The 69,037-nt window shown below is 35.8% G+C and overlaps 3 protein-coding genes across 5 annotated transcripts; all 3 read right to left on the bottom strand.

The window, feature by feature from the left end:
• Positions 1 to 8,337: 8,337 nt before the first annotated feature.
• Positions 8,338 to 22,878, bottom strand: prss16 (serine protease 16). Of its 2 annotated transcripts, none has more exons than XM_077207606.1 (12): positions 22,306 to 22,878; positions 20,679 to 20,824; positions 20,028 to 20,127; positions 17,631 to 17,760; positions 17,424 to 17,547; positions 15,644 to 15,721; positions 14,639 to 14,686; positions 14,295 to 14,567; positions 12,986 to 13,118; positions 10,683 to 10,862; positions 10,372 to 10,523; positions 8,338 to 9,433 (listed from the first exon to the last, which is right to left on the bottom strand). In XM_077207606.1, exons 1-12 carry the CDS (start codon positions 22,358 to 22,360, stop codon positions 9,374 to 9,376), a joined length of 1,479 nt encoding a protein of 492 aa, XP_077063721.1. In that variant the 5' UTR covers positions 22,361 to 22,878; the 3' UTR covers positions 8,338 to 9,373. The 2 variants fall into 2 exon arrangements, with proteins under 2 accessions (XP_077063721.1, XP_077063722.1); XM_077207607.1 differs by having other exon boundaries at positions 19,526 to 20,127; positions 22,306 to 22,401.
• ech1 (enoyl CoA hydratase 1, peroxisomal) lies at positions 21,405 to 41,921 on the bottom strand. 2 transcript variants are annotated; one of them, XM_077207610.1, is made up of 11 exons: positions 41,813 to 41,898; positions 41,552 to 41,677; positions 37,279 to 37,447; positions 36,718 to 36,806; positions 35,871 to 35,995; positions 33,926 to 33,974; positions 33,395 to 33,459; positions 33,199 to 33,269; positions 32,522 to 32,593; positions 25,465 to 25,615; positions 21,405 to 22,983 (listed from the first exon to the last, which is right to left on the bottom strand). In XM_077207610.1, the coding sequence occupies exons 2-11, from the start codon at positions 41,580 to 41,582 to the stop codon at positions 22,879 to 22,881; spliced, it is 927 nt and encodes a 308-aa protein (XP_077063725.1). In that variant the 5' UTR covers positions 41,583 to 41,677; positions 41,813 to 41,898; the 3' UTR covers positions 21,405 to 22,878. The 2 variants fall into 2 exon arrangements, with proteins under 2 accessions (XP_077063725.1, XP_077063724.1); XM_077207609.1 differs by having other exon boundaries at positions 41,552 to 41,921.
• A 1,684-nt stretch (positions 41,922 to 43,605) lies between these two features.
• Positions 43,606 to 57,818, bottom strand: mrps22 (mitochondrial ribosomal protein S22). The gene is made up of 8 exons (XM_077207591.1): positions 57,655 to 57,818; positions 56,416 to 56,573; positions 56,098 to 56,262; positions 54,907 to 55,050; positions 54,743 to 54,826; positions 52,536 to 52,681; positions 50,269 to 50,377; positions 43,606 to 43,827 (listed from the first exon to the last, which is right to left on the bottom strand). Exons 1-8 carry the CDS (start codon positions 57,782 to 57,784, stop codon positions 43,738 to 43,740), a joined length of 1,026 nt encoding a protein of 341 aa, XP_077063706.1. The 5' UTR covers positions 57,785 to 57,818; the 3' UTR covers positions 43,606 to 43,737.
• Positions 57,819 to 69,037: the final 11,219 nt, after the last annotated feature.

Raw genomic sequence — 69,037 nt, 5'->3', positions numbered from 1 at the left:
TAACTGAGTAATCTACGTTTATTTACCGTAGGGTTATGGTAAGGGTGTGATTTAGGGTTATTGTTCTGTAATTCTGCATAATTTACTGTTTTTACTGTAGTAAGTACATGTAAGATGTCATGTGTAACAAAGACACTGTAAAAAGAAAAGTGTTAAGAAATTGCTTCCCATTTACACTCAAATAATGTGTATAAATGTAATATTTACAGATAATTCCATGTCGACTGTAACAAGCTTTAGTGCATTATATGCCAATGGTGACAATTCAAAATTGGGAAAAGTTTGCCTTTTATTCAAGAATCATTAAAGATATCTTAATATCCTTTAAGATGTTGGTTCTTTACAAACTTTTCTTTTGGCGTTTTCATTTTGAAGGAGCACAATGTTTTTTGATGAAAGAGATATTGAATTTCATGAGAACATTTTTAAATGTTACTAATTTTTCGTGGTTAAAAAACAAACTTTTTTTCTTTTAAAGAGGAAAAAGAAGAACAAATAATGTTGAAACTAGAAATATATATATATATATATATATATATTTGTCATAAATATTTTGTATTATCTATTAAATAAAATAGTGAAATACTATTACTAAATATTAATCCGTTCATCAATACTTTTTTTTCTTTCTTTAGTAAAAAAAAGCTAAATTAAAATTGTTAGTTTATTAAAATTGGGTTGATTTTACACGTAATTATCTCTAAATGTTACATTTATACACCTTTTTTTGAGTGTAAATGGGAAACAATTTCTTAACACTTAACAAATCAGGGCTTGACGTGTAACGCAGTCACTACAGCCACTTTGGCGGGTTGAATTTAATATACAATATATTATATAATTTTTTTAGTTGTAGTCTTTTAAAAAGGCACCTGAAATACTAAACTATACGTGCAATGTTGTCAATAATGTTTTAATACATATTGATACTAAAATTTTCAAAATGCTTCCAATACTCATTTTCCACAGAATAGATACACGATACCATGTACCGTGCATTTTCTCTCGCTCATCTTTCAGACAGCGAGTTACACACAAACCCCACTCCTTCACTCACTTGTTTCATTCGCTCCGGGTGAATATTATTGGTGTTACAGGGCTTGAATTTCGGCGTGGGATTGCTCATATTGCATTCATTTAACTCATTCCCGCAGATTTTCTGCTCACACCCAAAGAGCGGCACATAAAGCCGACTCTCAGCACTAAATTGAGCTCTTTTTCACTGCTTAAACAGCCAAACACACAAAATAATATCAAAATGCGGGTCTTGGCGAGTATTCACGTAAACATAGTCAGTTATGTTTTAAGTGAATGTAAACAATTGAGAAAGAAAACGCATGTGTAACAATATAATGGATCAGTGTGTTCGGTCTTAAAGTGACAGCAGCCTAATATACCCACTGCCAAATTATGAGATAATATGTAAAAAAATCTATATGGCAGTTTTTCCCCATGGTATCAATGTCAAAATTGTGGCCAGTGAAAATGCTAAATGGCTAGTAACTTTGGAAAACCACTAGCCACAGTGGCTGGTGTGCAACAAAATGTAATGTCAAGCCCTGTTGCTAAATGTATGGCATTCATCAACTTGATATAGTTGAACAGCTTTTAGCAGATTTCCTTGAAGATGAAAGGCAATAGAATAGTAGTACACAAGAAAAAATGACTTAATTTTTCAAAATGTCAAGATACACTCTCAGACAGACAGCCTAACACACACACACACACACACACCTGCAGTGAACCCAGAGTAGCGTATGTAACGTATGTGGATGGTACGCTTGGTGTAATGCGATACAGTTTTTTCTTTCCAGTGTTACAAAAATGTTATGAAAAATCCAAGGTTCTCCCATTTCCTGCCCTCCCTCTCATCAGTCTAGAGGAGTGAAGGATGGGGTGGAGGGATTAATACTCTTCCGCTGGCCAGCGAGATGATGGATGGACAGATGTGGAGAAGGACAGAGGGAGGTAAGAGAGAAGGCCAAGGGAGGAACGCTAAGCCAAGTGCTCGATAAATCTAGAGGAAGGTCTGCTTTGCATCAGACACTGACAGACTGTTGCAGAGGTGTGATGATGAACGGCTGCTTTACCGCTTGCTGATTGGACCGAATTTCATGCTTTTGAGGAGAGGAGAGCTGAAACTTTCGTCTTTGAGCGTGTCTTTCACTGTGTGTCTGTAAGTATTGGGTGATAGGATCAGATCAGATCAGTCGGTAGAGTATGAGAGCGGCCGTTTCTGACGGTCCTGCTGATCTGGGAACAGTAATAATTTGAGGAGGGGTTTGAAACATAAAGCGTTTGAAGTTTCCAGCCAAGAAAATGGCAGAATACAGTTTTCATTACATGTTGACTTGCTTAACTGTTTTAGATTAGTTGTTGGCATTATACTGAATTGACAAAGCCAACATACAGTATCGTAGGGTAGACTGTGTACAGTTGAGACACCTTAAATAACTTGCGTGTGCAGCAAGCACAAGTTGTGATTTTTGCTGTGCACATGTGTATTAGTGTCCTCTTTGATCATGGGAAATTTGAACAACGGGCGCATCTCCGATCCGAAGATATTTGCAAAAAGTTTTTTTTTTTAAGATAAGACTTTCACTTCACCATGCACACTCCACAATGAATAGCTTAAATAAAATAGTGAATTACTATTTCTAAATATTCCATCCATGGCATTCATCAATATTTTTTCTTCTTTCTTCCGTAAAAAAAGCTCAATTAAAAATGTTAGTTTATGCCGTCCAACACTTTCTGACCTCTTACAGCTATGAATCCTTTCTCTGTTTTCAACTCTGACTTCTCTCACCTTCTTACTCAACCCACGAATATTCATATTAGTTGTTTAAACTTGTTTCTGTCATCATTGTTATTGCTATCTTTACTGTTACTGTTATGATTACTAATTTCACTTTTTTTTTTTTTTTTTTTTTTTTTTTTTTTTCATTGTTGTAACTACTGTTGTTGCTGTCTTTTGCTCTTACCGTTATGATCACCACTGCCATCATCATTGTCATTTATTATTATTATTATTATTATCATCATCAATATTGCCATTGTCAATGCTGTTTTAGAATTAGATATCATTGTCATCACTAGTGCAATAACTTCCCCCTTATCTCTTCATGGGTTTTTAATGCACCACAACATAGAATAGGGAAGGAAAAAGAAGGAAAAAAAAAAAGGGGAAGGAAAAAAAAAAAAAAAAAAAAGAAAAAAGAAGGATTAAGGATATATGGAAAAACCTCACAAACACCAAGGCAGGCTAGACAGGCGAGAAGTGGTTTCAACGGGACAGCATCTCTGTCCCAATTTGAGACACTCTCGCACTGTACTCCCTATTTTAATGCACCTTAGACATTGCACATAACACACATAACACACACAAAAAAAAATTAAAAATTAAAAAAAAAATAGGAAAAGATATGGACTGATGAGATGAGGGGGAAGGTTATATTATATTATCTTATATTATATTATCTTATTATGTCGTATTTTATGCAGGATTGACAATGGCAATTATTACATAGAAGGAAGGATGGAAGTAAAAAATCTACCAACACAATATTGGCAATATGGTGGTAGTGGGAAGTGGGATGGTGATGGTAATAACAATGGTAATACATAATAAACGGTTACTTTGTTTACGCATACACACACATACACATAACCACACTCACACCCGCACACATACACACTTAAACACTTAAATCACTCTTGTCACTGCTGGAAGTATGGATTTACAAGATTGCTCACTACTGCACTATGTTGGTTTGTTTGTATGTATGCCTGATTGTTAAATAAAAAAAAAAAAAAAAAAAAAAAAAAAATGTTAGTTTATTAAAATTGGGTTGGTTTTACACGTAATTATCTATAAATGTTTACATTTATACACATGTTTTTCGTGTAAATGGGAAGCAATTTCTTAACACTTTTATTCACTCTTGGGTTTTTGTCATTTTTATTTACGTGCCTGTTAAACGTAACTGGTATCATCACAAATGTTATTCTGTGCCCTAAAAACTGGCATATTTCATGATATTGTGTCATGCAAGATCACTGCAAAATCTTGAGAAATGTGCGAGGTGGCCAGCGGGGTAAGTTGAGACACACGTGTATCTGTACCCCCGATAGATTTCTATTAGGAAACACACTGTTCAGTAGTTCAGTGTTATGATAACAGGTTAAATGTCGTAATTACCCAGCATAGGATCCAAATGAAAATAAAATGTTATATTTGTGATATTTAAACTGTGTATTATTAATTAATATATTAAATATATTGTTCCTGTTTTATATATCTTAACCAGTGCTAATTTAAATAAAATTAATGAATTTAAATGGATGAATAAATAAGCATGTTGCCCAATTGTTATTTTCTTTATTTGTCTTTATTTATTATATTTGCAATGAACATTTAGTTACCTTTACATCATTAAAAATGGGTGTCTCAGCTATACCACATATGGGTACAGTTGAGACAAAGTTGAGACAAAAAGCACCTTATTTTTATGAGCTAGTTGTGGAAAATATAAACTACTTGTGGGTATTGTTGATTGATAATATCTTAGTCTACAAGCTAATGAAATGTAATGTGGAAAATCACTTCTTTTCAGTATCTATTTTTGTGTGAAAAATCTAAAAGCAAAAAGTGTCTCAACTGTACTCAGTCTACCCTACATTTTAAAGGGTTGTTGTTGTTTTTTTGGTAAATCTCTATTCTGAAATCAAAACTTTTTAATGTTACTGTCACTGACTGAAGTCATCGAATGTGAGGCTCGTGTTATTAGAGAACCTGATACTGTCTCTAATCAACACATATTTCACTGTAATTATCACAGTAAATCTATAATGTCTGAATCTTTGTATGAAAGAATTAGTTCACTTTAGTTATGTCTTTCTTTTTTCAGTCGAAAAGAAATTAAGGTTTTTGAGGAAAACATTCCAGGATTTTTCTCCATATAGTGACTTTAATGGTTATTAACGGGTTGAAGGTCCAAATGTGAGTTTCAGTGCAGCTTCAAAGATCTCTACACGATCCCAGCCGAGGAATAAGAGTTTCATCTAGAGAAACCATCGGCCATTTTCTAAAAAAAAGAAACATTTATGTACTTTTTAACCACAAATGCTCGTCTTGTACTAGATCTGTGATGCGCCACATTACGAAATCACGTTGGAAAGAAAAAATCCCATCTAATTTTCTCCTTTTCAAAATTCAATATCGTCCGACATCATTGTTTGACCTTTTTTTTGTTGTAAATGGCGTTTGACTAGTCTTTGCACATTTGCTTTGTAAACACTGGATTGGTACTTTTCCAACATGATTACGTAATGCATCGCAGAGCTAGTGCAAGATGATTATTTGTGGTTAAAAAGTATATAAATGATTATTTTTTTATAGAAAATGACCGATGGTTTCTCTAGATAAGACTCTTATTCCTCGGCTGGGATCGTGTAGAGATCTTTGAAGCTGCACTGAAACTCACATTTGGACCTTCAACCCGTTGAAGTCACTATATGGAGAAAATCCAGGAATGTTTTCCTCAAAAACCGGATAGAAACGATAGACAACACCAGTGGCTTGGTCATGTACTTCGTATGGATAGAAACAGGATTAACATCGCATCGCACAAAAAGAGGAGAGAGTGCTGGAGAGATACGACATTGAATTGCGTAAGATAGAGACAGATGCCGTTTAGCATCTGTGCAAAATGTGAGAGAAGAAGTTGTTTTTTTAATAGTATTATAGTTTCTGATGATCATGCTGAAGTGAAAATAATGGGCTAAACCAGAATTGAACTCCAAAAGTGATATAATACAAAGATTGAAGGCGGTCAAGTAGGGGAAAATACACTGAATACAGTTCATTTTAAGACAAAGCCAACGTACTACTGTTATTGGACATACCCTACTATCCTTAACCCGAGATCAATATTTCTGATTAACTCCTCTCAGAGCTTTCAAGTCAAGTCAGATTTATTTATGTAGCACTTTATCCAACACAGATTGTTTGAAAGCAGCTTCGCATTTCAAGCTTCATCCAGCAAACGTGAAGTCCTTTCAGCCGGTTCTGAACAGATCAGACTTTTTGGGTTTTAGTCGATGATCAAACGGGCCACATGCATCTATCCAACCCTTAATGCTGTTTATATGCTTAATAAACCTGTTAAACTTCAAGGGAAGCCTAAATTAATTTTCTTTGTGATTTATCAAAATGATAAAAGTAAGGTTATTCAAATCTTTCCCCAGTACTGTACTTCAGACACAGATCTCTTCCTGACATGGGACATGTCTGCACCACAGTACAGCATGGCATCCCTGTTTACACAGGCTTTTGTTTTAGACCGCATGTGTGTTTGCAATCAGCATCTGTAGTCATCTGTAAGTGTCGTTGTGCTGTGACCTGGCTAAGATCAGATAAAGTATGCCTCTCCCCCCCCCCCCCCCCCCCCCCCCCCCCCCCCCCCCCCCCCCTCCATTTGTTATGGAGTAGCTGTCGGGCCGCTGTGATTGGTTGTTGTGGTAGACAGATAGCCGATAGGCCCTGATTAATAGTTGTGGCTCTGGCACTTGGTCATTGATCAAGGGAACAGGCTAAAGAGGAGAGAGAGAGAGAGAGAGAGAGAGAGAGAGAGAGAGAGAGAGAGAGAGAGAGAGAGAGAGAGAGAGAGAGAGAGAGAGATCTATGACACACTCTAAGCTTCTGCTTATCTGGTTGCAGTGATGAGATAAAGCCTGTTTGCAGGCTGATTTAAAAAAATATTCATAGTGGTATTGTGTACAGTATAGCATGGTTAAAATATATGTGTAGTTGCAGGTGTTTTGCTCATAGTCTAAACATAGTATGTGTGTAATGCAAAGCTGTCATATAATAATGTATACGTATGAACAGAAGTCACAGAAAAGAAAAAGGACCTGTATAACACACTGAAGTCATGCACACACACACACACACACACACACACACACACACACGCGCACGCACGCACGCACGCACGCACGCACGCACACACACACACACACACACACACACACACACACACACACACACACACACACACACACAAATGCACACACGCACGCGAATGATGTGTGAATGGATGTTTTGAATATGGAATTTAGTTACAAATACATATGGACAGTTGACAAATAGCATGCACTGCTTCAAATGTACACATATTTATAGAAATATATCATATATAATATATAATATAAAGGACTATATATTCAATAACTGGTTGAAATGTATGTATTTATTTATTATTTCATTATTTTTTTATTTACTTTAATAGCCTTGTGGTCTTTACTGAGGGCAGTTGACATGACATTTAAAATACAAATATTTCTAACACTTACACTCACAGTTACGCGGAGCATATGACTGCAGGATCATGTGTGTGTGTGTGTGTGTGTTTGTGTGTGTGTGTGTGTGCTGAATGAGCTCTCTCAGAGGGGGGGTCAGTAGTGGGAGGTCGTGACCTGGTCGACCCTGGGGGAGTGGAGATCATCAATCAGCGAGAGGCAGGACCAAACAGCAGGAGCTGAACACACCCCCTGTCCCCTAAACCACCCTCTCTCTCACACACACACACACACACACACACACACACACACACACACACACACACACACACACACACACACACACACACACACACACACACACGCACTGCCGCCAAGCAGATGGCCTTGTAACAACGGGCTCTTGCTCACCTTACACACACATACATTCAAAGATTGAGCATGATTGATTTTGTGTTTCTGCTGTTGCTCAGACATCATTGCACTTGCCCCTATTTGTACATTATTTGCATAGAAATGACTGATTACGCCTGTAATGTACAGATCATGCAATGAGAGTATATGAGAGTACCAGGATCATTTTCTTGTTCTTAACATCATGCTTCTCCAAATATGTTTCTTGATCCTGGAAATGCATAACTGAACTTGTAAAAATGTACAGTATAGAAAGTTTTGCATGGCTAATCTATTATATAAATTAAAGCACTAAACCATTACTTATACAATAAATTCTTTCTCTCTCTCTTTCACATTTTTAGCACATTTTTCTGGCTATAGTAACAATTGTTAATAGGAGGGAGTATGTAATACCAACAGCTCTTTCTATTGTATAAAACAAGCTGATGGCTTTTCATAGATATTATCGTGAATGGAAATTGCCCATTGTAGCCTTTATCTAAATTTCATGAGTTAATAGCATGCAAATTTGAGATTTTGGCAAAGCCTCAGAACAGAATGATCATTTTTACCCGTGGAATAAACAAAGTGTTAAATTTTCCACATCTGCATTGTAGCAAGAGCACAAACACAAATAAATTCTGCATAACACACATTTTATTATCATTAAAGGCCTTATTAATCACTGTATACAGACTATTAGTTAGAGGTTAACTACTGAAAAAGGTAAAGCATAAGCATATTGATATTTTCACACAGTGTATCTCTCATTTATGTTATAAACTTTTATTGTCTTGTTATATAAATTTTGTTATAAATCTGTGCATATAGAAAATCTGCACACTGTGCATTGCAGTGTAGGAAGAGTAAGAATAGTGTATATGCATTTCCATACAGAGTCATTGATTAAAGGTGCAGGACGTGTTTTCTGTGTTGCTGGACAAGTGTGGTGTTGGATTTTGTACGGACACATACTTATAGATAAAGTATCTCACAAAAGCAAAAGTTTAAAAAAGTCTGAAACTGAATTTTGAGCAGCATACTAGCAATACTCTTTCTATTTCTGTCAGATAGTAACAATGAACCCACTTTATATTACCGTAGGTGTCTTTAACTATATGTACCTACAAAAAATTAATTTTAATATTCTAAAAAAAAAGCTATTTAATTAAAGTATTTGCACGAAATTACATTCTTAGTTACTCTGATGACCGAACCCCAACCCAAAATGTACTCCTAACCTAAGCAAATGCGAGTCTGGCAAGTATTTTGCAGAACAACATGTTTGTAATGATAAGAACATATCAAATGCTTAGTTTTATAATGTGAGTGCATAGTAGTTAAAGACCACTGGTATAAAGTGGGATCGTAATATTAGTATACTTGTATAGAATTATGAATTCAGCTTGAGTAGTATTAATCATGCTTAAACAATTTTCAGACCATTTAAGACTGGACTGCAATCATGGACTGCAATCTATTACATACATGGAAATAATTTAGACATTTTTTTAAACTCAACCAGTTTTTCGACTCCTAATGAAGTTTAAGAAGTCTAATGTAGAACAGATTTCAAGATTTCAAGCACTCAGATCTGTCTTTTTCAGTTAAAAGATAAAAAGAAACCCAGTTGGCACGCTTCGGTCATCATGTGATTATAAAAAAGTCGTGCTGATCAAACCATATGGTGCAATGCTGCGCTTTTGAGCCACATGGCCACACGTCTTTCAATCTCCTATGGGGATAACAACACGGAAAACTGTATGAGAAAAAACACAATATATCGGTATCAGCCAATATATGTTCATTTTTATTGTTATCGTTATTGGCCCAATAAGAAATATATAATATAAAGAAATATATAAAGAAGATAAATAATGTATTATATCCTATTATTTAATGTATTATTTCCATCTGAGACACTTCAGATGAACACTGTTCACCATGATGCGAATGGCTTGAAATATGATTTTTGAATGCTTGAAATTTGATTGGAATCACTTTGAAAAGGAAAATACAGTTCAGTGCAACATGCAGGTCTTATATCGGTGGAAAATAATATTATAATAAAAACATCATTATAAGTGTGTGATTGGGACATGATGAGACTTTTTGTACTCAGGCTCTCGAAAATTCTATACAAATTTGGATTTAGGCCAATATATTAGTCATCAGCTTTCAAATCTAAAGAATTATCGGTTATTTCTATCGGCCAAAATGTTCATATCGGTACATCCCTATAGAAAAAAAGGTAACACTTTACAATAAGGTGCATTAGTTAATATTAGTTAATGTATTAACTAACATCAACTAACAATGAGCAATACATTTGTTACATTACCTATTAATCTTTGTTAATGTTAGTTAACTAGCTGTTCATTGTTTGTTCATGTTAGTTTACAGTGCATGAACTAATGTCAACAAATATGATTTTTTAATAATGTTTTAGTAAATGTTTAAATTAATATCAACTAAGATTAATAAATGCTGTAGAAGTATTGTTCATTCTTAGTTCATGTTAATACATAATTTAATAACTAATGTTAACTAATGAAACCTTATTGTAAAGTGTTACCGAAAAAAGGTACGTCAATTCCCTTATTTTTAAAGTAAAAATAAACTAAAATGATTTCTTATTCCATAATCATTTCTTTACAACCTCCATTACGTTACCTTCCTGGCTTGGTGCAGTGCAGGTTTATCCATTGATTTGTCAGCGTTCATGTCCATACAGTGGGCGGTGCCGTCAATGAGAATGACTCTGTCATCGTCCACCATCGTGTCGTTCCAGACCACGCTTAACTCCTTCCACGGGTCAATGTTGCCTTGGTCAGAAAAACAGAATCACATCACGTAATGTTCAATCACTCTACTCTGAACAGGAAAGTTCACTGTCATTACATGCAAATGAATGAACTCGAACATGAACTCGAAGGTGAAAGGATCTGAGAATCTGCATGAAAGTCAAAGGCACTCATGCTCACCGTTGACATAGAGCACTCTTTGTGTTTGGGGCCGGTTCCCTCCATAGTACTGGTTGGTGAAGTCGATGCGGGCCGGCAGACTGTCCTGAGGGATGTTGAAGAGTCGAGAGCAGAGCTCAGTCTGAGACTCAAGGGTTGACACGTGTGAGAAGAGGCAGTGAGTGTCCTCGCATGTCTGATCTGATACATAAACCAACACAAAAGGTACAAAGTTGGATTATACATTTAGACTTAATAGATGTGATGAAAGCTAACCTCGTAAAATAATATTTAATTACCTTAAATACACTCAAGTCACGCTTTATACAATACAGATTTTCAAAGCAGCTTTACAGTGATAATAGGAAAATAATGATTCAATTATGCAAATGGATTCAATTCTGCGGTAAAGCAGCTCTAAAAAGACAACAGTAAACATTTATTATTCAGTTGAAATCAGTTTAGTGATAATGCAGTACTCATAAATGTGTGGAGATAATCAATGAGCTCAATTCGGCTATAAAGCATCTCTACACAAATCAGTGATGTCATCATCAGCTCAGTTCTCCACCAGTCAAGTCAATAATGTTGTTGAATATTAAATATCACCAACTAAGCAAGCCAGAGGCAACAGTGTCAAGAACCCAAACTCCATCATACTGTAAAATGTAATTAGTTAGTCTTACTTAAAAAAGCTAACCGATTGCCTTACAAAAACTAATTAAAATGAAATAGGAATAATATGTTGTACTAACAAATGCTTAGTTAGTATAGTTCACTAACACTTACACAAGAGTTCAAGTAACTATGAACTTGACTAAATTTACTCTTGACTTAGTATAACTGAATTACTGACTCCCATAGAATTAGAATTACTGACTCCCACAGTGCATTGCAGCATGAATAAATTAAGAAATTGCTTTTAACTGCCTATTTTTATTTAATTTTTTATTTTAGTCTTGTTTCAATAGTAGCACAACAACAAAAAAGCATATACAATTGTTAGTTACAATGAATAAATAATAAATAAAATTGAATTATTGTTGTGTTTTGCATGCTGAATCTTGAAGTCTGTGTGTCACTCAAGCATGGTCAATTGCAAGATATTATCAAAAATATAGAGAGATTAAATCAACCCAATAAAAATCACAAGGTGTTTACGACACTAGATATTGCAATACAATTTTAAAACATACATTTTCGACATGGAAAATAGACTAAATAGTTTAAATAGTTTAAATAGTTAAAGATTTAGTCAGAAGTTAGGTCATCTTTTAAAAGCAACCTATTTATCACTCCCCTTCCTTTAAAATCAAAAAAACTGATTTTTTTGTTGTATTAATAAGAAGAGAATTACAATAAATGTAGTTCCAAGTGCCCAACCAAAGATGATACTGATCACCATAGTGGCGAGTTCAAACAAAAACATGTTAGGAAAATCAACAGATTTATGATGTCAGCTTTATGTGATGTTCTCTCAAATTTTTCAGTTGCTGTGACAATTCAACATTGAACATGACTTTGAGAAATGAGTGAATGCAACTAGAGAAAGATAACTGCAGAAGTGGAGGACATGAGTGAAAGTCTATTAAGAATTTCCCCGCCTCAACCCTTTTTTTGCTTGACAAAGTGGCACTCGAAAAAATCTATTAATCTTAACTTGGGTTTTCCGAGTAAAGAAGGTATAGTATGTGAATAGTACAGATCACTAGATTTGTACAATTAAGTTTAGACATTTTGTAAAGCTAACTAAAAAGTGTTAGTTAGAACAACTGTTGGATTTTACCGTGAAGGTGACAAAAAACAGAGAAAAAACCTTTGGAGAGACCAGGCTCAGTCGATGGGCCAGTCCTCCTCTGGACTAAACACTGACCTTAAAAATATTTGCCAGCACTCAAAAATTTCATAAACGTCATTGCACTGGATAAAATGTTTGTCAAACCAAATGGCAATTATTTTAAAGATAGCACCAACACGATATTCAAGCAAATACTTTTACAAAAATGTTTGTTAGGATCTAAATGATACAAAAATAGATATAGTGTTCAAGATAAAGACCAAAAGTATTGTGATACTTATTGGATGTCAAGCATTAGTAAAATGTCCACACAGTCAATATTATGAACTACACCAATCGTTACTCCACATGTGTGAACTTGAGGGAACTGACTTCATGCCTCATAAAAATTGCTAAACATTTATAGGCTATATTAAAATCGCGTTGACACCAGTTTGTTAAAAAGAAAATATCTTTGATATGTTGTTCTCTAATGCGATGAGTTTCAGAGAACGATCAAAAAGAGTAGAGTTGATGTAATACTCACAGAAGCCGAACTCAGTGCAGGTCTGGTAGAACCACTGTCTGTAACTGGACGAAGCTTTAGTGTTACTGAGTTCAAGCACAAGCTTCTCATGAGAGACATCCAGACACGGGACATTCTCTCTGGCACGGTACATCTGAAGACATCGCAAAAATACCTTCATGAGAAGACTTACACCTGAGCCTGTGTTGATGTTATCATTTAAATACTATTTTAATTTGGCAAAATGTATTTTATAGTAAGAGGAAACTGTACAGTATTGTGTAGAGTTGTGTTTCAAATGTAAGACATTTAAAAGAATCGGACAACATGTTTCAGTCAGTGATGCCCTCAGTTGGTTAGAAATTATATTGTTTTTCATTTTAGTTGCACAACATCTGTGCAAAATTAGATTAATAGCCTTCTAGTGAATACAGTTTACAGCCTATAAAAAATTGAGGGGAAAAATTCATGTGAAATTGAAAGCAGTATTTGTGCTAAATTATTTTCAAATGGTCTTGAAACATTATTACATTCTTTGAGTAAATATCTTAACTTTTTATTTATTTATCACACTAGAAATGGATGGTAAAGTTGAACACGTGGCATTGCTGGGTATACAGTATTTCACACAGAATAGTTTACTGTAAGTCATATGCTAGTATGCTATTCTGAATTGAAGTGTCCACATAATAATTCTTTGTAAATTTATAAAATCACTAAATAAAATCACTAATTTTGAGCTCAAGATGTGTGTGTGTGTGTGTGTGTGTGTGTGTGTGTGTGTGTGTGTGTGTGTGTGTGTGTGTGTGTGTGTGTGTGTGTGTGTGTGTGTGTGTGTGTGTCAAACATTTGGAATAATATGATTTTGTTTTTGAAAGAAGTCTCTTAAAAGCAACAAGGCTGCAATTATTTTATTAAAAATACAGTAATATTGTGAAATCTTAGTATTTACAATTTAAAAGTATCCTAAAAATGTGATAGTTTACACACACACACACACACGCACGCACGCACGCACGCACGCACGCACGCACACACACACACACACATATACAGTATATATATATATCAATGAAATAATTTAAATTTACATTTAGAATTTCTAATCTAAGCAACACAGCAATAATGTTATGAAATTGAAACAAAATTGACTTATCTTATCTGTGGTAATGAATATTGTTATACCACAAAAAACGTTAAATGCATCTAAACGCTTACATTTTATTTCATCTTCTTTATTTCTTTATAAAGTAAAGTTACACACAATTCCACTTTTTATTTGAACCAATTTTTTGGATGCCACATTAAATGAGATGAAAAATGAGATTACCGCCACTATTTTGACCAGACGATCATACGCCTCACAGGCCTCACTCTCATTGGTCATGATGTCACACAGCTCTGCGATGCTGAAGGCAACCCCCTCCTCGTTGTACTGGACGGTTCCCATGAAGACATCGGCCAAACTCTGCAACAGCTCCGTTTTATCCTCCGGTTTCAGAGGGGTTTCACAACAGCCGAAGTCTTTTCCCACCTCGGTCTCGTTCCCCATGAGCAGCGCAGCCTCCACTGCTGCAAACACTCCCTTCACTTCTGCTACACACTGAGTCAGGACACACACACACACTCAGATACACACAGAGAAATTCACAGCAACCCTAAATGTGCTCTTACCTTTTTAGAGCCACCCACTGCCTCATTCATAAGACTATTAGCAACCACCTGCAAAATAAAGGTTTTAATGCCAAACCACACAAGTTATGCAATAACTACGGAGAGTGTTGTGCTCTAGCTCAGAGTTTCCCAAATTGGTGTTGGGAGTCTCCTATGCAGCGAGTTTAACCCTAATTTGGAAGTTTGTTTGAAAGTAATAGTTTTTTTTTCTAATATTTTTATTATTATTATTATTCAATTATAGCAGTATTTAATGACATTTTTGAAGGCAGATTAGTGTCATCATTAGGAGTAAAAACACACATTTGAGGTCATGCTGTAACCACTAGATGCCTGTATAACTCTATTTAAAGAGGCGTGTAAATTCTCTAGTTGTTTTTAAACATAATTACTTACTTTTATTAGGTTGTGGATTTGAAAATACGTTTAGACAATCTCAAAGTCTATTTTTTGTGAAGGTTTAGATATTTTTTTGTTTGAGTCACTTTTGTATAACGCAAAAACTGACTCTTCAAATAAACATTTGACTGGTCATTACAGTTCTGAACTGAAGTTTCCGTACCATTCTGAAGATGCTACGATTTTAAAAATTTTAAAACATAATTTTTTCCGGTCAAGAGTGACCGAAGAGCACCATATAATTGGGGAAAACAATGCATATCAGGTTCTTTTATTCACACGTTTTCCAACATTTCTGTGGATAGAAGTTTATAGAATTCCACCAGTTTCCTGCCAAAATAAACGCTTGAAGATTTGAATGTTTGAAAGTGAAGAATATAAAACATAAATATTAGTATTGGACTTGACATGTAAAATAAAATAATTATTAGGCCTATAATTATCAAATGTTAATTCTTTTTTAATTTACAGGACAATTGTACAGAACTACATTTACATTTATTCATTTTTAGCTGACGCTTTATCCAAAGCGACTAACAACAACAAGAACTAAAACAATAATAACATTAATAATAACAATAGGCACTTGACCAGAATGAAACTCACCCTATTATAAGAGCTGAAGTCCAGCTGAGCTTGAACTGGGGCTGAGGATGCCACTGCTCCATAGATAAGATGAGGAAACTACAGGAAAAACACATTTTGGAGTTCCACTGAATGGAAAAGAGCAGCATAGGGATTTTTGTACATTTCTTCAGTTACAAAAAAACAAAAGACAATGATGACAGAATTCAGAAACACTTTACAATAAGGTTTCATTTGTTAATAGTTAATACAAATCTCAACATGAGCAATGAAATGACTACTAATTACTACTACGAAACTACTAAAGTTCATTTATTCATCATGTTAATGTCAACATTTACTAATTATTATTACTAATTATTATAAATATATACATGCATGTGTGTGTTTATATATAAAAAATGATTATACACAGTACACACAAATATATTTAGTGTAAACACAAACTTTTATTTTGGATGCGATTAATCGTGATTAATCGTTGCCCAGAACTAATTATAATCTTTAATATTATTTTATGGCCTTGAGCTTACATGAACAAACAGTAAACACTTGTATTTTTCTTAACGTTAACAATGATTAATCAATACTACTCAGGGCATCATTGTTATAGTCAAGTCAAGTCATTTTATTTGTATAGCACATTTAACCGAACAACAGTTGACCCAAAGTGCTTCACAAGTTAAAACAGGAAAGGCAGAAACAATATGCCTTAACAAATTCATAATAATGAGTACAGGACTCCTTAAATACACTTAAATAAATGAATAAAGCTATAGAATATAACATCCAAAAAAAAAAAAAATTTATTAAAAGCAAGAGAGTAAAAGTGTGTTTTCAGATTTGTCTTGAAACTGACAATTGTATTACAGGACTTAAGGTTATTACCTAATGATAACTAATGGGTGTTAACCAGATTTTGATTTTTTGGTTAACTAGCCCTTTAAGGTGCAGGTGATAGACCTTGGAGGAGATTTGATCCCCTAAAATGTATTCGAATTAAAGATTAAAAACTAATTAAAAACTTCGGTTCCACTTAATGATGTCTTTGTACTAACATTTAAATTATTAATTTGATACAGTGCACTGCGTGTAATTACAGCTGTAATTAATCTCTGTAATCACATCTGTAATTACACTGTTGACTAGGGGTGTAACGATACCCTCATGTCACGATTCGATACATATCACGATACCAAACTCACAATTTGATATTATTGCGATACTCCAAGACATATGATAAAAGGGTAACAAAAAATTAACTGTTGATTAAAACGCTAAATTTGTGGGCCTCGAGTCAGTTCACTAGTGAGTTAGCGTAGTGTGATTGCGTAGAACTACGTCACACGTAGGCTCACTATTTGCCGTCGCTGGTCATGTGTGTGATGCGTGTGACGTACAACACAGAAGCTTACGCTGTTACACTAGTGAACTGACTCGAGGCCCAGAGAGAAGGAAATGAATAGTTGAAATAAAGTCATTATTTTTGTTTGTTTTTGCACACAAAAAGTATTCTCGTCGCTTGATAAACTTAAGATTGAGCCACTGTATTTTAACGATGTCTTTAATAACTTTTCGAGGCCGGCAAGTTCAATCCCTGAAGAAGCCTATGGAGGAGTGATCCAGCTCTCAGATTTAATCAAAAATATCTTAATTCGTGTTTTGAAGATGAACGAAGGTCTTACCGGGTTGGAATAACATGAGGGTGAGTAAATACTGACAGAATTTTTGGGTGAACTATCCCTTTAAAGACACTGGACCAATACTTTCAGAGAATTTTTGAACTTGTTTGTGAACAAACCTTTCCTCTCAGCCAAGCCGAGAGAGCTCCAGCGTAGGAGCCTCCGAAGCTGATCCAGGTGTTGGCGCGCGAGAGGCCGAAGCGCCGGCTGATGTAGAGCCGGAACACAGCCAAGTCCGACAAGCTGAGACAGGGAGAGGAAACAACATGCATCAGAACTGTCCCTGCCATCACCACTGTGGCGTGTGAAAGCTCAGTCATCATTACGCCTGCTGGCTGGAGAGATGTGTCAGTGTCTCCGTCTCCAGTCCATCAGGGTTCAGGCTCTGCCCGTAGAAGCGGTGCTCCAGCGCCACCAGCAGCGCCCCGTGCGTCTCCGCCATCAACACATGGTGCCCTGACCCATGGAGGAGATCACATCTGCGTTAGCATACTCAAAATTACAGAATCTATTCAAATTTAACTTCAACTTTAACTTTACTTCAACTTCGAATTGGATTCAACTTTAGAAAACTGTGCCTTCATTAATGAATAACTACACAGGAACAAATGAGTAACACAATATTAACACTCTAGTAACTACTAACTAAAAAGAAACGGAAACGCTTCATTTTACAGTACAGTACTTACAGTGTACTTACCTAGAAAGTACTGGGTAATATAAGGTAACTACATGGGTTAAGGGTAGGTTTAGGGGTAGATTCAGGGTTATTACCTAGTTATTACCCAGTTATTACTCAGTTATTGTAATTACTATAATAAGTACATAGTATGTACATGGGAAACAAGACTATGAAATGAAGCGTTACCAAAGAAACTTGGATTAACGAATTAGTAAGTAATAGCGCTCAAAATTAAAATTAGCTCAAAATTAACAGCTCAACAACTCAAAATTTAAATTTTAAGTTCTAAGTTAAATTCTTTTAAATTAAAGAATCAATTCGAATTTAACTTCAACTTTAACTTTACTTCAACTTCGAATTGGATTCAACTTCAGAAAACTGTGCATTCATTAACGCATAACTACACAGGAACGAATGATTAACACACTATTAACACTCTAGTAACTACTATTAACTAAAAAGAAACTCGGATTAACAAATTAGTAAGTAATAGCACTTAAAATTAAAATTAGCTCAAAATTAACAGCTCAACAACTCAAAATTAAAATTCTAAAAAATAAAGAATCTATTTGAATTTAACTGCAACTTTAAATTAACTTCAATTTCGAAATTGAATTCAACTTTAGAAAAATGTTCCTTCATTAATGCATAACTACACAGGCAAAAAATGAGTAACACACTATTAACACAATTAACTACTAACAAGAAACTGTTGAATGTGTTAGTTCACCATTAGCTAATCAGTAACTACTACTTTTCATACCTCAGTGAAGACTACTAAGAACTACTATATACAGGTTCATTATTAATATTAATAATGCATAATATAAGGTAATGGTAACCCACTTGTAATAACTTGTAATAACAAGTGTTACTACATCCTTCTAGAGGAACTGCTAATAATTTGGATCAGTATTATAAAGTGAAAAAAATGATAACTCCCTAATATTGACTGAAGTCATTGTAAACTTTTGAGGTTTTCGTGAGATTTTGGATAGTAACGACTCAAGTGTTACTAAATCTTTCTAAAGGAACTACTAATTATTTAGATCAGTATTTTAAAGTGAAGATCACGAGAACACGCTAGTACACTGGACTAGTGCACTAGTGATGACTAAAGTGTTCCCAAATTCATCGGAAGGAATTACAATTCAAAATCTCACAAAAATCTCAAAAGTTTACAATGACTTCAGTCAATATTTGGGAGTTATCATGTTTTTCACTTTATAATACTGATCCAAGTAATTAGTAGTTCGTTTAGAAGGATGTAGTAACACTTACTAGAGGGTTACTGTTACCTTTTATTATAAATTATGCATTATTCATGTCAATTTTTAACCTGTACTAGTTTTCTGGGAGGAATGAAAAAAAAAAACAGGAGTTACTGATTAGCTAATAGGGAACAAGCACATAGACTGAGCATTATTAGGCTACTTACTAATTTCTTGTTAGTTAATAGTAGTTACTAGAATGTTAATAGTGTGTTACTTATTTGTTCCTGTTATTCATTAATGAAGGCACAGTTTTCTGAACTGTTACCATCAATTCTTTGTCCCCGTTCTCCAGCTGGTCCATATACGCACAACCTTTGCTTCATGAACACTCAGTTCGGGAAATATCTTTTTTTTTTAATTATTATTATTCTTTGTGATGTTCTTCTTTATTTGCATGCCATTGCTTTGGATAAATGTAAATGCATTTTTTGAGGCAAACAGTCATGCCATGTGACTGATGATCCTATATTGTAAGACTTTGCAGCAGAAAGAATAATGATATTAAGAGCCCTCACGAAAGTTATAAAAAATATGTTGTGTAGTAAATGACAGATATTGCTTTTTCTCCGAGTTTAACTCGTTTTGAACCGGCAACATGTGGCGCCACCCAGTGGACATCAGACCTACAGCAGTACTGAGATGTAGGAGGAAGTGACGGGTTTTCAAAACTTATCTATAACAGAGAATGTCTCTATAATCCCGTTTTTCTCAGGAGATCAGGTTGAATGTAGCAGAATGACTTGAAGCCCCAAAAAAGGGGTCCTAACCGAACAATACACTGAATTTGGAGAGGGGTCCCTCTCCTCCGATGTAGAGGAAGACGGGTCCGTCTGAACGCTGCCAGTACACGTCGTTCACAAAGAATTTCTGTGCAGAAAAAATATTATGAAAAAATGATAACAAAATAATTAACATGATTAATTAATTCGTTTTAATATAGGCCTAATTTTACAATAACTTAAATTATTATTTATTTATTTCACATAATTTTGAATATAGGAATTAAAACGACCCGGTAACACTTTATAATAAGTATACAGTAATAACGTATTTACAAATCAAATAAGCTGTAAAAACATAAAAATCATTATTTTACTCTTTACATTGAGCCAATTAAACAATAATAATTGTGTTAATGACAATAAATGAAGAGCTCACTATTTTTATATAGCATAATATATATATATATATATATATATATATATATATATATATATATATATATACACACACTACAATATACTGTAAAAACTGTTAATTAACTATAAACTAATACTTACAAATGATTTTTAAGTACTTTAGGGTACTGTAGGCTATATTTATTATAAAGTGTTTCCCATTTCTTGTTGTTGAGTCTGATCACATGATTTAAAGCAGGATGAGTGTGAGTTTTTTTTTCATTTGTACATCATTTGTACCTGTGGGAAGGTTTTGTCATTTTTCCTGTCAAAGTGGTTCAGAGGTTGGTGAATTGTGCCTTTTTTGGGAATGGCAGTGGAAGTGTGTTTTATTCGGGCCTGTTGGGTTTTATGCACGTGGTCCTTCATTCGCCATAGAATTTGACCTAGAAAAAAAAAACCATAACAAACATTTTTTATGTTTGTAAAAGAAGTCTCTTCTGCTCACCAAATCTGCATTTATTTATTTATTTGATCAAAAATACAGAAAAAACTGTCATAATTGTGAAATATCATTACAACTTCTATTTTAAAATGTAAATTATTATTTGTGTTCAAAGCTGAATTTTCCGCATCTTTTAGAAATTCTAATATGCTGATTTGCTGCTCAAGCAACATTTATTTTCATTATCAGTGTGCAAATATGCCTGAAAAACATTGATATTTATCATTGTTCAACCTTTAACATTCATATTATTTCAAGCCCATCAAATGACACTAGCAAATGTTGTAATTTTAAAGCTTTGGTGTATATTTACACAAGTCACACACACACAATACTTGAAAGAATATTAATAACCCAGTGACATTTCTGTCTCGTAACATGCTTTGTGTTGTTATATATTCTAAACATATTTGTTGTAGGATTCTTTGAATAAAAGTTCAAAAGAACAGCATTTATCTGAAATAGAAAGCTTTTGTTACATTAAACACTACTGTTCATAAGTTTTGGGTCAGTAAGAATTGTTTTTTCAATACTTTCAATCAATACTTTTATTCAGCAAGGATAAATTAAATTGATCAAAAGTTACGATAAAGACATTTTAAAATGTTATAAAAGTTCAAAGTTCAAATAAATAAAATAGAACTTTCTATTCATCATAGAATCCTGAAAAAAATTGTACACAACTGATTTCAAGATTCATAATAATAATAATGAATGTCTTTTTAACATTAAAATCATCATATTATACTGATTTCTGAAGGATCATGTGACACTGAAGACTAGAGTAATGATGAAAATTCAGCTTTGATCACAGGAATAAATTAAATTTTAAAATAAATTCACATATAAAACTGTGAGCAGAAGAGACTTCTTATAAAAACAACAAAAATCTTACGATCCCAAACTTTTGTGTGAAAACATACTGATAAAGACTGTAAGAGAAAGTTAAATCATGTGATCCCATTCCCTTAAACATGTCAGAAAGATGGGAAATGCCAAAGCATAACGGGTTGAATAATAAGTGACAGACAAATCATACATGCTTTAAAATGCAAAAAACATTTTAGAAGTAAAAGCATTTGAATTTCAATACAAAGCAAAATTCCATATAACCCACTGTAATGATGAAGATATTCAGATCCAAAACTTTATATAGTTTCACATACCAAACAAGACAAACATTGCAAAAGTAAATACCGTAAATATATAAAAACATTTTTTTTATTATATCAATAGCAAGTCATGGAGCTGTTAATAATGTCCAGAGAATGACATTTATTCTTGATATCTAATACAAGAATAAGAGAAACAGATAATTCTGGCATTTACCCACTGAAATAACTCAAACGTGTAACTTGGCTTTTATATATTATTTTCATTGGGTTAAAGGATGTAGAAGTGTGAGTGCAGAATCAGTCTTACCGGAGTAAACCAGGTGCAGTAGCAGAACCACAGTAACCCAACTCAGCACAGACATCCTTGTGCCACTTATCACACAGATCCCTCTGGTTTAGCTGTGATGGTTTCCAGTGTATTATACTTTTATAGAGTCAGTAATGCGATACAGTTCCCAGTGTGTACAGTGTGATATAATGAACACCTGAAAGCTGGACGCGGAGATCCGCACATGATATCCACGCTGCCATGATGTTCATATTACAAAACCAAACTAGTTTCTCTTCACAAATAGTCCATACTGACCTATACACTCATTTTAGCATTATTTTTATTTCATTTTAGGTACCTGTACACATTAAGATTTTAGTGTGCATTCAGCACTGAACAGCATTGTTTTGGTTGGTTATCTGACATCTGTGAGCCAGACTTTAAGGCACCCATAGAAAACATTAAATCAGACTTTCATTTTAATTAAGCAGTCCTAGAAAGACTCAACACCAAACCCATAGAGTTCAGTGAAGGTGAAGACGGACTCGACACACACACACACACACACACACACACACGTGATCCAGCTCGACTCGGGTGTGTAGACTCTCAGAGCTTGGAGAAAATGATTTCTTTGAGGCTTTTCTTCTCCATCTGTGCCTGTGCTGACTTCATTAAATCTTGGGTTTGGAGCATGCTCATATTCCAGGTGCTCTACACAAACAAACAAACAACAGGAAACAGTTTAGTTTAGTTTATTAGTTTATAATGACGTGGACAGTCCCTTTTAAAAAAAAGAGCAGCTTTAGCCTATACGGCTAATTTCCAGCTGTAGTCCCTGGCCAGTTGTCAATAGGCATACATCAAATAAAATACATCACAATTATATTTACAACAGGGCTAAGCAACAGAAAACAGACATACTAAGCATGTGGCACACAATTGAGACAAACGCAAACAAACATGCGCAGATTGCAAGGTAAAATAAATAAATAAATAAAAACAGTTCATGCAATAAAACAATACAAATCGACACAAAGAATAATCACACAAAGGCCACACTGAAGCACATGCAAGACATAACATTGAGGCAGGCAGCAGAAATCAGGTGGCAGAAGCATTACCATGTCACATCAAATACACATGTATGTCTTTGATTAAAGTGGGCAGTGAGTTCCAATTTTGTATTCCTGTAATAGAAAATGATAATTGACCAAATGTGCATTTCCTAAATGGAAAAGGTCACCTCGTGTGGTGCTTCTAGTAATCTGACTACTATTATTACGTCGGATTATGAATGAATTAAAATTTCTTTGGTTTACTGTTGTGCATTTTACATCAATCAAGTATAAATAAGGATAATCCTCCCTTTTTGTCATAATAAGCCTACTGCATTTTAGATTATGGGAGGCACTTTGGGAAATCCACTCAAATTACTGCTCTCCCGGTTTAATTTACAATATATCCCATTAATAATTCAATGGCATGCACTAAGAATCTCGTTTACCTCGTCTTTTTCCAGGTTTTTTTCACACGGATGCTTTAAAATGTAATTGTCTCCCCTTTTCACTTCTTTAAACAGTGTTTATTGGACTGTTTCAAAAGCAGGTAAATACTATATTTTTCTCACCCTTGAACCGTTGAACAGACAATAAATAATGTCATCTCATTGCACCTAGTTTTTGAACTATGAAAACGATTATTATTGCGTTCATAAAGCGAACCTCTCTTCTCCCATTATTCCCTCAATGCATCATGGGGCGTAGGAAAATGGTGAATACATGGCATTCAAAAGCTAAAGTCTGATCCAGCAAAAATGACTTCTATTAGGGGAGACAAAAGAGTGTTTGAACATGGGAAGACATTGTTAAAAAACACCCTAGAAATGGCTGTCCACGAGACATAATATTACTTGGACCCATAAAAAAATTATAAAAAATATAATTGAAAAAAAAAAGGGAGTTGTATGAGTGATTAACATACATTTATTCTATTTTTGGTCTACGTTTAATGTATATGTTCTAAAATTTTATTTGCTATTTTCAATTAAAATATTTTTAATTAAATGGGCTTGGTGATGTTGGATAGCATATTTATTTGGATTAAAGTATGTATAATAAACACTAAATTAAAGACAACATTTTAAGGGATATTTACTTTGATTTAAAGGGGCAATTGGCAACTCTAGCTATTTCTTCGCTGATTTTCACGCTGATTTTCATTGTCGCATGTTTTCTCAACGAGCTCCCCCTACAGATGTGAGGCGTATATTTCACAACAATGTCGTAAAAAAAACTCACTTGCGGCCCCTCCTCCCCCTTTCTACCGCTGCTCATGTGCATTTGTTATAATCGGAGCCGGCCATCTTTATCGTGTGGACTGGAGCTGTGTCTACCGAGGTGGGTAATACATCATACACATTGAAGCCGGCGTGTGTGTTTATGTCGAATTGCCGTAAAGCAGTTTGTGTTTCTCGCTCGTTCTCGCTTCTCACGGGACTTCCTATTTCCAACTTAACGGGACGTTAATCCTCATGTTGCAAGGTTAGTTTTCCGCCTGGGAACGTTGGGGGGAGCAGGGAAAGTCACCATTCTCACCAGAACAGGTTATTAAACCATCCAAATTTTTTCTAAACGGTTTTATTAAGTTGAAATAGTTGCCGAATGCCCATTTAATTTGCTTTTTTAATTAGTTTACAATCCACTGCGATAATGGCCAGGTTGCAACAACAGCAATATTTCTAAATTATGCTCATTTATTTATTCTAGGAGATGTGTAACAGAAATTGTAGCATAAAATGAGAATATTAAAGCAGAATTTGAAACGTTTTATTTATTTTTAAGAAAGGTGTGCTACAAAATTCCCTGATCTCCCCATCACAACAAGACAGACACAAAATAGACACATAATGATTAATCAGGGATTAATCCCAAATTAACTGTTTACTTGGAGGGGATGAGGTTCAGTACGTCTCAATTCAAACAGTTTTTTTTGTTCCTCTGTATCTTCAGGAAATCCACGCACACTTGCCTCTCATTGCTTCCGTGCTGATGTTATTTTGATTCTCATACACAATCTGGATCTGTTTTTCTGTATTTTGCCTTATTATTATTAATATTACATTATTATGTCACTTTGTGATTTTATATACACTTGTGTGTCTGGATGTTTGACTGATGTGAGTTGTGATCTCACCATGTAGTCCAGGGAATCTGCAACACTGTGGTCTCTGGAGTAAATGAGGTTGATTTTGGTTCCCTGCACTGCTACAGGACTTTTGCTGGCGATCTCTCCTGCCATCTCCAGAGCTCCGGCCATCATAGCCTCTTTATCTGGGAACACATGACTGTGGGCAACAAGAGAACAAACGCACACATACACTATTAGATTTTTCATGTAAATATAAACTCACCGGCCACTTTATTAGGTTCAACTTGCCATTCAGACCATTTTGCCTTCAGAAGTGCCTTAATTACTCGTGGCAGAGATTCAACAAGGTGCTGGAAACATTCAACTGAGATTTCGTTCCATATTGAGATGATAGAATCACACAGTTGCAGCAGATTTGTCGTCTGCACATCCATGATGTGAGTCTGCTGTTCCAGCACATCCTAAAAGCTGCTCTATTGGATTGAGATCTGGTGACTGTGGAGGCCGTTTGAGTTTAGTGACTTACTGTCATGTTCAAGAAACCAGTTTGAGATGATCTGATCTTTGTGACCCCCTGTTATTCTGTTGGAAGAGGCTATCAGAAGATGATACACTGTGGTCATATTTGATGGACAGTGTTGGGGGTAACTCATTACGTAACTCAAGTAACTTGAATTACGTAGTTACGAGTCAGATTCTGAGGCGTTGTGTGTGAAAATGATGGTTATTGTAGCTCTAGACTAAGCCTCAATCTCAGCTCACCCCTTGCCGCTACCCCTTGAGATTTCGAGTGTACCCCTTGGTCCTTAAAACAGAGTTACAAGGGCCAAAGGGGTTGTAATAGTCCCCCCACGAAATGGAACAACCCTTCATGAACCCGATACGTCATCATTCGTTTTTACAGGATTTCTCCATGACAACGACTGACAATGAGCGCCGTTGCTCTTAACTTTGAGGAAACATGATGATTATAACGTTCCTTCCTCAAAATGTATGTCTTTGCTGTTTCGGAAAGGTTTCTAAATTTAAATGACTATATTATTATTATAAGAGTAAATAAAGTATATGGTGGTGTCATCTGGGGCCAAATTTAAATGTTTAACCGTTTGCGAAGCCATCTTGCCGGTGATTCGCGATGCATTCTGGGAGCTTTCTCGTAGCCCTCCGTTCGGAGTGTGCCTCTGAAAAATCTCCATTTCGAGGGCTATGTAGACATACCCCTTCGCCCTACCCCTCTATCACAACAAGAATCGGGACACCCTACCCCTAGACGTGAAAACCCCAAAACGGAGGGGTAGAGCCAAGGGGTGAATTGGGAAATGTGAGAGTGCATTAACTCATCTCACTTGCACACAAAAAAGATTCAATATTCCTAAAAAAAATGAATAAAATCAGTGAAATGCAGAATCAGAATACTATGCAAACCTCCAATAACTTAATATGTTAAATAAAACATACGTTTTTTATGCATTTAATCTCACTTTAATGACCAATGTACTTGCTTCTGACCTTCGATGATTCAGTTAAACCATAAGCAAAAATGACTATAGATTTTTTGGTTTTTAATTAACACAATAATTTTAATTTTTAATTTTAATTTTAAAGTAAGGCCCACTTTTTTCTCCTGCAAAAAAAATTCTTCCTTTATCCAGAATGCGTGAACCTGCGTGAATTTGCATTTCCTTCAGTCTAAGGGGTATTATTTCACTTTTGGTGGGAAAGGGTCTTTACATTTGCCCAAAAATATTACTTTTTTGTTATAAAAAAACAAGCCCAGCCCAGGTGAAAAAAAGTAACGTAACGCATTACTTTTCTTAAAAAGTAACTAATTAAAGGAATTAGTTACTTTTTAAGGTAGTAACGCAATATTGTAATGCATTACTTTTCAAAGTAACTTTCCCCAACACTGGTGATGGAGATGGTCAGCAATAATACTCAGGTAGACTGTTGCGTTTAAACTATGCTCAATTGGTACAAAGTGTGCAAATAAAATATCCTCTACACACCATTACAGCACCAGCCTGAACCGCTGAAACACAGCAGGACGGATCCATGCTTTCATGCTGTTTACACCAAATTCTGACCTGACCATCTGAATGTCGGCAGCAGAAATCCAGACTCATCAGACCAGGCAACATTTTTCCAATCTTCTATAGTCCAGTTTTGGTGAGACTGTGTGAATTGTAGCCTTAGTTTGCTGTTTTTATCTGACAGGAGATATCAGATATCGGTGTCACCTTGTGTCTTCTGCTGCTGTAGCTCTTCTGCTTCAAGGGTTGAAGTGTTGAGTGTTCAGAGATGCTCTTCTGCTTCAAGGTTTGATGTGTTGTGTGTTCAGAGATGCTCTTCTGCTTCAAGGGTTGAAGTGTTGAGTGTTCAGAGATGCTCTTCTGCTTCAAGGTTTGATGTGTTGTGTGTTCAGAGATGCTCTTCTGCTTCAAGGTTTGATGTGTTGAGTGTTCAGAGATGGTCTTCTGCTTCAAGGTTTGATGTGTTGAGTGTTCAGATGCTCTTCTGCTTCAAGGTTTGATGTGTTGTGTGTTCAGAGATGCTCTTCTGCTTCAAGGTTTGATGTGTTGTGTGTTCAGATGCTCTTCTGCTTCAAGGTTTGATGTGTTGTGTGTTCAGATGCTCTTCTGCTTCAAGGTTTGGTGTGTTGTGTGTTCAGATATGCTCTTCTGCTTCAAGGTTTGATGTGTTGAGTGTTCAGAGATGCTCTTTTGCTTCAAGGTTTGACGTGTTGTGTGTTCAGAGATGCTCTTCTGCTTCAAGGTTTGACGTGTTGAGTGTTCAGAGATGCTCTTCTGCTTCAAGGTTTGATGTGTTGAGTGTTCAGAGATGCTCCCCTGCTTCAAGGTTTGACGTGTTGTGTGTTCAAATATGTTCTTCTGCTTCAAGGTTCAATGTGTTGAGTGTTCAGAGATGCTCATCTGCTTCAAGGTTTGATGTGTTGAGTGTTCAGAGTGGCTCTTTTGCTTCAAGGTTTGATGTGTTGAGTGTTCAGAGATGCATTGAGTGTTCAGAGATGCTCTTCTGCTTCAAGGTTTGATGTGTTGTGTGTTCAGAGATGCTCTTCTGCTTCAAGGTTTGATGTGTTGAGTGTTCAGAGATGCTCTTCTACTTCAAGGTTTGATGTGTTGAGTGTTCAGAGATGCTCTCCTGCTTCAAGGTTTGACGTGTTGAGTGTTCAGACGACAGATCAGAAGAAATTTGAACTCCAAGTAGTTTAAAGGTGGAAACTCTGCTAATTAGATGTCCTGTAATATCAGGACATCTAATTGGCAGAGTTTCCACCTTTAAACTACTTGGAGTTCAAATTTCTTCTGATCTGTCGTGGGGCGCACACATTAAGTACATGATTTCGAAGGTGCGTCCTAGAATCCACTATCTCTGTGTTGCTAAAAACGCGGGTCTCCCATGTGATGTTTTAATGAAAATATATTTGACATTTATACGGCCAGTTCTTGAGTACGCTAGTCCAGTATGGGGTGGACTACCAAAAGGTCTCTCTGATGAGTTGGAAAGGGTCCAAAAACGTTGCTGTCGGATAATAGGTGTTCCAACTTCTTCTCTCCCATCACTGAGTGAGAGGCGTGATGAGGCCACTATACGTACTTTTACAAAACTACTCAAGGACAGCTCATCACCACTGCATTGTTTCCTGTCTGTGGCTCCAACACCTATTTACCTACTACGGCAGCGTAGAGAACTTATTGTGCCCAGGAGTAAATCAAAAAGACATGAAATTTATTTTATTCCACGTGCTCTTAAACTGTTTTATAAATAACTTGCAGGTTCTGCTTGTATGAAGCCTGATGTATTTCAGGTTTTTGTATGCATCTGTTTTACCCCTCCTGTTTGTTTCTTCTATTTTTTTTTTTTTTTTTTACTTTTTAATTAGGTATATACGGTTGTCTTGAGTATGTGTTCTGTTTGATACATTTCAGGGTTTTGTCCTTCAATATCCTGCCTTGTCAAACTCTTAAATAAACTATAACTATCTTCTGCTTCAAGGTTTGATGTGTTGAGTGTTCAGATGCTCTTCTGCTTCAAGGTTTGATGTGTGAGTGTTCAGAGATGCTCTTCTGCTTCAAGGTTTGATGTGTTGTGTGTTCAGAGATGCTCTTCTGCTTCAAGGTTTGATGTGTGAGTGTTCAGAGATGCTCTTCTTCTTCAAGATTTGATGTGTTGAGTGTTCAGAGATACTCTTCTGCTTCAAGGTTTTATGTGTTGTGTGTTCAGAGATGCTCTTCTGCTTCAAGGTTTGACGTGTTGTGTGTTCAGAGATGCTCTTCTGCTCCAAGGTTTGATGTGTTGAGTGTTCAGAGATGCTCTTCTGCTTCAAGGTTTGATGTGTTGTGTGTTCAGAGAGGCTCTTCTGCTTCAAGGTTTGATGTGTTGAGTGTTCAGAGATGCTCTTCTGCTTCAAGGTTTGATGTGTTGAGTGTTCAGAGATGCTCTTCTGCTTCAAGGTTTGATGTGTTGAGTGTTCAGAGATGCTCTTCTGCTCCAAGGTTTGATGTGTTGAGTGTTCAGAGATGCTCTTCTGCTTCAAGGTTTGATGTGTTGAGTGTTCAGAGATGCTCTTTTGCTTCAAGGTTTGATGTGTTGAGTGTTCAGAGATGCTCTTCTGCTTCAAGGTTTGATGTGTTGTGTGTTCAGAGATGCTCTTCTGCTTCAAGGTTTGATGTGTGAGTGTTCAGAGATGCTCTTCTTCTTCAAGATTTGATGTGTTGAGTGTTCAGAGATACTCTTCTGCTTCAAGGTTTTATGTGTTGTGTGTTCAGAGATGCTCTTCTGCTTCAAGGTTTGACGTGTTGTGTGTTCAGAGATGCTCTTCTGCTCCAAGGTTTGATGTGTTGAGTGTTCAGAGATGCTCTTCTGCTTCAAGGTTTGATGTGTTGTGTGTTCAGAGAGGCTCTTCTGCTTCAAGGTTTGATGTGTTGAGTGTTCAGAGATGCTCTTCTGCTTCAAGGTTTGATGTGTTGAGTGTTCAGAGATGCTCTTCTGCTTCAAGGTTTGATGTGTTGAGTGTTCAGAGATGCTCTTCTGCTCCAAGGTTTGATGTGTTGAGTGTTCAGAGATGCTCTTCTGCTTCAAGGTTTGATGTGTTGAGTGTTCAGAGATGCTCTTTTGCTTCAAGGTTTGATGTGTTGAGTGTTCAGAGATGCTCTTCTGCTTCAAGGTTTGACGCGTTGAGTGTTCAGAGATGCTCTTCTGCTTCAAGGTTTTATGTGTTGTGTGTTCAGAGATGCTCTTCTGCTTCAAGGTTTGACGTGTTGTGTGATCAGAGATGCTCTTCTGCTATAACCAGTCCAAGCAGGACATTATCCTCTGACCCCTGGCATCAAGAAGGCATTTTCTCCCTCAGAAATGATGCTCACTGGATTTTTTGGATCATTCTCTGTAAACTCTAGAGATGGTTGTGTGTGAAAATCCCAGCAGATCAGCAGTTTCTGAAATACTCAGACTAACAACCATGCCACGTTCAACGTCATTTAAATAACCTTTCTTCCCCATTCTGTTGTCCAGTTTGAACTTCAGCAGATTGTCTTGAACATGTCTAAATGCCTAAATGCATTGAGTTGGTCATGTGATTGGAGGTCATGTGATTGGCTGATTAGATGTTTTACGATAATGAGCAGTTGAACAGGTGGACCTAATTATATGGCCGATGAGTGTAATTCATACCTGTCAAGTATCCCGTTTTGGCCGGGAAAGTCCCGTATTTAACCCTTCTTTCCCGCCGTCCTCCCGTATTAGTATTTTCCCGTAAATCTCCCGTATTTTAACCTGCGCTATTAAAAAATAATAATGGCCCGGGTGGATAAAAAAAACAAAAAACATTTCCAATCTGAGCTCTGTCACTATCCACGCGATAACTGCTAACTGCAGTAGCCTACTACAGGTACTGTGTAGGCTACACCTACAGGTACTGTAGGTGGCAGTTGTCGCGAGGTTAGTGTGTGAGGTCAGATGATGAGTGACAACGCGAAAAAAAAAAAACTTTCGGAGTAGGATGGTGGACACTACGACCGAGACGGAAGGTACTCCTGCCACAAAACCAAAACGCTCATGTAAATACCGCGATCAATGGGACAGCGAATTTACTTTTCTGAAGAGGAGCAGGGTAGGGGACAGTCACGCGTTTTGTAACTGCGACTTTAGCATCTTAAAACCTGTTAACCGTTGCCAGTGCGCCGACGCACTGAAGCGTTTTTTTTTTGTTTGTTTAAATACTTCAAAGTTACTATCAGATTTAATGTTATTACCTTGACAAACTATACATCATTAAGATATAACACTCAAGTTTCAGTATTTGACCACTATTGTATTCTCAGAAACTTTGAAGATGTTTCATACAAAATACATTTCTAATAACTTTACAAAACTTTGTAGCTATTAATAACTATTTTTTCATTATGACAATAATTAATTCTACATTTACAAAAAACTGCCAAGTTTCAGCTTTCAAATGAGATCATACTTGTGATTTTAGTGCAAAGTGTTTATGAACTATTGGCTGTCTGTTTCAGTTTGGGTATGCCATTTCTGAGGATTTTTCAAAAGTGGGGTTGTAGCCTAACAGGTTAAAGAATGCAAAGTCTGCAACAAATTTGAACAATAACTCACTAAAAGAGTAAAGAAAAGTTATGTGACATGTAAATAAAAAATGTAAAAGGAAAGCAATATGAAATTAAAAGAATGTGTGGAATGAAAATAAAATGTAAATGAGACAAGCAATGTTAAATGAACAGAAAATATGCAAATAAGCCTTTAAAATAAATGCTCTTCATATATACCCTTTTGTGTTTTCATTTAAGCTATAACACTTGTCTGAAAATGTAAGGGATAACGTTACTGGAGCTTGGTTGGGGTGGTGGGACTGCTCGCGGTGGGCGCCGGAAAATTTCTCTTATTTTCAAATCCAAAACTTGACAGGTATGGTGTAATTGTGTTCACTCTTTCCACAAGTGAAGAGGATAGCCAATCATTACTGAGTTCTTAAATCTACAGCAGGAAAGTTTTTATTCAAAAAACTGTGAACATATATATTACAAAATAGCATATCATCTCATATCTTATTGCTTAAATATCTCACCTGACCAATCCACAGCTCTTGGCTTCATCAGCGTGCATCTTCCTTGCAGTGAAAGCCAACTCATTCACTAGACTGAAAGACAGTGGGAGCAAACTTTACTATGAATTGCATAAAAACAGGGCACTGCTACTGGATCTACAACACGCTTTAAAGGGGTCAGCGGATGCAAAATTCATTTTTATATGGTGTTTGCATATAAATGTGTCTTTGCAGTGTGTGGACACAACCACCATACAATGAAAAAATCCATTCACTCCTTTTTTTTAATCCTCAAAAAGTCTAAACACTCAATAATGAAGCCGTTTGGATTTTCTGAGGAATGTGATGTCATAATGCTTATGGTCTGCCCACGACCACTACTGTCCCGTATTAGCATATTTACACCCTTAGCCATTTGTATACTGTCCACCAAGGCAGCACTTTTTGTGTCTTGTGTCGACAAGCCCCATGGAAGAGAGGGGTGGGGTCAGCAGTTGCTCATTATCATTTAAAGAGACATACAGCAAACAGGTCACTGAATAGAGCTGTTTTTGAGGAGGTAAAAGATTGTTGTTTTACACAACATTTTGAGGAATTTTAACCAAAGTATTTTACAAACTTTACATGAAGACCCTAAAGAATCATACCAACTTGTGAAAAATGGGCATCCAATGACCCCTTTAAGATCAAGCTAGTACCTTCGACTTCCAATCACTCTGGGGAGACGTTGCAATGTCCCGACATCAGCTGCCAAGCCAATGTCAACCTCCTGAACAGGAAAGGGTGATCAATTGAGGCATTTAAATTGAAATCTCTGCAAATCTAAGTTTATTCTAAAATGGCATTAAATGGTCAGTTAAAATCACAATGACAATCTAATGAGACTGCCCACACCTTGACCTGAAACCAGGCATCCTGCGTACACAGTCGTATATCACATGCTGTGATCAAGTCCACTCCTGTAAAAGAAGACACAATGAAATAGTAACATTTATATATGGTTACGAAGAATCGTTTTCTATCTGGTGAAGCAACACACTTCTAGTGGAGAAACTAACTTCACTAGTACAAAGTTGTTCAAGTTGCAAAGTTGTTTTGCATATGTAACTGTTCTCATAAACAATGATGGTGCCTTGGACAAAGACACTGCATGCTAAATTTCAAGTCAATCTTGAAATTGGATCAATAATTCCATAGTTAAAGACATTTTAATGTCTGTCATAATTATAGCAAGCTATAATAACTACAGTAGTAATAATAAACAAAAAATACAATAGGTACAAATACTGATTTCTTTAACATCAAATAATACTAAAGAGGAAATCTGTTCTATAATGAATTTGATATATATATATATATATATATATATATATTCACAATAAAGTATAGAATGTTGTGGAAATTTCTTAACAGAGGGAAACTAACCTCCTCCTATACAAGCACCATGAACGGCCACAATCACTGGCTTTGGACACTGTACACAAAGAAACACAAGAGACATGATGAAACATGATTTGTGCATTGAGATAAAGTAGTTAGTTAGTTGCCATTGAATGTTATAGCCAAATATTAATGTTCATCTAAAAATACTGCAATCCTCTATCACTTTCATGTCATGCTTTTCGCCATAGTTCTCAAATATGCATAAAGAACTAACCTTCATTTTTGTATGAACTTTTGAGTATATTTCCCATATTACCTTTATCCCATTTATGGTATACAATACATATATTATCATATACAAAATATGGACAAAAGTACTGGGACACCAGACCATTACTCAGTTGTTTTGTGATTGTTGCGGATAAAAATCCTTGATTATGCAGCCCGTTTTCTTAAAAAATGCGATGGAATATGCAGGATATTTATGCAATTTTATGCGATGAAATTGCGGGAACTTGCAAAAATTACGGGAACTTGCAAACTCTGCGGGAAAAAAGTGATTCCCCAACACCCTGTTCTAACTAGGCTACTACCTTAATGTAAAGAGTAATTTCTTATTGCTTCCTATGATAAGCAAGCATACTACATCACAGAAAGTGCTGGAACAGTTCTCATCTTGTTTTATTTCAGACTTAAATAAAACCATCAAACTTACAAAACATTGATGAGTCAAACAAGTTCTGTAGCTTTACAAAAGGAATATGCTACAACTTCTGTAAAAATGAATAAATAAAATATAAAAAAATAAAGTGTGCTCCTGTTTTACAGCTTTTCGATGATGTTCACGTCGTGTAATTACATCACTTCATAACGTTCCCATGGTAACAGGGGGAAATGGCTGCTCTTGTGTGAAGCAAACGCAACATTTTTCAACTTTCTGCTAAGATATATGTGACTTTTTTGCAACGAAAATGCGGGGATTATGAAATCATGCAAGACCCGCATATTTTGCGCGGAAATCGGCAATTTATGCGGCGAAAGTGCGCCGTATTTGAAAAAATGCAGCCCCCGCATAAATATGCGAAATCTCTGTTCCAGTTCATCCCAAAGGTGTTCAATGGTATTGAGGTCAGGACTCTGTGCAGGCCAGTCAAGTTCCTCCACACCCAACTCATCCAACCATGTCTTTATTTGCCCTGCTTTGTGCTCAGGGGCTCAGTCATGCATTGTCCACAATGTCTTGGTATGCTGAAGCATTAAGATTTCCCTACACTGGAAGTAAGGGGCCAAGCCCAACCCCTGAAAAACAGCCCCACACCATAATCCCCCCTCCACCAAACTTTACACTTGGCACATCCATCAAACCCAGACTCATCCATGAGATTGCCAGACAGAGAAGCGTGATTTGTCACTCCACAGAACACGTTATCACAGCTACAGCGTCCAGTGGCGGCGTGCTTTATAAATCACTGCATCTGACGCTTTGCATTGCACTTGGTGACGTAAGGCTTGGATGCAGCTGCTCAGCCATGGAAACCCACTCCGTGAAGCTCTACACACTGTTCTTGTGCTAAAATTAATGCCAGTGGAAGTTTGCATCTCTTCAGCTGTGGAGCATTGGCGATTTTAACACACAATGCGCCTTTGACTTTACGTGGTTTTCTGCTTCATGGAGTTGCTGCTGTTCCTAAAAACTTCCACTTTCCAAAAATAGCACTTACAGTACATTGGACCAAGGAATATCAAAAATTTCACAAACTGACTAATTGCAAAGGTGGCGTCCTATCACAGTACCACTAGACCCATTTTTCACAAAAGTTTGTAAATGCACACTGCATGGCTAAGTGCTTCATTTTATACACCTGTGGCAATGGGTCTGATTAAAACACCTGAATTCAAGAATTAAAAGGTGTGTCCCAATACTAATTTCCATATAGTGTATCTATTGAGATGTTTTCACAGTAAATGAATGTTTTAAAATAGAAACCTTTTCAATAACAGTGAAGGTCTCTTGGTATTTAGCTATGGTGCGGCGCAAGTTCCATGAGATCCTGGCGGTGTCATCTCCTTCAGGCTGCAGGATATCACTGGCCATGCCCATGAGGTCAATACCTGCACACAGATCATTACTATTTTTTCAGATTTTGCACGTTCAACTTGTAAACACTGACTCGGTACTTCCTTTACGTCAAGCGTGACCTTTTCAACGTAATTGCGTATTACGTGACGTCACGAGCGCGCATCACAGAACAGAGCAAGGCGAGCATTTGTGCTTATAAAACTTAAACTTTTTTATTTATTTTTGAAATGACCGATCGTTTCGCTAGATAAGACCCTTCTTCATCGTCTGGTATCGTTTAAAGCCCTTTGAAGCTGCACTGAAACTGTCATTTAGACCTTGAACCGTTTGGGGCACATAGAAGTCCATTATATGGAGAAAATTCCTGGAATGTTTTCATCAAAAACCTTAATTTCTTTTCGACTGAAGAAAGAAAGACATGGACATCTTGGATGACATGGGGGTGAGTAAATTATCAGCACAAGTTTTTTTAAAAGTGAACTAATCCTTTAAGTAACTTTACCTAGCTGGAGAAATCAGGTTACATCTACTGACAGTTATGCTTCAGTAAAAACTTGTTTTTTCAGGTTGGTTGAACTTAGTTATCATCAGTAATCGTAAATCGTTTATTTAATTTCAACAAAACCAGTTATTGTAGATGTTACCACATGAAGTAGTTTCTAAAGTTGAACTGACTCAAAAAAAAAAAGTAGTGTAATTGTAGTGTAGTGTAGTGTAGTGTAGTGTAATGTAGTGTAATTGTTGATAGCTTTACCCGAAGTGAAGAGCTTTCCAGCGCCTGAGAAAACCACGACACGACACTCTGAGTCTTCAGCTATCTGATTGAAGCAGTCAATCATTTCACTGCAGGTACAACAAAAATACACACACTAATTCAGTCATGATGTGATAACTGAGATCACTGTGCACTTCAATTCCAGTCTCACACTGCCATTCACATAAGGACATTTTAAGAGAGCATAGAAATGACATAAAATGGGCACTTTTATGTCTTTCTTTCTATCATGAATGATGAGATATACTTTGTAAATATTTTATTAAATGTTATTAAACTGAAATGAATCAACATTGAGCTGACTTGACTTGAATAATGTCACACACTATTGTCTTTTTTGCAGCAGATTCTGTCATATTGCTCTGTATTACTGTATTTTATAAAGCACTATATAAATAAAGATGACTTGAATAAAATATTACTATTCATGTCACTCTACACTCGTAAAATGTTTGTTTACAAAGCCTTTACAGGAAATCTTAAAGGAAATGAAATGAATTATTGATATGGATAGTGTGTAATATGGACATGAAGTCGTACAGCCAGAATGCCTTGTTCATTGCATTGCGTTTCTCCGGGCGGCAGATCTCGACGTGAGTGACGGTGTCCACTGGCCGGCTGACTGACAGGGTTGTGAAGGGGGGGGTGGGCCCTCCTGATGAAGACATTCCTCTAACAGCGTTCAGGAAAGGTACGATCAGACGCCGTTCTAATCACAAAACACAGAAAAAAATCATTCTGAGGACACAGTTGTTTGAAAATAATCTGAATAACTGGTGAGGAATACATATATACAGTGTATATAGCAGTTTCTCTGGATTTACTATTTATATGTACACTACCGTTTAAAATTTTGGGGTCGGTTTTTAATGTTTTTAAAAGAAATCTCTTCTGCTCAGCAATGCTGCATTTATTTGATTAAAAATACAAAACAAACCCAGTAATATTGTGAAATATTATTACAATGTAAAACAGCTGTTTTCATAGTACAGTGTCATTTATTCCTGTGATCAAAGCTGAATTTTCAGCATCATTACTCCAGTCTTCAGTGTCACATGATCCTTCAGAAATCAGTATAATATGATGATTTGATGCTCAAGAAACATTTATGATTATTATCACAGTTGAAAACAGTTGTGCTGCTTCATATTTTTGTGTAAACTGTGATTCATTTTTTTCAGGATTCTTTGAAAGTTCAAGAGAAAAGCATTTAATTAAAAAAGAAATATTTTGCATTATTCTAAATGTCTTTACTGTCACTTTTGATCAATTTAATGCGTCCTTTCTGAAGAAAAGTATTAATTTCTTTATAAAAAAAATCGTATTGACCCCAAACTTTTGAACGGTAGTGTACGTGTTTGAGTAAAATTAAACTTTTTGTTGTTTTACATAAACTATCAACAATATTTCTTCCAAATTTCAAGTAAATCGTTTAAATTGTCATTTACAGGATTTATTTTGATCTTCCCAATTCCAGCCTTACTGAAGAACCTCCAGATCATCACTGATCTTCCACCAAATGGACTAACCATCTCTGTCTAACCATTAGATGACCAGGTGTTGGACAAAGCTGAAAACAGGACTCATCTCAGAAGATCAGAATCAGGCGTGAATCAAGCCTGATTCGACAAGGTTGTCCTGGAAGAAAACTTGCTTCCTTCTGCTCTTACAATGGTCCGAGGATTGTTTTTTTCCAGCAGGACAATGATCCAATCCAGCCAGGCCAATCTCCAGACCTGAACCCATTGGTCATTTTGGTCATTTCTATAATCACTGTAAATCTGCTTTGAAACAATCCATTCTGTTAAAAGCGCTTTATAAATGAAGGTGACGTGACTTGACATTGAAACCTCTGAATGTGATCAAGAGGAAGAGCTGAGCTGCTTGAACTTTTTCACCAGGAATGGCGTAAAGTCGCCCAACAGCAAACTGGTAAAAACATGCCAAGACGCATGAAAGCTGTGATGGGAAATCATGGTTATTCCACCAAATATTGAGTTCTGAGCTCTTCCTAAGTTAAAGCATTAGCATCGTGTTATTTAAAAATTAATATAAACTTGTTTTCTTTGCATTATTTGAGGTCTGAAAACATGTCATCTTTTTTCATTATTTTAACCAGTTGTCATTTTCTTCAAATATATGTTCTAAATGACAATATTTTTATTTGAAATTTGGAAGAAATGTAATCAGTAGTTTATAGAATATATCAAAAATTGTTCATTTAACTCAAACACACATATATATATATACATACATACACACGCACACACATATATATACACATATATATACATACACATTAGTGCTGTCAAATCGATTAATCATTTCTAACATAAGTTTATTTATATAATATATGCATGTATATATTATATTTATATATATTATATGTGTGTGTGTGCGTGTCTTTGTGTATATATATATATATATATATATATATGCATACACAGTCATGTGAAAAAGAAAGTACACCCTTTAAAATGTTATGGTTTTACTTATCAGAACATAATAATAATTTAGTCTTCATCCCGTCTTAAAATTAGGTTAATACATACTCAGATGAACAACAACATATGACATATTATACCGTGTCATTACTTATTTAACAAAAATGAAGCCAAAAAGGAAAAGCCAATGGGTGACGAACTAAGTTCACCCTATAATTCAATTGCTTGTAGAGCCAGTTTTAGCAGCAATAAGTTGAAGGAATCGTAGTCTGTATGACAGTATCTGTCTCTCACATTGTTCTCGAGGAATTTTGGCCCGCTCTTCTTTATAACGTTGCGTCAGTTCATTGAGGTTTGCAGACATTTGTTTATGCACAGCTCTCTTAAGGTCCCGCTGCAACATTTCAGTCGGGTTGAGCTCTGGGCTTTGACTGGGCCGGAGCAACACCTTGATTCTTTTCTTGTTCAGCCATTTGCTGGTGTGCTTGAGATCATTGTCCTGTTGAATGACCCAATTTCAGCCAAGCTTTAGCTGTCGGACCGATGCCCTCACATTTGACTCTAGAAAACACAGAAGAGTTCAGGGTCGACTCAATGACTGCAAGGTTTCCAGTTGGTCCTGTGTCTGCAAAAACAGCCAAATCATCACCCCTCCACCAGCGTGATGGACAGTTGGTATGAGGGGTTTCTGCTGATATGCTGTGCTTGGTTTTCACCTAAAGTTGTGCTGTGCATTATGGCCAAACATCTCCACTTTGGTCTCATCTGTCTGAAAGACATTATTCAACTGTGCAAAACTAAGCCAGGCTGCCATGCTGTTTTTAGAGAGAAGAAGCCTTCTCCTGGCAACATGCCACACTTGTCCAGTCTTTTTCTAATTGTACTGCCATGAACTTTAACATTTAACATGTTAACTGAGGCCTGTAGAGTCTGAGATGTAGTCCTTGGGTGTTTTGTGATTTCTCTGAGCATTGCACAGTATGCCCTTGGAGTGAATCTGCTGGGACGTCCATTCCTGGGAAGGTTAGCAACTGTCTTCAATGTTTTCCACTTGAGAATAATCTTCCTCACTGTAGAGTAATGGACTTCAAATTGTTTGTAAATGGCCATTTTGGTCTAATTTTTTATTAAATAAATAATCGCACAGTGCAATATGTCATTTGCTGTTGTTCATCTGAGGTTCTATTTACCTAATTGTAAAACGTGCCAAGGACCAGATGATTTTTTTTTTATCATGTCCTGAGATATAAAACCATATAATGCAATAGGAATAGGGTGTCCTTTCTTTTTCACATGACTGTATATATAATAAATCAAGAGAAACCAATAATTTTGCAGTGGTCTTTTTGCTGTACATGGTGAAATACCTAATCATCATTCATTTCAATGGATATTAAAATAACTAACCAAGTACAATCTGCAAACAAATGATACTAAACTGCTTCTAAGAATTAATTTAGCCATTTTTGCAACCACTGGTTCCAGCTAACTTGTAAACTTTATGGAGTTTGTTCCAATAAAGTTCACACATGTGTGTTTTAAATTCTAGCACTTTAAATTACAATCACATTATATTGGCATTTAAATAAAGGCATTTTAGGCAAAAAGGGGTGAGGAGTTGAGCCCATAATACATCCCTGATCTGACGAAATATTCTATTTATGTTTAAGGTAACATATACAATGTTTAATTTGTTAACATTAGGTAATATGATCTAAAAACAAACAATACTTTTTTACAGCATTTATTAATCTAGGTTAATGCTAATTCCACATACTCTCTCCTAATACATTTTAATGCATTAAGAAAGAAAATAAGATAGTATATTACCCACATGAAATATGTTTACAAAGTTTTAATACATTTTATTTCAAGTTAAATGTTAACAAATTATCCCAAATATATATAGTATTTTGTTTTGGTTAAAAATGGCGTGTGTTACCTTTCTTTAAAATATATTCCAGTTGGTTCGATAGGTTATGTAAAAACAAAATGCATGCTTTATGTGTCCAAATAGAATGTTTCCATTTATACATTTTTATATTATTAATTTATACAAATGTTGCAGCTGGCAATAACAGCTGCATGCTATACCTTTTCAAATCTTTATTTACCCATTCAATATATTTAATTATTCACTCAAAGAGAGAATAACATATTATTGAGTGTGTGACCTTTCACCCAGTTAACAGAACTCTGTAATGACACCTTCACCTACATTCAGTCACAGTTACAAAATTTCATCTTGATTAAAATTATCTAACGTTAGAGTTCGATACTTGTAGCATTTCTACAAACGGTAAATGTGGTTAATGTGAGTATTCATAGCAAATGCAGTTAACGTTAAATGATCAAACTGAGTGACTTACTTCTGAACGCAGAACTGAACACGAAAGCCATTGATGCCCTTTGACCAGTAACGTTATATTCACAATCACAGAGCAGAGCTGTTTATGCAGAATAGCACTGCAGATATGTGGGCTTTATCTGTTTAACTGGAGGAAAACAATAAGTTACTCGTCACAACAGAACGAAAACACGGATAATATCCGTCTCTGTCTTTAAGTAGAGTTGTTTTATTCTGCAACTTTTTTTGTTTAGGACGTCGTCATGTTTTTCCTCTAACGTACAGCGGTTTATGTTGTGAGAAATATCTATGGTGAGAAATCGAGTCCCCTTTCTTCTTCTTCTTCTTCTTCTTCTTCTTCTTCTTCTTCTTCTTCTTCTTCTTCTTCTTCTTCTTCTTCCCTGAAACTCCGCACCATAGGCACACACCGCCACCTATGTTCCTGTTCCTACATGGATGATAGTCACGTCTCTTTACTTTAATATTTTTATGGATTCACATTATATACATACAGTATTTCTGTATTTCTGGCTGCTGTGTGTTCAGTTCCCATACCACAAACTCAGATTGTGTGTTCCCATCTATACCTTTGTGTTTTAAGTAATGTGATTCCCAATCAAATTCGTTTGTTTATTTTATTACTCTTTGATTACTGTAAAACTCATTTAATGTCCAATTTATCTTATTTTTTCTTTAGTATTGCCTTTTAAGTTCTTTATCAGTTTAATTCTCTCAATATTATATTACCTTGATTTTAATATTACATGTTCAACTGTTTCTATTACCCCACAAAAGGCACATTTACCTGTAATACCTATTTTGAATAGTGATGCATTTAGTCCTGTGTGTCCACATTGTAATCTTGTTAAAACCTCATCATCTTTCATACATCTTCCAAAATGATATATTTCTTTGATGAGTTAATTTTTATAATAAAATGTTCCTGGCTGTATCAGTGTCCCACTTCTTCTGCAACTTTTTTTGAGTATTTAATTTAATAATTGATTTAATTTCTCCTCTTCCTAATGAAACTTCAATCTCTATATCCTTTTTTAAATTTGCCTCTTTTCCTAACTGATCAGATTTCATTTACATTGATTCCTGTGTGAATAGGTATCCAACAAAATCTGACATCTATTCTTATTTTTCTTCCTCAAGATTTTATATATAATATATATATTTAAAATGTAAACTTCTTCTCTAATGGATTAATGTGATAGTAAACGCACTGTGAACTAACATGAACAAACAATGAACAGCAGTATTTTTAGTAACTGACATTAACGATTAATAAATACTGTTTTATAAAAATTATAAACTTATAGTTCTATATTAAAAATTATAGTTCATGTTAGTTAATACTGTATATTAACTAATGTTAACGAATGAGACCTTATTGTAAAGTGTTACCAATGTATTTATACTGTTTGTGATTAATGTACATTTTGTAACACATCATTCGGAGATATTGAACATTTATTTTTATTTCCCTTTTTCTATTTATTTATTTAGGATTGACTTTAAAATAGACATGACAAAGAATATAAACAAAACTTTTAATTTAGAACCTTATGACATTTTACTTGGTTTTTAAAACACATATTTTTCTGAAAAACAAAATTACATAATTAATCTTTTAATTATTTTGTCAAAATGTTATATTCGTAAGACAAAAATAACTCAAAGAAACGTTCATATATTACCTCGTAATACTGATCTAACAATACACTTTGAAATCCCTTCAAACATAAGATCACAAAACAAAAAGCTTATAAAAACAAAAAATGTAAAGCTTTTCATGTTCATATTATTATTACACTTTTTATGTCGCCTTTCTTCGCCTTTGTCGCCATTGGCTTTTGGCTTGCTTAGTTGGGGGCATTTAATTGTATATTTAACAATATTATTACAACATTATTTTCCTGTTATCTCTGTAAAGCTGCTTTGAAACAATCTGTATTGTAAAACGCGCTATATAAATAAAGGTGACTTGACTTGACTGATCTCTTCATTTGGTAAACTTGGTAAACTGTGAAAGAAACTGGTGATATTAAAATAAAAGAAACTGAGACCCTGTACACAAAGATTTCTTTATTATGTACAGAATGAGTACGTTTCAAAACTTGACATGAACATTTGAAACAATCTGAGAGATACTTCCATTCATGATAAATGTAAGTTTTCCAGAATTTGAACAGTTTCACGTATTCAAACAGAGCTCAGTGCTTGTGTCTGCTCGTAGTTTTGCACGGCCAGCTCGATGAATCCAGCTCTGTTTGACTCGTACTGGGCATAGATCTAAGAATAAGAGGAGGAAGAAAGAGAAAATGCATCAGAACCAGTTTGTATGAGGATGCATGGGTTTTTACACGCAGACAAACGGTTTATCTTGTTAAACATTGTTCTTTTTTGATGCTAGGATGGCGACCAACATAAAACAGCTTTTATGTCTTATAAAACTGATATGTCCGGAGTCTTTGTCTGATGCGAGTATAAAATGAGTATAATTTGTCTGTATAATTTGAACTCTTTCCCCGCCACTGATTTTGTAGCGTCATTTTTTCCGTCATTTATAACAACGCTTCCCTGCCATTGATGAAAATGTATGGAAATCCACGTTTTCACTGTTATACGGCAGGGGTTATTACACATCTACTGAAAGAGACAAAACACAGGCAAAGTAGAAGCAGAAACAACTGATAGAAGCATTACTTAAGCACATGTAAAATAACACGATCATCAACATTAAACATTAAACTAACGTTACTGAATGAAATGTCGACCCAGGACGAGCTGTAGAACTGTGAGGTGTTGACGGACTCCATCTACTCATCTGTGTTTTGATCATCGTTCTGAATCCCATCCAGACGAAAAGCCCTAATCGCACGGGATGAGTATTACCTGCTGACCTCCAGTCATTTGTAATAATTGCGGAGGTTTTCTGTGATCTTAAACCCGTGCGAATCGGCCATGTCTGTAATTTGTAAAGTAAAATTGTAATTTGTAATTTGTAAAGTAAAAATTCCCCCGCAAATGACCTACCATATTTCACCGAACTATGCACAGCACGAGGTCCTGTGATAACATCTACATCCCGTGCGAATCTACATCTCTGTGATTTGGCGGGGTCGTTTATAATTGTTTCAAGGTTTTTGTTTCATGTGCGCTTTTTTATCCATCTTTCGCAAAGAATGGAGGCTGCGTGGGAGTGTTTTGATAGTATTTTGGGTGCTGGGTCATATCGCTATACACACACACTATACAATTTGCAGAAAGAGAAAGCTGAAAACCATCAGAACAGCAAAAACAAAAGGAATGGTTAGATGGAGATGAATGACATGTATATCAGCATGCGGTAAGGCACATTCTTCTGTTTATGATATATTATACACTTAGACCTATAATAACGACAAGACATTTCCAAGCAATAGCCTATTGACATCATATCCGGGAGATAAGTCAGTAATTCGAGTAAAATCACAGGCTTCGCTTATCCTGTGTGAATGCGCCATACGAAATTCAGAGGTGGGGGGGGGGGGGGGGGTAATTTCTAATTCACACGAGTTCCCCAGATAATACTAATCCTGTGCGAATAGGGCTAAAGACAAAAATGTGATTTTCTCAGCTTTTTGTTCAAAATGTTGCTTCTTCTTTTATGAAACTTACATTAAAGTGTTGATTAAAAAAGAAGCATGAAGAAGCTAGAATAAAACAGGTTTTTTTTTTTTTTAAGTAGAGGATCTGATCTTTTCTTTTGATATATTGCATGTTCAGATATTCATGCAACAAAATATTCTGAGGGCCGTGACATTCTTGTGAAAATGCTCAAAATGCTGGAGCTGGCTGATGACTTAAAAAAAAAACGCTGGCAGGGAAAGAGTTAATGAAGTTTCTAAAAGTGCCATTTATTTATTTTGCGAGTATAATTAGCAAAACAAACACTGAAAAACTGACTTCCTGTTGCAGGGGTTAAAGGGTCAGTGTGACATAAACAGGGTTGAGCGCAGTGTGCAGTGATCCTGAAGCGTGACTGAACACTGGCCCCTCATCAAGTCTGCCATGCTTTCCTATTTCCTTTCAAAGAATCTAATATACACACACATTAAAACCTGTCACTCGAACATCTCTACAAAATTACTGGTGGCATCTCAAGCCTTGACGAGACTTGGTTTCCTGCGTTCTCTGTGGATGACGTCCTGGCGTGGGTTAAAGGTCTAACCACAGGCTAATGTGAAGTGATGTACCCTGGGCCTGACCCCTTCTCCCCTGTGTCAGTAATGTTCTCTGTGAGAGAGACAGACTCAACCGTTTCTGAGCTGATTTAGCACATGGCTACTTGAGGAAATGTTTATAGTATATTTGTAGATGAATTTACGCCCTATTTAACACTAGTATTAATTAGGGCTGTCACTTTACGTTCGAAAATCGATCGGATCAACCAACACAAGTTTTGAAAACGAAAATAGGGAATCGATTTTAACGGTCCAGCTCGTCGCGATACGCCCACAGCGAACGTGCATCACACAGCAACTGCAGGCTCTGACAAACACAAATAACAGCAAATTATACTTCTGCACAATGTTTCTTTTTTTACTACAAAAGTGTGAATTCTGCCGGTATTCAGACAGTCTCATGCATACAGATACAGATTCGGGCTACAATCGCCTACGTAGGCAACATTTGTTTGACATTTCTAATCGTAAACACAGCCATGTTGAAGAATGTTTTTCACTGATGTTATGGAAGTCCACTCTGCTTATTGTTTTTCGAGAATGTTGCACTCCTGTTTGTCATTGTGCATGAAACTTCACGCCAATAAATCATCAGGAATATTGCTGACTTGTGCGTGTCTCAAGCGCCGTCTTTGCGTTCGTCCTAATGCCTTTTAGTTGTCTGTGGATTTGCCCATATTTGGCGTTTAAAATGGAAACGTCTTTAGACATGGAAAATCGATTTTACAATCGATTCAATGAACACTTATGTCTCAAAAATCGAACAGATTTTTTTCACAAAAGTGACAGCCCTAGTATTAATAGTCTGAGGTTATGGATTCTTGTCTTGAAGGTTGATGAAGGTTTTGGGCATTTAAATTAAACATTTATTATAATATTTATTGATTATTTTACTATACAGTTCCCATCAAAGATTTGGAAATATATATACTGTACACAGGCGTTCAAAAGTTTGGAGTCGGTAAGATTTTTAATGTTTTTAAAAGAAGTCTTTTCTGCTCAACAATGCTGCATTTATTTGATTAAAAATACAAAACAAACCCAGTAATATTGTGAAATATTATTACAATGTAAAACAGCTGTTTTCTATGTGAATATATAGTAAAGTATCATTTATTCCTGTGATCAAAGCTGAAATTTCAGCATCATTACTCCAGTCTTCAGTGTCACATGATCCTTCAGAAATCAGTATAATATGATGATTTGATGCTCAAGAAACATTTATGATTATTATCAATGTTGAAAACTGCTTTTTTAAGCCTTTTTTAACCTTTTTCAGGATTCTTTGATGAAAAGATTAAAAGTTAAAAACAACAGCATTTATTTGAAATAGAATCTTTTGTAACATTATAAATGTCTTTATTGTCACTTTTGATCAATTTAATTCCTCCTTGATGAATAAAATTATTAATTTATTTTATTTATCCCCCCCCCCCACCAAAAAAAAAAAAAACCTCTTACTGACCCCAAAGTTTTGCACTGTAGTGTTTAATGTTAGAAAAACGCTTTTTATTTCAGATAAATGCTGTTCTTTTGAACTTTCTATTCATCAAAGAATCCTGAAATAAAAATGTAAATAACTGTTTTCAAAATTAGTAATCATAAATGTTTCTTGTACATCAAATCATCATATTATACTGATTTCTGAAGGATAATGTGACACTGAAGACTGGAGTAATGATGCTGAAATTTCAGCTTTGATCACAGGAATAAATGACACTTTACTATATATTCACATAGAAAACAGCTGTTTTACATTGTAATATTCCACAATATTACTGGGTTTGTTTTGTATTTTTAATCAAATAAATGCAGCCTTGTTGAGCAGATGAGATTTCTTTTAAAAACATTAAAAATCTTACCGACCCCAAACTTTTGAACGGCAGTGTATATTTTTTTATGTTTTTGAAAGAAGTCTCTTATGCTCAAAAAGGCTGCATTTATTTAATCAAAAGTACAGTCAAACAGTAATATTGTGAAATATTCTTACAAATTAGGATAACTGTTTTCTATTTTAATACATTTTAAAATGTAATTTATTCCTGTGATCAAAGCTGAATTTTCATCAGTCTTTAGTGTCACGTGATCCTTCAGAAATCATTCTAATATGCTGATTTGCTGCTCAAGAAATATTCCTCATTATTATTAATGTTGCAAACCGTTTTAGTTGCTTAACGTTTTTGTAGGTCTCGAAGGTATTTATACTCCGTCTTGTCTTGGTTTCAGACTAAGAGGATTTTATTTCAAGACCAGTCAAGACCGCAAGGTCACAGATATCAGTAAATTGCCAGTGCATTGTATGATTTATTTGTTAACATTATTACTGTGACTTGATGTAAAACTCAAATGCAATCAATAACTTATTTCTAATTTGATTTCTTATGTTACTGTTGTGCCGGGTCAGAAATGAATGGGGAACGGTGTCAAAAATGTAACAAAAATTAATACAAATGCCCAAAACATTCAAGATTTGATTGCAAAAAAATAGATAATTATATGGGATCTTGTTTTTTTATATTATAACATATATAATTAAGCAATATCACAAGAGGAAAAGAGAGCTGTTTCGATGAATATGCAAACATGCAAACGACTGCAAACATTAATATTATCAACACTTAATATTAACTAAAATCAATATCATATTCAGTGACTTACAATTTTTTTATAATTTTATATTAAAAGTGTTATTTTTTATTAAAATATTATTTTTTAAAACATTAATCTCAACATTATTTTTGCATTTTTTAAGCCAATTTAGATCTTTTGTGTCTTATATATTTAATAATAATATTATCATTAATAAATACGATTAGAATGTGGATGTTTCAGATGAATTTGAGGAGTGTTAGTCTGGTCTTGATCTCAACACACGCTGGTCTTGGTCTTGAATTGGTCTAAGTTTAGTTGGTCTCGACAACAACACGACTATCAAGTACAACGTCTTGTACCTTTGTATTTTTGTCCAATGATAAAAGACTGTAATGTTGTGATTCACCACATAGCTGGTAGGCTTGGTTCCAATTGATACCATTGATACCAATCTTTCATTTGAAAGTCACGTGTCTAGTGTCTGTAAAACCGCATTTTTCCATCTTAAAAATATATCTAAATTACGTCATATGCTCTCATTGACAAATGCGGAACAACTAGTTCATGCGTTCATGACATCAACGCTAGATTATTGTAATGCTCTACTGGGTGGTTGCCCTGCACGCTTAATAAACAAACTACAGCTAGTTCAAAACGCAGCCGCTAGAGTTCTTACCAGAACCAGGAAGTATGACCATATTAGCCCGGTTCTGTCAACACTGCATTGGCTCCCTATTAAACATCGTATAAATTCTAAAATATTGCTGATTACTTACAAAGCACTAAATGGTTTAGCTCTACAGTACTTGAGCGAGCTCTTAACGGATTATAGTCCTTCACGTCTATTGCGATCTCAAAGTTCTGACCAGTTGATAATACCTAGAATATATAAATCGACTGCTGGCGGTAGATCCTTTTCCTATTTAGCACCAAAACTTTGGAACAATCTTCCTAACATTGTCCGGGAAGGAGACACAGTCTGTCAGTTCAAAGCTAGACTAAAAACACATCTCTTTGACCTAGCATTCACATAACACTCTATAGACTTCTATAATTCAATATTAGGCTGCTTAGATTAGGTCAGCCGGAACTGGGAACACTTCCCTCAAATCCTGATGTACTCGTTACATCATAAGAAGAATGGCATCTACGCTAATTTTAGTGTCTTTGTTTATCCTGAGGTTTTCCCGCAGCCTACCGGATCCAGGCCGTTTCCAGATCTGACGAAGGACTTTCGCCTGGACCCGATGACAATGCAGTGCTGAAGTGCCAACTAGCCTCTCCCTATGGAGGATCCCTATACCACTCTACAGATAAAGCGTTGTGGAATTTTTCGGTTCGCTTACCTACCCGAAGTGATAAGATAAAATAAAAATTCTGCATCAAAATTTATAGACAAGTAGTTTGTTTAGGCATGGTTTGTAAGGAATTACAAACCTGCGCACATATATTGAAACGCAAATAACTATAGAATCAATTCTTAATGCGCATGTGAACGCCATCAGCGTCTATCACAGGTTCACGGTTAAAGTCTGTTTAGAGAGAACGGTGTCGTCTTAGCGGCCCGTAATTTAATAACAAATGATCATTTAGACGGAAGTGAATCAATCAAAACTTTAGCTGGAAAAAACATTTTTCAAGAGCCACTATAAAACCAAACCAATCTCTGTTACCTTATATTATATGTTTATCTCTGTAAAGCTGCTTTGAAACAATCTACATTGTTAAAAGCGCTATATAAATGAGGATGACTTGACTTGGTTCATGGCTTATAACACTTTATAGGCTTTTTTAAATATTTTTATTCCTAATATGGCAAAAACACTTCTAGAACTAACGGCGCCAATGTACTCTATAATTTCAAACCATTATATGCAGTTATGTTTGAAGTGTATTGTGGGATTGAGCTGTTCACCTTCAGAAGGTCGAGGTGTGTGGCCTGTTGTCTTTGAGCGTCCTGCGCAGACTCACTCTGAGGATGAACCAGATGAAGCAGACGCACCAACATCACCGCATCCGGCATTCTGCAACCATGACAACACATGCGCATCACACAGAGACAACACAATACATGCTTTTACTGAAATTAATGGTGCTGTAAGCAACGCCAACCAAGCAAGAACTTCCATCAGACCCTGACCTATTTATACTTAATTTTAGGGGTCGGCTGCAGAAGACTGTGTGATATGTAAGGGTTAAAGCCCGACGAGGTGTCCATTGTCAGGTATCAACATGGACTTCGGTTGCCTCCGCCAAAGTCCACAGACAATGGACACCTCGAAGGGCATTGACCCGGTTATACCATGGTCACTTGTCAAATAACACATTTTTAAAACATTAGTTTATACTTTAATTAGTTTTACAATCGAAATCTAAAGTTTTTACAAACAATAACTTGAATTCCCTGGTTACGCCTGACGGTTTATTTAGCAACCGGAGATATTTATAGTATATATTTATAATTTATATACATTTATTAACCGGTGTTATCTCCTTGTGTCGTTTCTCCGTTTTATTAACAATTTTTCTTTCTTCAGCAGCATCCCAGTCATTGAAGTTGTCAAATTCTCCAAAAAGGTTAAAAGAAATAACGAAGTCGCTCATTGTTGTATTAGTAGGCTATGTAAAACGGCTAACTAGATGTTTGTTTTGATACAATAAGTTGTAAACGGATACTTTGACTGCCTGTTGCTATGGTTACTCACAGCTGATGTAGCCAGCGCATTTATTTATTAATCTCGAACAGTAAACAGTCAGTTTCACCAGAACTCCTTTACTAGGTTTCCCCTATCACTTTTTAATGGACACCCTGCAGCCAATCAGAATCGAGTATTCACCCAGACCATGGTATAATGCAGGACAAATATCAGCCGTCACAGACATTCTCATTCGGACGGGATGAGCGGTAGTGTGACAAAAACACAGAGAGGATTAAAATCACACAGTACACCTGTGAAACAGGAATTTCTCTAACGTCCTTCATGAAAACTAGCCCTGTCCAAATAGGGCTAAAGCCATATATTTGCGATTACAAGACAGGCGAATTTCTCTACTACTACTAGTTTCACAATTGTATCATAAAAACTATTTAAAAAAATATACATTATTATCACACTTGTGTGATACGTTCAGCCTTGTCTGAGTAAAGTTATATCCAATCTGTCAGTTAATTTTAGAGCTGCACGATTCGGGGTAAATTGAGAATCATTTTTCCAAACAGAGATCCCGATTCTCCCACGATTATGAACAGACAACTAAATAACATGTAATTTACTAGAGGTTCTGACTATGTTAATTGCTGCGATCTTTTTTAAATGTTTAATTAATCTGAATGAATTATTTAAAAAAGGGCTAGATGAATGACTCGCATAACTTCACTTTTTTCATTACTGGATAAATCAGTGTTTTTGAATGAACGATTCAATGACAAACACGTTTTTTTATATCACTTGTCGCCACCTACTGTTGTAACGATATAATCAATACAATCGCTGAGAGTCAAGTTTCTTTCAAAAGCTGATTTGCTCTATTTAGATCACACCGCAGATATCAGTGTTTATATCCCGACTATAACCTTTTATCCCAGTACTTCTGTAATAATATGAATATTTGTAACTGAAATAATGATACTGTGCGACTGAAAAGACTGTTTGTGAAGCTGTTTTATAAATGACTGCTCTCTTTGGGTCAGCGGCATCAACTTAATGCAGATCTGAATGTTGACTGTGATCGTACCTGTCGAAGGTTGTCATTACGATTTAGATGGCGTGCGTGTTTGAATTGAGATTGTGATCTTTTAACGATTCATTTTTTAACGTGAGCTCTAGCCGGTGTTGTGACAGTGTAAACCTGATTAACCCAGAAAATCTCATTATTACACATGCAAGGATTCCAGAAAGGGATGTGATGACACTATTTATAAGTAAACTTTTCCCTGTTGGAATTACATCTGCAATGCAGTACTCAGTTTAGCCACCTCGAAAAGTGGCGACACCTCAAGAAATGATTTATAAATCTTGATGACAATAAAGATTGCCTTGGAATAATTCATGTCAATAATAGAAGGTTCATTTCTGCTTTTAAACTCTCCGGTACACCTGTCCCACAGACTTTCATTGCAATTTGCAAGTGGATCACTCTAAGCATTTCCTTTTTGATCTCCACACACACACACATACTCACAGGTCTCTCTGCAACATGTCCACCAGAAGGCCGTCAATTCGCCGAGCATTAGCCAGATGCCAGGCCAAACCACCAAAGAACCGTGTGGATCTGAGCACATCGTATTTCCCATGCTTTTCAATGTCTTCATAGGTCAGCATTAGCACCTAATCGCAGAAGACCATATTACTATTATCAGTCAGTCCTTCCACAGATATAGAGGGTATGCGTGTGACATCAACGCCGGCTGGAGTGACTGCGGTTACACACACTGAGTGGCAAAAAGACTGAGTGGCAGCATTAACTTTCAGGGTGAATGCTGTGAAAAACACACAAAACACATCTAAAACGGGAAAGAGCATTGAGATTGACCGTACACCAAGATTTAACAAGAAATCTGAGGTATATTTTTACAGACTGCTGAAAGCTACAGAACAAAGCAAATGGATTCGCTGCAATTCAAAGAAACATCGACTCTAGGCGGCGAAAGGTGGATTTGCAGTTATCATTTTATGTAATTATGCTGAATTTAAGGGTAAAATCATACCCTGTATATTGTATTGTAATATAAATATTGTCAAATATTTGATACCAATCAAATATTATCAAACTCATCAATTAAATATTTAGGCTACCATTTTATATTCTGCATAATCTGATATTTTAAATAAACATTGAAAAAAACTTTAAATATTTTAAGGTTGGACGATATAACGATATATAACACTGATATCAGTGATCCGAATTTAGACCTACCTATATTGTATTTATATAAAGCGTTTACAGGCAAATATGTATTTCCCCGGTGTCGAAATCAGGCACATATAAATGTCAGGAGACACGATTTCTGGCTGTACGTCAATATCCATGAATCCCTGGATCTTTGGTAAGTTGTAAGTAACACTATATCGAGTCCAACCTTTAGTTTAACCTCATTCTTCCCTCGGGTCATTTTGACTCCCGAAACTCTTTTTTTTATTCAATCAGAGTGATCAAAATCAGAGGGGTCCAAGACCCCAGGACTTTATTCACACTTGAACCACGAATACACAATAAAAAACACTGAATCGATTCGATTAAAAAAAGTAACAAATCCTTCCCTCGCGGGTCAAATTGACCCCAATAGGAATGAATGGAATGTGAGGAATGCTTCAGTACACATAGAAAAACCTAAAAATGCTCAAAATTCAAACTAAAAATTATAAAATTTTACCAAATGTTTTTTTTTATAATGTCTACATGTGCATTTCAATGCATACTGAAGAGAAGCTGACTTTGAGGAACAGCTCATTTGCTCATATAGTGGCTAGAGTCATGAAATATCATGTTATATATTTTTTTTTTCACCAGAGGTCGGGAAAGACACCCAATGTAAAATATTTTGAGCTGAATTAAAAGGTTTAGGCATGAAATTGAGAGTAATTTTGAATTTAAGTTGAAAGAATGTGAGGAATGTACTACACTTACTGTTTATTTATTATTTATTGATCAAATCTAGTACTTTAAAGGTAACTAAAATTTAAAATAAAAATCTCCCCAAAAAATTGCATTACAAAATAAATAAATAAAAATTCAAAATGAAATAAAATAAGCTTTCCGGAAAAAAAGAAAAAAAGAATTTAAGTATAATTTTAAGGCTTTGGTTCATTTTGACCTCCGAGGGAAAGATGCGTTACAAATTAGGAGGGAAGGATGAGGGTTAAACTTATAATCGTTTGTTTTACTTGTGTTTTCTCAGTTTCCTCAATTAACTCCAGTCACGCAGAAGCTTTTTTAACACTCAGTCCGGCTGAGGGAGTGTGATCCGGCGGGAAAGTGACATCAATGCAAACCCTCTATTGCCACAGCAGTTTACAGAAAATAAGTGACATAACCAGAGCACTCGGGTACACTTTATTTTAAGGTGACGTTCCACTCTATTTGCTCAAATAAGTACTGAGTAATATTAATTAATATTAGTACATGTAGTGTGTAACTACATCACCTTAAAACAAAGTTTAACATTTGTTCTATTTATATAGCACATTTAAAAACAGCAAACACAGCTGTCCAAAGTACTGAACAACACAAAAAAACGAAGATAAACAGGGCAAACCACACATTTATGACACCGATGTTACAGAGCACTCTTCAAGAAACAGAATAAGATGTATTCATGCACTGGTACAGCATTGCCCACCCTTTCTTTCTTTATAAATTTGTCTGTCAACAACAACAAAAACACTCACATTTTTAAATTCTGCAGAGTCTGGCTCAAATTGGGCAATGCACTGGTTTAGTACATCCTCGTGTCTATCCTGTTCAAAGACCACCTGCACACAGAAAGAAACACTCGTCACAAAGCAATACATGTGCAAATCAAAGACCTCTTCAGCTTTTGCACTTTTCATACCCTGAGGTTTTCCTCTTTAAAGATGGCCGGTGGTGTGACTTTGCGACCCTCTTTGGGGAAATAGACTTGTATTATCCTGTCTCTTTCGTTCCATGATGCTTTTCTCAGGGTTCCACTGGGCTCTCTCACAACTATGAATCTTTCCTTTGGGATATTGGTGAGAGAAACAGAAACGCCAACAACACGAAAGATAAAAAAACACTATACCAGATCTCTCTGAAATCACATTAAAAGTTCAGAAAATTATCAGGAAATTACAGTAAATAAAGTATTGCATTACTGGGTTATTATCCTTGAACAACAGGAACATTGAATAATTACATTTAAAGGTGCAGTGTGAGATTTTTAGCGGCATCTAGTGTTGAGGTTACGAATTGCAACCAACAAAAGTTACGGTGGCCGACAGGAAAATATGTCATCGTCTGAGCTCGCAGAGAGTAGCAGTTCAGCAATGAGGTTTCTTTACAAGGATAAATTAAGAAATTATGTTTACTTAATTATTCAGTAAAACTATATGTTATTGCGAATATTATTGTTACTTGTTCATCATTGTGTCAGTTTTTTATTCGCTGAACTAAGCTTGCTTCCTTGCACGAAGAGCAACATAGTAACAAAAAGCGTTTGTCCGTTTAGGCCTACTGTAGAAACATGTCGGCGGATTTCAATGAAAGGGAACCCGTGGTGTGTGTAGACAGAAACTGCTCATTCTAAGGTAATACAAATAAAACGGTTCATTAAGTAAGGTCTTTATACACCACTGAAAACATAGTTATGGATCTTATATTGCATTTCTGTCAATAGATCCTCAGAAATATTACACATTGCACCTTTAAAACCAAAACCAATAATTACATGTAAAATCATGTGTGTGTGTGTACTGTGTATAATTATTTTGAGTATATATGTGCATGCATGTATATGTTTAAGAAATATTTGCATGTATATACTGTATATATATATATATATTTATATATAATTAATATTATATAAAAAAATAAATATTGTATATATAAATAACACATTTTTCTTAAGTATATACATGCATTTATATATACAAAATAATTATACAGTACACACACACATATATATATATTATTAATCAAACACAAACTTTTAATTTGGATGCGATTAATCGTTTCACAGCCCTACAACACTAAACTTGGTTATATAACAGAATGCCTTTTTTCTTACTCGATGCGGGACGTTAAAGTTGATGTCTGTGAATACATATTTAGCAGTGTCCATGCCTTCGAGCATCCGATCTTCAGAAAGCACCTCATTTATGGGGTTTCTCTCCGACAGGACCGGTGGCATCTTCAGCAAATGTTTCGCCTCTTCCTCGGCTTTAACCACAGCCTACACACATGAACATAATCAAGACCGCAGCATAACTGTACAATCATATCACAAAACATATCTCATGTCATTCCAAAATGCTATACTGAATCCCTTTCCATTATATCATGCATCTCAAACCCTCATGAATTCCATCCCATCATCAAATCTCACCTCCTCTAATTCTGTGTCTGTCATGAGCTTGTATTTAGGAGGCGTTAGCTTCTGTCTTAAGGGTTGAAACACTTTCTTCAGATCCAGACCTGTGATTTTGCTCAGAATGTCTTGAACCTCTGTATCTGTGAACTGAGCTTTAGGCACATCCACGGAGCCTGGGCGGTGAAGAAAAGAGTAATTATGCTTAAATGCAAAAGTACTTGTACCATGGAACATCACATTGTACTTTGAAATGTACTACAGTCGTCAACATTTGAAGTGGATCAAAAAAATTCATCAAAGTTGTCCTGAGACAAGAACGGGTATTGTTCAAAATTCATGTATAACTTTGATGAAAGGTTTTGATCCACTTCAAAAGTTGACTACTGTATAATATCATTGATATACCATATTCAAACAGCCTATATAGCACATGAATGTCTGCAAGATGTTTGTTAAAGATCACTTTATCTGGAAAGCATCTGCTGTTTACTACCATCTGATAAACGTCTTTAAGATGTCAGTTTTACATACACTGATAGTACACGTACATCACGAAGACGTCAAGTCACCTTTATTTATGTAGCGCTTTTTACAATACAGATTGTTTCAAAGCAGCTTTACAGAGATAACAGGAAAATAATGTTGTAATAGTATTGTTAAATACAAAATTAAATGTTAAAATTAAACAGTAACTTTTTAACTTTAAAACTTTGTAACTAAATTAAATGTTTATAAAATTAAATCAAAGGTCATTTTGATGTGCGTATTTACAAAATTAAGACGTATTCTTTAGTGTTTGCTCATCTGCAATACGACTATTGGACGTTTCCTGTCAGATTTTGAATGTCTTTAAGACGTTTATGATTTAAAATTGTAAAACTAACATCTTAAAATGATCTAATAGATGGTTGTAAACAGCAGATGCTTTCCAAATGAAGCTATCTTTAACAGACAATCTTGCAGACGTACGTGTTCTATCGGAGTATTTACATGGCATGAATTAAAAAAATCGAATAAGTATAACAACATCAAATCGATGACAACAACGTACTGTACTTTTTCGTCAAGCTTGAGCTCTAATGACTCTAAAGCTGTTTTACATTGAGTTAATCACACGAGACATTAAAACTACAAAACGTTGTAGTACACTACATTTGTAGTGTACGTTGTAGTACACTATTGACTACAAGGTCAATTCTCCACTAATGTAAAGCATGTAATCGTAAACGTCACATTTCCAGTGACTGTACTTACTGCTGCGTGATGCTGCTGATACACAAAACATTCGTGTTGTGGTCTGTAAACGCGAGTGCACATTTTTGTCTACACGTTTAATGCAACTGTAAGACTTTACTAAACGCCGTACAACACTGAGCGCGGCCATGCTGTCAGTGACATCATCACTGCGGTTGTGTGTTGAACTTTCACCTTTCAGAGGGCCACTGGGAATGCTGGGAAATGTAGTCCGTAAAATTATTTGAGCATAAAATCTGCGCAATCACGTTTTCATAGTAAATAAGTAAATACATACATAAAAAAACATGATTCATCCATTTCTTACTACCAGTGTCCTTTTAGAAACAAATAATTTGATAAGTAGCCTAATAGTCTATAATTAGAAAATGAATGACTGGGCCAAAACAAGATCATGTGTAGGTTATGTCTACCGTTCATAATAATAATAATAATAATAATAATAATAATAATAATAATAATAATAAAAATAATAATAGACCAATTCTCCATCATATGGCGCATCGATAATACAAGCTACCCACATCACAAAAGAAGAGATGTAGGTTCGTTAGAATAATAAAAAACAAACAAATATGTTTGTTTATTTAAAGTGCAGTTGCATTGGTTAACAAATAGGCCTACAAATACAACAGATATTCGGGGAAAAGATAGAGTTAAAGCCTGCACGGATTAGTCCACGTTCAAGTTTTGTGTCGCAAGGTGACGCTAAATAGTTTTCTGTTAGGGTTAAGGTTAGGTTAAGCCTATCATATGCAATAGCTAAGCATACATTTATTAAGTCGGGATTGGCTTACCAGAATCGAGTACAGAAACCAGACTCCGTGTAATAATTTAGAATAAAGAACTTTTTTTTGTTTTGTTTCATAAGGCATACCATGAAACAAATAGTTCAAAAACTCTTTTTTTTTTTTTTTTTTTTTTTTTTTAAAGAATGGCACAAGCTCTTGCTGCACATGTTTTTATAATCTATTAGACGAGAAAATGTATTGGTAGACTACAGACTACAGACAGAGGTGAACCTGCAGGTCAAATCTGCTTATGTGTGCGTAGATGAGCAGATTGCAGTCAGTAGATGGCGCCAGAGGTTTACACTAGTTATCCGTGCACTAATACATTATGCGCAACAACGAATAAACACATCTTTATACTTTGAAAAGACATAGCCTACCTACACAAACACAAACAAGTAAATAATGAGTACAGAAAATAGAAAAATATTTCCAATGACATTCCCTGCTTTTTGAATGTTTTATAGCTAATCTAATGATTAAAATGTTTATTTCATGTTCACACATCATAGTTAAAAACAAGATAGCCTATATTATCAGCCATGGTTTTATGCCCAGATCATAAAATCTGCTATGTTCACTGTAAAAGCAATTATGTTATTAATCAACCAGCTCTTCTCATGTTGTACTCTTGTTGATGCTTTCTCATATTTAGCTCGATTGCTATGCCCTATGTTGACATTTTTCATATGTTTTGTGAGCAAATATAAGGTATTTAAAAAATATCTCCACATACCAACTACCTAATGTTGATGTAATGTAAAGCCCCAGCCAGAGATTGTGTTTGTTTGTTTGTTTTGTCACTTCTGGATGGGTGCTGCGTGTGGCTCACATAATGCTCATTTGATATTATTTTTTATTCATGCATTTATTGAGAGTTTAGGATGCCAGTCTGTCTCAACACTAACAGACTTATTACCTTATTACTTATTACCTGTGTGTGTGTGTGTGTGTGTGTGTGTGTGTGTGTGTGTGTGTGTGTGTGTGTGTGTGTGTGTGTGTGTGTGTGTGTGTGTGTGTGTGTGTGTGTGTGTGTGTGTGTGTGTGTGTGTGTGTGTGTTTGACTACTTGTGAAGTCTAAAACGTCCTCATTACTATAGTGAAACATGTTGAACATGCACTACTAAGCTGGACCTCAATTATAAATTGGTCAAATCATGTTTATATTTAAATATAAATATGGATAAAACTTTATTTTAAGTTGACGTAGTTACACATTACTATGTACTTCCTATAGCAATGACAGTAAATTATGCATAATTACAAGTAACTAACCCTAAACCAAATCCTAACTGTAACTCTATAGTAAGTAGCCTACATGTAGTTCATTAACATTACTCAGTACTAATTTGAGTACCTCACCTTAAAATAAAGTGTAATCAAATAGTGTTCTGCACAAGTTTCTATGAGGGTTATGCTTATAGGCAAAAGAAAATGTCATTAACCTGACATAAACAATGGAAGTCTATGAGATGTCCTCATTACAGTTTTCTTACAAAAGCTACACACATTTCTCAATGCTCACGTCACTTTTTCAAAACTCTCAGTTCTCCTAACCAACTTTCATTTTGGCACAGCAGTTAATTTCACATTCACAATGCACCAAAACAACTTTATTCATGCCTGAAGTAAAGCCATTCTTCCAGAACACTATTCATTTTGTATCATGTTTTTATTATTAGGATTTGAATTTGAGTTTAGCAGTTTTGAAAAGAGTGTAACTGAGAAATGTATTCATGTAACCTAATTTTAAAAATGTAGTCATTGAATGCATTTTGAGCCAAAGCAATGATAAATGATCCGCGGTTTAGCTCACATAAACTGATGTTGTGATCACTGTGTGAAGAGTGTAGAAAATGTGACCTAATTATTGAGAAATGTGTCCTAGCGATTGTAAAATAAAAAATTAAATAAAATAAAAAACTCTGTAAAATAGTGAAACAAAAAAAGTGTGTGTATGGTGGGTGTTAGTGATGGATGGCAACAATGGATAAGAATCAGAATAAAGGTCTTATGCTGGTGTGAACTCAGCTGATGAAAGATCTATTAATAATGCACACACATGGTGTCCCTTTAACAGTGAGGATATCACATAGACTAGAGAGTTTTTTATACAGCGATGATTTCATTTGGTAAAATGCAAACCCTACTTTTATCCCCTCACAAAAACCTGCTGATATCAGTAGATTTAAAGCAAAATGAGCCTTTCAAATAGTGTATAGGCCACTTACCTAACCCTAACACTAACCCTAAATCATCCTCTAAAAGAAGGATGCTCATTTTTAAATTGTAATAAAAATAATAAAACAACGACTGTGAATGTCATTGAAGGGACATTTTGTCTGTGGAAAATTTTGTCCCAAAACCATAAGTGAATTTTCCACAAAATTCTCGAAACAAAGAAAAAAACATGGAAAAATAAAATGTGTGTGTGTGTGTGTGTGTTTGTTTGTTTGTTGTGTGTGTGTGTGTGTGTGTGTGTGTGTGTGTGTGTGTGTGTGTGTGTGTGTGTGTGTGTGTGTGTGTGTGTGTGTGTGTGTGTGTGTGTGTGTGTGTGTGTGTGTGTGTGTGTGAACATGTTAATGGTGTAGGATAGTCACCAGAGGCAAGACTTACCCTTTCAACAAGCAACAGCTGTCTCCATATTGAACCAGACACACACACACACACACACACACACACACACACACACACACACACACACACACACACACACACACACACACACACACACACACACACACACACACACACACACACACACACACACACACACACACACACACACACACACTGGTCTAATCTTGGTCAACAACAGCAATGTAGTCAAGTCACCTTCATTATAGCACTTTTAACAATATAGACTGTTTCAAAGCAGCTTTACAGTGATAATAGGAAATTAAAGTAACAGAGATTGTTTGGGCTTTACAGCAGCTCTAGAATTAAGTTATTTGTCCAGCTAAAGTAAATTTTGATTGATTCACTTCCGTTGCAAAGATCATTAGTTATTATCTTAAGGGCCACTAACATGACACTGTTCCAACAGAAAACACTCAACGCGCTCCAGAACGTTTTCGCAACAGTGCCTGGTGGCTCGAGAACGCAAACCTTGAAATGGGTTCCAAGATGCAAGCCTTGAATAAAAAATAAATTAAAAAATATATATATATATATATTTTTTTTATCTCTGCGCAAGCTTTAAAAACGCAAACCTGTGGAAAGGGCTAAATAAAGAAACCGCGGTAAATATTAGCGTAGACACCATCCTTCTTATGATGTACCGAGTACATCAGGATTTATGGGAAGTGTTCCCGGTTCCGGCTGATCTAAACTATGAAGCCTAACATTGAATTTAAGAAGTCTATAATGTGTTACGTGTATGCTAAGCCAAAGAGATGTGTTTTTAGTTTAGCTTTTGAACTTTAGTCTAGCTTTTACTGCTTCCTGGACAATGTTAGGAAGATTGTTCCAAAGTTTTGGTGCATTCCGATAATTTTGTAAATTGGTGAGTTTCGTTTGGGCGTGTGAAGAAATATAGAGCTGAGTATCATCAGCATGACAGTGAAAACTAATGCCACGCTTCCTAGTGATATCTCCTAAGGGTAGCATGTACAGAGTGAACAGCAGCGGTCCTAGTACTGAGCCTTGTGGTACGCCATACTGAACTTGTGATCGATAAGACATCTCTTCATTTACTGCAACAGACTGATAGCGGACAGATAAATATGATTTAAACTATGCTAGCTGGGGTTGAAGCTTTATTTTTCATAAATTTAGTCATTGCTTCAAATAAATACCTAGGGTTTTGTTAATTTTCTTCTAATAGGGTTGACAAATAAGCAGATCTAGCTTATTTAGATTATTTATTATTTAGATAGATTATTTATCCAGATCTAGCTTATTATAGATCTAGCTTATCTAGCTTATCACACACACACACACACACACACACACACACACACACACACACACACACACACACACACACACACACACACACACACACACACACACACACACACACACACACACACACAAACACACACAAACACACACGGGCACACGGGCACACGCAAAAATAAAACGTGTGTGTGTGTGTGCTTTTGTGTGTGTGTGTGTGTGTGTGTGTGTGTGTGTTTGTGTGTGTGTGTGTGTGTGTGTGTGTGTGTGTGTGTGTGTGTGTGTGTGTGTGTGTGTGTGTGTGTGTGTGTGTGTGTGTGTGTGTGTGTGTGTGTGTGTGTGTGTGTGTGTGTGTGTGTGTGTGTGAGAGTGGTATTTCTCATTTCAACGGGAGGGAAGTGAAGGAGAGATTGGGAAAGGGCATAGTGACACTCAAGCTCTGTGTGCTTTCCAGAACTCGTTCTTGTTTTCTCTCATCCTTATCACAATCACTCTTACACCTCCTTTCCATTATAGTCCTGCTTTCTTTTTAAAAAGCAATCTTGCAATCTTTATTAATGCTGCATAATTGTTTGTCAGTGTTATAAAAGTTCATTAGAAGTTTTGTTTGTTTGTTTCACAATAAATCCTTAGCCAAGGATAACAATATCATTATCTCACTGCTTACTTTTTAATCTTATGTGAAAACATTTCAAACACTAGTACACTACATTGTTGTCACCTGACCTCACAAGCCTGAATGTTTAATTAAGCATCCAAATTATCATCTCATGAGCAATTATCATTACTTTGCATTTTTGAATTCAGTTTTTATATATAAAAAAGCAATTGGTCTCACATTTATGCCCAAAAACAACCTTGATTCAAGGTACACATTTTATCAGTTCATGCATTTTCTGGGAATCAATCCCATAACATTGGCATTGCTAAAATAGCATGAATAGTAATATTAGTATGCCTTTCTAAATACTAAATAGTTTTGGTTGTTGTCTCAACTAACCAGCTGTTTGTTCTTGTAAAATAAGCTTTATTTTAAAGTTTTTACCAGCCTATACTTAAATAAAATAAAAACCTAAATAAACAGTTTGGGGAAAAGATTTTTTTTACAGTTTTTTTAAATAAAATTATCCATAATTACAATCCTGGGTAACACTTTATTTTAAGGTGCCATTATTATAATTATATATATTTAAGTACTGGCAACTACATGCACTTACTATAGGGTTAGGGTGGGATTAGGATTTGATAGAAGGTAAGTTGCATGTAATTATGCATAATTTACTGTTATTAATATGGTAAATACATGTAACATATGTAACAAGGACACTGTAAAATAAAGTGTTACCAAATAAAATGTAACCACAGCTTTTTATTTCAAATTTAAACTTTGCTACAGTATAGATTTGTTGATTTCCCTTGATGTGTTACTGGTCTTGTTATATTTGATGTTCTTTTAAGATTTTGGTCAGTCGGTTTCATGTGATGTCACTGTATGACTGTGCATTAGTTGCAACATAACTTTTACTTCTGTTTCTAAAGCTTGATAAAGAGATATCGCTGTTTACTTACATTTTACACATACACTTTTAAATGAATAACAACATCAATGAAAAACAACAGTTTTAGAATAACTGGCTAATAACAAAAAACTTGGGCACATGTACGTTGGGTTGCCTTCTTTGTGTTCTTTTCGAGGACCCATTTCTGGTGCAGTTACATTCATTCAGACTGGAACATCTCATTATATTCTTTCATTTATTTGTAATATTGAGACCAAATCCTTAAAACAGCCCAATAACATCTGAATGTTTTCTATAAGTTCTACATACTGATACACATCGATGTCACATCTGCAAATGTCAGATGTGTCAATATCTTTGCGTCAAGACTCTTTTGATTGGTTTTTTTCCTGGTACAGATAAAAAACATGATCAACATTATTTCTTAATTTGGATTGTCGAATGTTTTTGAATTCTCTGCCATTGTTTTTCTCTTCCACTGACGTTATAAATATGGTGATTGTGAGAAAAAGGTCCCGTGACTGAAATCGAAGAATAGAAAGTCACTGTAATTCAGAATCAGGCACTATATCTACACACACAAATACCATGTTACACATACTCACACTCAGAGACAACAATAGGAAGACTGTAATCACCAACAATACAGGAAAGTACTTACTAATACAAACACAAACAGAGCAAATTTAGCTGATGAATGAGAGGGACTCTAAATATAGGCCTCATTTTAATGCTGCCTCATTCTCACAGACCAATCAGAAACTGCGGAAAAGATGCTCGTTGATCACTGTCAGCTCCAGAAACTCTGGAAATGAGTTTACACGCAAGAACACAAAGAGTAAAACAGCGGTAGAGTCTCATTGTTTCTGAACACACTTTTGGCAATGATACTTCTTATCACAGAAATTGCTCTCTTTCGCACACACACACACACACACACACACACACACACACACACACACACACACACACACACACACACACACACACACACACACACACACACACACACACACACACACAGCAGCTGGATCTCAGGAGTGCACAGTGACCCTGAAGATAAGCGCAAACTGTACTTTTACCATAACAGACACACACACACACACACACACAAACACACACACACACACACACACACACACACACACACACACACACACACACACACACACACACACACACACACACACACACACACACACACACACACACACACACACACACACACACACACACACTGATAATAAGACAGCTGTGTGGAGGAGACCTTCATCTCCTTCTCTCCCTCCTCAGATCTCTCCTTCTCTTTAATCATGCTGTCTGTAGGATTTTTCAAAAAGTAGTGGATATTTTTTAGTGGCTAAACAACATGTGCATTTTGAATTTAGGGTTGCACTTTTTATACACAAAAAATATATAATTGTGACAAAATGATTACTTATTCAGAAATCCATCAATTTTCCAAACCCCTTGTCACTGTGATGCTTCAAGTATCTTGGGCCGTGAGAAGGACAACACCCTAGATAGCAGAAATGAATGCAGAAATGAGTTTTGCATTAGCAGAAGATTCAGAGATAAATATATACCTTTAGCTTTTCACTTCTGACGGCTGCTTTTAGGCTTCAAAATTCATGAAATTTGTGTTCATCTGTGAAAATTATCTCGATGGACAAAATGTGCAAATCTCATAAACCTTTGTTGATCACAGAGCTTGTTTTATGCGATTATCCAAAAGCCTATGGAAAAATCCTATTGGGGGTTCGTCGAGGGAACAAGCGTGGTTGGCCTACAAAATTACGTCATACTTGCACCACAATATTCCCCTGTTTTGACACTTGAGTCAGATTTAGACTGAACACGTAATAAGCTTGTGCATGACAGTTTCACAGATTCATGTTTTTGTTGTTTACACGAAAACCGTTTTCAAAATCTTGCAGTGTGAAACCTGTTTTCATAAGTTTGCGTTTTCAGGCACCCAAAACGCCATTGTTGTGTAAATGAACTAGCACTAGCATTCAATATTGTTCAGTCAAGTCACCTTTATTTATACTTTTTTCAGATTTATTTATACTTATACAGATTGTTTCAAAGCAGATTTACAGTGATATCAGGAAAAAATGCATCAAAGTTTATTTCTACTGTACAGCAGATCTAGAAGAAAATAGTGTCATTTACACATTTTTGTTGTACATTTTTTACAATTTATCTATAATTTATCTTCAGCTGCCCTGAAGAAAACAGTGATGTCATCGTCCAGCTCTGTTCAGTTCTCATATAATGGTGTCAATGCAGGCAGATCAATAATATGAAGTTCCTAAACGTAAATTAGGGAGGAGTGAGCCCATCTATTCTTTCAATCAACAGCCAGAGTATATAAGCATCCACTTACCTCTCTCTAGCATCAGCTGTTCGTGCATCCCTCCACCTCCCCATACTCCACCTTCATCTTAGGTGAAGATGCCCTTCGCAATCATAGCCTATATTTAGCCACTGTTGGGAGGTATATCAGAGCTCGAGTTGAAGCAGCTTCATCGACCCCTCATCAGTGGACAGCAAGCCAAATAAGTTTAAATCTTAAACATTTTAAGGGGAAACTTGTTAAATTGTTGAATATTAAGTGTCCTCAACTAAGCAAGCCAAAAGCCAAAGGCGACAGTGGAAAGGAACCAAAACTTCATCAGTGACAGAATGGAGGGGAAAAAAAAACATTGGGAGAAACCAGGCTCAGTCGGGGGGGCAGTTTTCCTCTGGCCAACCAACAAACTGTTGGGGTTCTGTCACTTCTGTCAAGTTTATTTCTTGGTTTTGTGACAGAGCCCTGACACTCCTGTTTTGTCTTGTACTGTGTAGCACACAGCTTGTTTAACACTGGCTGTGTGCTTTCATGTTGTCATGTTTCGTGTGAACACGTGGCTTATGAGTGTTTAATTGGCTGAGTGTTCATGTCTCGTTTTGTGTGAGCACATGGTTTGTGATTTGTTTTACTGGTGATGTACTTGTGTTTTAGTCATGTTTGGTGTGAGCACATGGCTTATCATGTGTGTTTCCTTGTGCCATATGCTCTCCTGTCGATTTTCTAACCCCGCCCATCTTGTTACCTGATTATTGAAACACTTCAGGGATACGTTGTGGTCGTTTCTAGGAGCCATCTGATCTGGATACGGCCCGGATCCGTCTGACTACATAATGCGTTGTGGTCATGTCTAGGTGCAGGTCCACCATCTAAACTGGTTACGTCCATCTCACACTGGCCCGACGGTGGAAAAACGTCTATGGTGTGATTGTGTTTCCAGGCTGCATCACAAGTCAGATTATGGATTGATCATTCAGAATATTTCATCCAGTGCCTTCTGCTTGAAAATCAGGATACATAACGCCGTCATTTGGAGGGAGGAGGAGTTGAAGCTGGCCATAGGGGTCTATGCAGAGCACATTTGTTTGGTTCTCGTGGTCTTTGCTGAGGATCTATGACGAGGGCTGTCTGGTTGCCAGGACATATGTCCGACCTCAATCACTGTTTCAATGGTTATTTTTGAATAAGAGGTTAGACAATTCCAAGTCCCTTTCCCTAACACCTTGTCCTTTGCAATGCGACAAGATTCCGTCAACAAGTAATTTATCTGTCTAGGGGTGGGGTGGTGATGGCGCAGTGGATAAGACACATGTACGAGATGTGTCTCGGTCTCTGGAGAGACCTGGGTTCGAATCCACTGTGAGACACCAATATGTCCCTGAGAAAGACACTTAACCCCTAGTTGCTCCAGAGGCGTGCAACCTCTGACTTGCATAGCAATTGTAAGTCGCTTTGGATAAAAGCGTCCGCTTAATGAATAAATGTAAATGTCTACACTGAACAGCAAAATGTTCACAGCCAATCAGAGCATTGTGTAGATGACTTCTGTGATGCTTCCCCTAGTCGACATCCGTATTTAGGTTTTCTTTGTGAAATTTGAGGTATTTGTTATTTATTATCTAATGTTTCAATCAGTCTCTCTCCTCTTTCATATGTTATGTTAAATGTACACAATATGACCAAAAGTATATTGACACTCCCTACGAATGAATGGGTTTGCTATTCCAGTAATTCGAAATAAAAAGCAAATATAATGCTACAACTTACAACTTCTGACTCCAGCAGTTTGGGGAGGGTCCTTTTTATTTACAAAATAACAATACCTTGTGCACAAAGGGGCCTCCATAAAGAAATGGTTTACCTACTGAACATTTTTCAATGTCTGGTCTCACTGATGCTCTTGTATCCTGTTGAACATTTACTTTCAAAAGCATGACAAAAAGCATTACTTTCTTCCTTTGCATCTATACACTTTATATGCTGGAACATAGATGCAGGGATTTTCTGACATTTATTAGTCTAAAATTTATTTTACACCAAATAAATCCTAGCTTGCACCATTATACACGTGAGATAAGCCTGAGATTAAATGTTTGCATATACATGTGGACTTTGTCGGTCCAAATGAAGACAAAATGCTTTTTGTTGTAGGAGACTCACATAGCAAGTGACGAAAAGTTGCCTTATTGCATTTCACAACTTCTGAGAGACAGTAGATAATAGCTAATAGCTGTTTTGACTACCCTGAGTAGCTCATCAGTGACATTGGACCACAGTTCTGTCTCAGATTGTGACGTACAACACACTAAATCATCTCCTTACTTCCCAGTGACCAATGGCTATGGTCCAAGAGCATCTCAAGTTCAAAAAGGCATTCACTAATATCACCCTCTCCAGCCTATCTTGTTTAAAAGTGCCTGCAGGTGTTTGACTTACTGAGATATCCTACTCTCAAAGATGTGGTAACTCGCTTTGAGCCTCAGGTCCAAAATGTGTGCACTCCATTGTGATTGCTCAGTCCAGTCCGGTGTCATATACTGTATCAGTGCTGACTAGAAAGGACACTTAGATCAGCTGATCCTTCAAAGGGTATGAGCCTTCCCTTTCCTTATTAACTTGTTCAGACCCTCCAGTTCTCAGTAGAACACCCATCACCTCCTTAAATATCCTAATCATAACTTTAAGAGGGTGAAGGAATTGAAAAACATGACTGATGAAAACAAGCTCAAAGTCCATGAAAAAGAGACTAACAAATACAAATGACAAAAGGTGACAGAACGCCCCCTCTTTGATGGTGCGACCTTGCACGGTGGAGAGGC

This window comes from Siphateles boraxobius, unplaced genomic scaffold, assembly GCF_051911475.1.
Source record: "Siphateles boraxobius isolate OS27281-9 unplaced genomic scaffold, OSU_SipBor_1 6, whole genome shotgun sequence".
NCBI lineage: Eukaryota > Metazoa > Chordata > Actinopteri > Cypriniformes > Leuciscidae > Siphateles > Siphateles boraxobius.
Note: the sequence above shows the minus strand (reverse complement) of the source record. Positions and strands in the feature narration are given on the sequence as shown.

Excerpts from the sequence above, each read along its gene's own strand:
- prss16 (XM_077207606.1), bottom strand. The coding sequence starts at position 22,360 with ATGTCTGTGCTGAGTTGGGTTACTGTGGTTCTGCTACTGCACCTGGTT. Across the intron at positions 17,761-20,027 it reads CAAATTCAGTGTATTGTTCG|GGCACCATGTGTTGATGGCG; the intron begins GTTAGGACCCCT and ends TCCATGGGTCAG. Across the intron at positions 15,722-17,423 it reads CGGCTTGGCTGAGAGGAAAG|TTTCCTCATCTTATCTATGG; the intron begins GTTTGTTCACAA and ends TTTTTCCTGTAG.
- ech1 (XM_077207609.1), bottom strand. The coding sequence starts at position 41,582 with ATGGCTTTCGTGTTCAGTTCTGCGTTCAGAA. Across the intron at positions 37,448-41,551 it reads GTTCAGTTCTGCGTTCAGAA|AACGGCGTCTGATCGTACCT; the intron begins GTAAGTCACTCA and ends TTTTGTGATTAG. Across the intron at positions 36,807-37,278 it reads ATGAACAAGGCATTCTGGCT|TGAAATGATTGACTGCTTCA; the intron begins GTACGACTTCAT and ends TTGTACCTGCAG.
- mrps22 (XM_077207591.1), bottom strand. The coding sequence starts at position 57,784 with ATGGCCGCGCTCAGTGTTGTACGGCGTTTAGTAAAGTCTTACAGTTGC. Across the intron at positions 54,827-54,906 it reads TTAAAGAGGAAAACCTCAGG|GTGGTCTTTGAACAGGATAG; the intron begins GTATGAAAAGTG and ends TTCTGTGTGCAG. Across the intron at positions 52,682-54,742 it reads ACTCTGCAGAATTTAAAAAT|GTGCTAATGCTGACCTATGA; the intron begins GTGAGTGTTTTT and ends TTCTGCGATTAG.